This window comes from Rhipicephalus microplus, chromosome 5 (genome assembly GCF_043290135.1).
Source record: "Rhipicephalus microplus isolate Deutch F79 chromosome 5, USDA_Rmic, whole genome shotgun sequence".
Classification (NCBI taxonomy): Eukaryota; Metazoa; Arthropoda; class Arachnida; order Ixodida; family Ixodidae; genus Rhipicephalus; species Rhipicephalus microplus.
The window spans coordinates 145,284,188-145,356,276 of NC_134704.1; the positions used below are offsets into that span (position 1 = coordinate 145,284,188).

Sequence of the window (72,089 nt, forward strand, 5' to 3'; positions counted from 1 at the left end):
TTTTGCCTGTGAGAAACGGCATGTTTACTTGTGGGGCCGGAACTTCACATTACGTACAGATCACCAAGCACTAGTTGCTCTTCTTTCTGCAGGATCCGAAGGCCGCCGCCCCATTCGCATTTCCCGTTGGTGTGCCAAACTCATGTATTATAATTTCAGTGTTCAATATTGCGAAGGTTAATTGATTGATTGATTTGTGGGGTTTAACGTCCCAAAACCACCATATGATTATGAGAGACGCCGTAGTGGAGGGTTCCGGAAATTTCGACCACCTGGGGTTCTTTAACGTGCACCCAAATCTATATTGCGAAGGTTATAATAACGTGGTTGTTGATGCACTGTCGCGCCTTCCTCTTCAGATACCGGTTACTGAAGAGCGGTATGAGGAAGTTGTTTCCTTAGTTACTTCCTGCATTACTAAAACTGAGCTTCAGGCAGCTACAGCTGGAGATTCCACTTTGTCTCAAGTTCTCAAATATTTACGTGAAGGATGGCCTTCCAAATGTGCTCTTGCTTCTGAATTCTTGCCTTACTTCGCATTCCGACAGGAACTGTCTTGTGTCGAGGACTTGCTTTTCCGCGATGAACGCGTGATTCCCCCTGCTTCTTTCCGTAACAAGCTACTACAGCTTGCCCATGAGGCCCATCCAGGCATTGTCCGCACCAAACAGAATCTCCGAGACAGGTACTGGCGGCCAGCCTTATACAAGCAGGTCGAGCATGCAGTTTAAAACTGCCATATATGTCAGGCAGCTGACAAGTCTGCCAAACCTGCAGCCGTTCTCCGTTGCAGCCAGTCCATTGGTCTGATCGGCCTTGGCAGAAACTCGCCATGGACATCATCGGTCCTTTGCATAATGTTCCGCAAAATGCCCGGTTCATTGTTTCTCTCATTGACTACCATTCCAAATGGCCAGAGCTTTGTTTCACACATACTGTTACTTCTGAGGTCATCATTGAGTTTCCGTCTTCAGCCGGGAAAGTTTTCCTGATGCCATAGTTACGGACAATGGTCCACAGTTTCAGTGCCAACATTTCGAGGTTTTTCTTTCACAACGAGGAATTCAGCACTTGAGGTCATCAGTTTTCTATCCCCAATCAAATGGGCAAATCGAGCGCTTTAATCGCGTTCTGAAGGAACATATCCAGATCGCCCAATTGGAGCACCGTCCCCTCAAGCAAGTCTTGACTGAATGTTTAGCTTCGTACAGGTTCACACCACAAGGCACCACTAGAGTGTCTCCTGCTCAACTTCTCCACGGTAGGCAACTGCGAGTTGCTCTCGACATAGTCTCTTTGCCTCGTAACGTAGCAGTGTCTTCTCCTGATCAAATCCGTACCAGAGTTTTTTCTCATCAACAAGCAATGAAAAAGTATGTCGACACCCGTCGAGGTGCAAAGCAGTCCAAAGTTCGCACTGGCAATCTAGTCAAGGTTCGTGTGCCAGGCAAGCGCCCCAAGTATCGGGGTCCTTACAAAGTCTTGTTCCAGGTTAGCCCCACTTCGTTTCGCTTAAGTGATGGTAACATCTGGAATGCTTCGCGCCTTGTTATTTTTCATACAGATTCGCCTTCAACACCTAAAAGTCTTCCCCATCACGTTCCGTCCGCGCCTTTCAACTATGCATCAGACTGTTACATGTGGCCTCCATGTACAGGCATTTCTTCTTCAAGGGGGGAGGAGTTACCAGTCGGTGTCGCGGGTTCAAGTACACCAAGTCTTACGGTTCACTTCGAACCTTCAAATACGGCTGAGACCGTTGAACCGGACTCCGGTCCGCAAAATTCTTCCGAAGCTCATGCTGCAAGCTCTGATGAGGCCGCGAATTTTAACGCTCGTTCACAGCCTTCACAATCTTCCACTGCTCTTGATGTGTCACATCAGAGCACAAGTGACCAAGGTGCAGGCACACCTGATTTTACACCCAAAAGGGCCCGCCTTAAGCGGAAGCGGCAGAAGCCGCGTCGGTTCGAAGACTACGTGACGTAGAACTCTTGTTCATTACTGTTTGTGAACATTATTGTTCTGTGCAAAGGTGCAATGCATCCAAATCTATATTGTACTGAGTTGTATATAATTTTTAGTGCATTTTCTGGACTTCCAATGTACATTTCTTCAGTGCATTTTCAGGACTCATAGTGTGTGAGTTCGGTGTGCCGTGCTCTGAATTTTCATGTGTTCTAAAGTACATACCTTGTAAAATATGTTGGTATCGATCATGTATAAATATAAACAGTGTATAGGTGAGTGTTTTTCGAGGAGGGGATGGTTGTTGTGTTCTGAGTTTCGTATTCGGAATGACATGTGAGGATGCCAGGGGGCGCCGCTCTTGCATCCAGAATTTCAAGGCGACTGTACAATAAAACGAGTGGGCGTTGGGTAACCGTGGAGTGCGGTTGTTCTTCTCTTCGGCGCTTTGCACCAACCCGCGTGTTCGGGCTGGTCGGCGTCCCCGCCGGCCGCGTACGTCTCCGTCGGCCGCCTTCTTCTGCTTCGTCGGGACCAGCCAGCCCCCAACACAGCAAATTCCCCTCTAAAAAAGGGAGGACGGATGTATAGTGGTTTTGGTCTCGGTTTCAATACATATGTTAGGGGGCGCTGTGCTGCTGTATATATTTTGGCGCCTTGTGAATAACAGGGGTTTTGTGAGTGTCAACTGGGTCTCGGCTCCTACTCTCTGCTTCTTCGCGGCCGGCGCTCCGGGCGCCAGCCCCCTTTGATGCCCCGTGCGTAGCGTCCGACGCACGACATAACAGGTTTCACTGGAGTCACTCGACTTGGGAACCTCGTCTGCATATTTTTAACTGCGAACTTGGTATTTTGAATGAATTAATGAATGAATGTACTCAGATTGGTTTTAGCTTCACAGTTCATAAGTTTAAGCGTCCTGTCACCCGTCTCTTGGCTTATCCCCCTTCGTGGGTCATCATCATATGAGGTCATCACCATCATAATAATCTTCTTCTTCAGAAGCGGGCAAGTTCATTTCCGCCACGTCGCGTTGGGGCCACTTCCTGCTCGCGCTTGAAGCGTTGACAAAGGCTTAGAGGTTTGGAGGTTGGTGCCGTGTGCCACGCAGACCAGGGTGAGTTCGTTGCTGCCTCTATGATGTGAGACTGCCTCCAGCTTTCGGTTCATTTTACTAGTGAACCAATCTGCGCTGCAGTGAGAAAACTTCGTTAGCTCGTCTTTTGTGTCTCGGCATAGCTTGCCTCGCCTCATGCGCATCGGCCGTGGGGCAGTATTGAGGGAGGCGGGGAAACAGTGGTTGCCACAATGTATTGTTCGAATAGTTTTAATGAATTATTTCAATTACATAAAACACGGAAATCGCTTACGATTGTTCGATTAATTAGGCACAATTCATCGAATAATTGTTCAATTTTACCATCCCTACACAGGGTCTAAATGTATTCGAAACAAGAGGTGATGTGCCTCGCGTCGTGTGTCTTGATGACAGAGTTTGCCGGGCGGCTGTATCGTTTCATCGATGGCGTGTGCCCTCTCAGGGCATCACAGCTGTCTTGTGGCTGGTGCCGCGCCAGCGTGGCGGAGCACGAGCGGAGAGAGACGATACGCACGACAGCTGCTCAGCTAACGAAAAAAGGGCCTCCCACTTTATTCGGGGCAGAATATATACAATCTCAGGGGCGCCACCTGCTAGTGGCAGCCGAACTAAATGACTGAAGGGTGGCGACCTCTACATCTCCCCCCTTGAAGACCAGACGAAAGACGGAGGACGCCAGACACTGCACATCACAAGTTCAGGCGGTTCGGAGGCACAACACGGCGGCCACTACGTGTTCGTGTCACACCATCACTGCGGTCACTGTCAGCAGGGGGCAGTCCAAGGGAATCGGGTGGTTGCACTATAGTAGTTCGCTGGGGTTCCAGAGGGGGCAGTGTTCGCTGTGGCTCCTGCTCCTCGGACGGCGGTGGTTCCACCCTTGGCGCAGGAGGTGCAAAAGGCACTAGGTGACGCCGGTTGCGCTGTAGGACGCCACCCTGCTCCGTTTCCACGACATAACTTCGTGGTTGGCGTGCTGGGCTAAGCACTGTAGCTTTGACCTGATCAGGTCGTACCCAGACACACTGGCCTGTTCGGAGCGATGACAGATCTTGAGCTCTGTGATGCCTGTTAAAGTCAGCGGCCTGTTTCTGCTTGTAGGCTGCATCTTTTCTCCTCACGTCTTTCCTCGACGGCCAGTGAGGACATAACTGGGAGTCCTGTTTCGGCACTTTGGTTCGGAGTTGTCGTCCCATCAAGAGCTGGGCCGGGCTGAAGCTTTCGACTCCGGGGGTGTCCCGGTAGCTGAGCAAGGCCAGATGAGGGTCTGTTGCTTTGCGAAACAACTCCTTGATGGTCTGACCATTCTCTCCGCCTCTCCGTTCGATTGCGCATAGTGCGGGCTGCTGGTGACGTGGTCAAAGCCGTAAGATGCCGCCAATGCTGCAAACTCGCGTGAAGAGAACGGTGGACCGTTGTCTGATCTGACTTCTCGCGGAATCCCATGCCGGGCAAAGATGCTTTTGAGAACGTCAATGACTGCCTGAGCCGTTGTGCTCCGCAAGGTTACAACTTCAGGGTACCTGGAGTGGTAGTCCACCACCAAGACGAATGTCTGGCTGCGGAGGTGGAACAGGTCCACGCCGACAAGTTCCCAGGGACGTCCAGGTAGGACCGTGGAGACCAGGGGCTCTGCATGGTTCACCCGAGTGGAAGCACATTGCTCGCAGTTAGTTACCAGAGAGGTAATGTCTGCCAAAATGCCAGGCCACCAAATGGACTCTCGAGCGAGAGCTTTCGTCCTGTTGATGCCTTGGTGTCCTTCGTGCAACAACGTCAAAACAGCCGGCCGAAGAGAATGCGGGATGACCATCCTGGCGCCTTTCAGTAGAAAACCGTCGCAGACAGAGAGCTCATCAGCTGCTGAGGCATACTGGGAGAGGTGCAGTGGCAGTTTGGACTTCTGTGGCCAACCATTCTGGCATAAGGAGGTGAGGGCTCTGCATTCGCCATCGGACTCTTGTGCTTGTCGCACGTCCTCTGGGCGTAGTGGCGAGGCTTCTGACATGCCGCTGACCACTTGAGCTGCAAACAATTCCACGGTGTCCAGGGGGAGGGACGCCTTCTGGGTGATGCGTGACAAGGTATCTGCCGTAGCTAACAGCTTTCCTGGCACGTGGAGCATTCGGAACTGGTATCGCATGGTCTTTAACCTGAGCCTCTGTATGCGAGGCGGCAGCATGTCCAGCTCCATCTTGCCGAAGAGAGAAACGAGTGGTAGGTGATCTGTGTCAACATCGAAGGTGATGCCGCGGACGAATTCGTCAAACCGTTGGATAGCCCATGTTGTTGCCAACGCTTTCTTTTCTGTCTGGCTGTAACGCTGCTCTGTCTCGGTCATTGATCTCGAAGCAAACGCAACTGGGCGGCGCTATCCAGAGGGCTGTGTCTGCAGCAAGACTGCGCCCAGTTCGAATGAGCTTGCGTCAGCCGAAACTGTGGTGGCGTATGAGGGATGGTACTTGGCCATGCAACGGTCTGATGTCAGGAGTTCCTTGATTTTCTCGAATGCAGCATTTTGTTCATACTGCCACACCCAAGTCGCAGACTTGTTTAGAAGTGCCCTGATGGGAGCTGTGACCTCTGAGATGCAAGGCGAAAACCGGGCAAGATGGATCACCATTCCGAGCAGTCGCCGGACACCTGCGATGTCGGTTGGAGCCTTCATGGCTTTGATTGCTTCGACCTTGTCTGGACTTGGCCTGATGCCTTGTGCTGAAACGATGACTCCTAGGAAGGAGACTTCGGAGACACCAAAACGACACTTGTCTTGGTTCAACGTGAGGCCTGCTTTTGCAAGGCGAGACAGCACCTGGCTCAGTCTGGCATCGTGCTCCTCGCGGGTGCGCCCAAAGACCAGAATGTCGTCCATCATATTGGCGACTCCTTCCTGGCCCTCCAGGATCCTGGCCATCTGTTTTGGGAAGTACTCCGGCGCGGAGGTGATGCCAAAGGGAGCCGGCAGAAGCAGTATCGGCCAAATGGGGTGATGAACGTTGTGAGCTCTTGGGAGTCTGCAGATAGTTTAACCTGATGAAAACTGGCTGTTGCATCCAGCTTGGAGAAAACTGTTGCGTCGCCAAGGAGGCCAAGGACTTGCTCTACCGTTGGTAGGATGTGGCGTTTCCGAAGGACAACCTTGTTCAGCTGAGTCAAGTCAACGCACAGCCGGTAGGAACCATCGGCTTTCCGTACTACAACGAGACCAGAACACCACGGGGTTGGGTTGTCGACCCTGCGGATCACGCCTCCTTCCTCCAGTTTGTCAAGCTCGTGACGGACGACCTCGCGTACGGGATGGGAATCCTGCGAGGCACACTTAGGGAGAAGGGTACGGCGCCAGGTCTCAGAAGGATAGTGTACTCGTCCTTGAGGGTGCCCAATCCCTGGAAGAGCTCAGCACGCAATGTTGCTTTCGGAGTCTGAAGTTCATCGAGAAACTTTACAACTTGCAGAGCTTGAAGCGCCGGCAGTCCAAGAAGAGGTACGGTGAGAGACTGGATCACGTACAAGCGCTGAGAGTTCATTTTCCCGTGCCACCGAAGTCTCACTATGTACGAACCCAGCACGCGCAGCGGCTGACCGCCAGGTCCGGTGAGCAGGCTGTTGACGGGGTCGAGCTTGGCCGGCAATGCAGGGAAGTCGCTCGGAACGGCGGACACCTCGGCTCCGGAATCGACCTTGAACTGCGCTGAGTAGTTGTCAACGGTGATGTCGACGAACTTTGCCGCGGCGAGCGTCCCGACAGCGTGTAGCTGAATGGAGCCGAGCTTCTGTTTTGCCTGCCGCGCGCGGCACACTTCCGCAAAGTGTCCTTTCTTTTTGCAGGAGTTGCAGACGGAGTTTCGAGCAGGGCAGTTAGAACGTGGATGTGGCGCGCGGCCGCAGAATTCACATGTTGACGGCTGGCAGGAGCGCTCTGCTTTCCCCGGGGGCGAAGGCCGCTTATCGTAGTTGCGGTGGCGAGAGGCGAACTTCTTATCTCGTACGGCGTCGAGGTGTAGCTCGCGGGAGTGCTCTGCGCAGTTTTGAGGCAACGTTTTTTCTTTGTCGGCGTCTTCTGATTGACGGGCCTGCATCCATGCTTCTTTGAGCGTCAACTTCGCGTTCCGGCAAAGCTGGTCCGAAAGGCGCGAGTCGCGGAGGCCGACGACGAATCTATCGCGTACAAGCCTTTGCTCCACCTCAGCTGACGGATAGTTGCACCGCTTCACCATTCTACACAGTTCGGCGTAGTAGGCGTCGACGCTCTCGTCGGGTAACTGAACACGCCAGTGAAAACGCGACGACTCGTACAGTTCATTCGCCAGATGCACGAAGTGGTCGGTGAAGCTGGCGGCAACCGCTTGAAATGAGGCGAGTGATGCGGTGTCGAGCGAGAACGTCTCAAGAAGTGGGCGGGCCTCCGGCCCCATGCAGTACAACAACGAGCGTACCTGCATGTCGCCGGATGCTTGAGTCAGGCCGGAAACGACGGCGTAGTCCTCGTAGCGGCTGAGCCATGCTGGCCAGGTTCCCGGGTTCACAAATTCGAACGGTGCGGGCGGCTGGAGGTTGAGGCTGAGCTTTTTCGGCGCCATCGTCGTGCGGTACGGGCGAGTTCGCGATGAGGGGGCGTTACGCAGCCACTTCTGACACCATGTCTTGTGGCTGGTGCCGCGCCAGCGTGGCGGAGCACGAGCGGAGAGAGACGATATGCACGACAGCTGCTCAGCTAACGAAAAAAGGGCCTCCCACTTTATTCGGGGCAGAATATATACAATCTCAGGGGCGCCACCTGCTAGTGGCAGCCGAACTAAATGACTGAAGGGTGGCGACCTCTACAACAGCCATTCTCCACGTGACCAAAAACATGTTCGCTCTTGCTTTCTCCCTTTTTTGTAAGTGTGATTGTGTATCTGTGTGCGCAAATGAAATCAATAAAGAAATAAGTAATCGGGCAAATTAGGATTTAGGGTTGCGAGAGGCAAATGACTACGAGCGCGCTTCACTACGTTGTTTTCAATGGATAAGCACATGCTTCAAAACTACGTTATCATATATTCTTTTACTGCGTGCTGTGAAATGCACCGGAAATGAACGCATCTTTCGCGCGCTCTGGGCCCCGACGCTCAACTGCCTCAACGAAAGCTGTTATTATAGACACAAGTCAATGAAACACTTTTTTTAGTCACCGTGCATTTGCTGGCTGTCGAATAGTAAATACCATTTGTCTTTCGCTCTGTTCAACAGCGTGTTATCTGAGAATGGCCTCGCCAACGCCTGTAACTACCGCAATGCTGTGCCTGCTGATCTGTGTGAGCACCTTGGATATAGACAAGAGTGACGGAGGTTACAGAGACTTGCTGATTTCGATCAATAAGGATGTGCCGTACAACGAGACCATCGTTGTGAACATCAAGGTATGTAACACATTCCCAAAATTTATACATATATTTTGGCAAAGGCAAGAACTTAAATCAGGTTGTGCTGTCTTAGAGGCAGAAGAAAACTTACGAAATCCCCGGCCTCAGCCAAAAGCCCTCTTTATTTTCTTCTTATTGATTGTACTGAAGCTTCCAGCACCCCTTCCAGAAGCTTCCAGCAAATAGCGTGGTTTCGCAACACCTCTGGGATCGCAGGCATGATGAACGTTGTGCACCTCAACACGTTTAGCACTGCCTTCGAGATCAACACACCCTTGACCACATTCCTTGAGCAAGCAGTGACTTGGTGTGATGACGTCCAAGAGAACATAATGTCTTCACACCCTCTACGACATAGAACGTAACAATTACATCATATGGTGACCTTCTATGGAGCCGTTATCCCCCTTTTTTTATCATTCGTCTTGACGCCACCAACCCGGACGACGACGTGGGACACCGATCAGTTTTAGCATACGTTTAGGGTACGCGTTATCCACACCCACGCTACTTTGGTTCGTTCAATTCCTCACTACGGGCTGTATACGTTTGAGTCATCCCTTCGGCAAATAAAATGGCTTAAGCGATGAAAGTTTATCTAACTGAACTGAAAACTTTTTTGCTCATGCCCATGCAATATGCGAACCTATCAATCTGGCATACTGAACTTTATTTACATTTTCGAGAATGTAAGTGCATGTCAATGTTGGATGAATGCATTCTTTTGTGCCGGCCTACAAATTAAAAACGCGTCTGATGACTGAGGCAAACGACATATCAATAATAATGGAGAGTATGCGTGAGTGTCACGGATTCGGGCAGCTGCAGTTAACATGAATTAAGACATGCTTACCGGCACAACATATTTAAAACGCGCGGCATTCGAAACACGAAATGCAAATGCAGACAACTTTGAAAACAAATACCATAATCTTTATAATTACGAATCAATATATTTATAAATCTGGATTTTTTTTCATTCAGTCAATCATAAATGAGTTATACAGTACACACTGACAAGCTAGAGACAGAAGAGGAAAAAAGGCAAACTAATGTCTGACAAGGTTCCCTCACCCGTCCCAATCAATAAGAAACACAAAGAGCAGTAATGTACATACGGTAAACAATCTTAATAAAGAAGTAGCGACAGCTTCACACTTTTGATACTATAGTTTTAAAAAATTGCTAGAAAAATACTGATGCTTCGAGGCCTGTCCGTAAGACTTATTTATAGTAATCGTGTAGTGTAATATTTTTAGACACAAGAGCAAGGCATGTGTAGAAATACCCAGACTTCCTAAATACCAACCATGCAAGTACAACTCGCTAAATCGCAAGGCGACAGACATTTATACACGCCACTTTTTCACAAAAAACCTGTGTGATTTCATGGGGAAAGGAAACTTATTTTTGAATCATTACTAGGTATGTGTGTATTTTGTTTGAAACGCAATTACTGAACGGCCTTCTTTTGCTATAGTGAGAATTGCGGTATGTGCAATCAAGAGTTCAGGGATCATATGCTGTAGCCTTTGTAAAAAAAAATCACCTAATTTAAGGTCTGACAGTCCCATGCCGCCGATTTCCGACGGGGCGGGCACCCTCTAAAGCGACTAAAACTCCGTTCTGCCGAGCATCAGGCCGGAAGTGCGATTGTACCTATTTAGCCAGATGGTACCAGGCTGCAGCAACTCTCTGCCTACCACAGTAGCGGCGGATGCTCAGCTATTTCACCAAGGTTGTGGAGGGTTAAGTTACGCCAAGGGGCCTTTGCAGACCCTTATGGGCTACCTCTAGAGATGAGTGCCCAGAAACAACCAAGCGCTAGGTAGGTGTACTCCTCTACCCACTGGGAAAAATCGATGGGTTCCATGATTGGCACTGAGAATCGTACCCGGCACCTCCCACGTTGGGAGCGGACGCTCTATGTAGCCGCCGCTTCGGTGGTCACTACTTAATACTCACGCATTGTTGTTGCGCTCAAATAGGAACAATATGCGCAATATTTGCTCTTTTATTGGCAATATTCACTAGTATGAACACAGCAGGGGTATCAAGATAGGCGGGCGGTCAGCAAGGCGTTTAACTTTCGCTCGAGTGTTTTAATCGATTGACAGATAGACAGACCCAAATTTCTGCTTTGAAATATCTCAAGAAAGACTATCGTCTTCAAAATAAACGCAAGAATACTAAATGCCTGCATGTCCGAACTAAACAGTCTATGTCACTTCTAACTGCCGATCTTTATCCCTGGTCCGACAACTCTAGCCTTGTAGCCCCCGAGTTGTTTGGTCGATCTTACTTGGCTGTCATACGGAGCCAAAGTTGATGGTCTGTCACGTTTCGCCCATGCTATAAACTTCAACATTCATGATCTTCGCCATTCCTGCCGCTGCCGACATCGTCCTTCATCGTCTTTGCATGACGCCGTTGCTGACGTGGCGGAGGCCTCCGAAGATATATGCCGAATATACGCTAATTGTTTGCGGTAGAAGCCTAAGGACATGAATCTAAAGCAAATAAAAGCACCAGTTCGTAGCCCACGAGCTAAAAAGCACACGACGGTCACTTGATAAATTCCAGGTGGACGATGACTGCTTTCAGCGATGCGGCCATGTTTCGCGGGCGCGGCCTGTGCATCAGCTTCTCCGCAGTGCATGGTCGCTAGCGACGGTGGTAAGGAGATGCGCAACTCTCTTAGCTAAAGGTAGCATATAGTGCAACTGCTTGGACTAGCCGGGACTAAAGTAGCAACACGCTTCTCAATGTCCACTCCGAAGTGTCCAATCCTCCTTTCCCAAGTGCGCAAACCTTACTTGAGTTGCAGTGTAATGACTTGTTTGACAGCTTTACTCATTTATTAAATAAACCACACGTGGTTTATTCAATGAGCGTGTAAGGACAATTAAGAGAGCAGACGCTGTGAAGACGGCGAGCATACGACACAGCGCAGATGAATACATGTGAAGGGGCTAGTTGCCTTTTCTGTTGGCTGGGGGCCCTGCAGCAATAAAATTAAAAGCATAGATTTTTGGTTCTTGCTAAAAGTCCGACGAGCAGTAGGCAATGTGAAAGCTAGATTAATTGCATTGAAAAATACAGAAAACTTTTCCTACGCTTTCATGCGCGCACCGCATGAAACTGGGTGCGAAACTAGGTGCGCAACACCATTACAATTCACTGCGCATGCACCGTATTTAAAAATCTCGCCGCCAGTATGCGCCACATGGACCACCGGCCACAAGCTTGCGTGTTCTCTCTGACAGTGGACCACACTTTACATTTCCTATTTGCACGTGCACCACACTACGCTGTTTCAGAGAAGTGCAGAATGAGCACGTACCATGTGTGGTATTTATTTAGCGCAAAGAAAAACGAAGCAGCGACTGCCGTACAGCTTTGTGGATTCAACACAACAAAACTATCGAGAACGCTGCAGGTCAAGATAATATATTGAACTTACTTCTTCTTGACGAAATTCAGTACATCAGGCAGCACCCAGTTGCCGCTGCTGAAATGCACACGTGAGGCATTCGACTTCACTTATTACCTCTTCATGTCCCCATCGGTAGTGTTTACGGCACCCATTGTGGACGGTGGTAAGAAATCGGTAAGAAAACAGCATTATACAACAGTTAACACAAGTAGGAATTAGAGTAATATAATTAAGTACGCTCAAGGTAAATAATCCTTGTAAGGGCTGGTTCACGCTATAGCGGCAAGAATACCTGACCGTATGGCGTTTCATGTTTTCAAGCAGCCGTGCGCGGCTGTTTGTTTCGCGCACGTCTGCCGTTCTTCGACGTTCGAAAAATGGGTCCGAGACCCATTTTTGTGCCGTTTGCCATTTGCCGGAGAGCGGTTTAGCCCATGAGTGACGAGCGACATGGCTTAAACGCGTCGTCTGCTTTCGCCTCTCCGCATTGTCTGCGTCTACCGCGGAATACTTCGAGCTGCTTGCTTCTTGCTCCGCGGTTTTCACGATATGTCGTACGTATAGCTTCCAGACTACGTTCCAGCAGCGAATAGAGCATTTTCGCCTGTCCGGTACTCAAAAAATCGCACAGCAATTAAAAATGACGTCCCTAAACCAGGCGTTTGGACAAGTGACGCCAGCTATTCAGCGTTAGCAACAACAAACAAACTCTTATTGTATGCCCTCTGAAATTCAGGAAGGCTTGCTCAGGCCTAGAAGATCAATTAATTGTGTATGGTTCTCAAAAACGGTGCCGAATCGATTCGAGTACTGTATTGTCGAAGCTCAAAGATATGAGTCTAAAGCAAATGGAGGCATCAGTTCGGAGCTTATGATCTACAGGGAGCACGGATCCGCTTGATAGACTCAAGGTGGTCGACAACTGCATTCGGAAGGGCAGCCATGTTTGTCGGGGGAGCGTGCCGTGCAATTTGAGCGGCTTTTCTGCGAGCGGCACCGGTCTTCCGGCAGGCTTGCCGCTAGCGTGAACCGGCCCTAACGCGCCGGTTTTTTACGGCGTAGCTTGGAACGACGGCATGCCGGAGGATGAGGTGAAGGATTTACCGATGGAACCTTATCGATCTCAGAAGATTTTGAGCCTTGGGGCTCACCTACATGCTCATCCTCGGAGAGCTGTAGCGATTCTGGAGCGTCCGTACATGACACATCTGTACCTGAGACATCTTTTCCCCTTCAAAAGAATCTGCACTGGGGCTGGGCACATTAGCCGTTTTTTGTGAAGTTGCCTGTAAGGTGGTTTCTGGAAGTGTCACTAACCGGGTCGTTGCAGAAGAATGGAGGTGGGGAGTAATTCTGTTGCATGAATGAAGAATTAGGCAGACGAAGTGAATTCTGCTGTGAAGTTTAGTTTTGCTCTGCATGAAGCAGTACTTTGACCATGTGGCCCACCTGTAGCTTAGGTGGCTTTGCTTAAAGCTTAGAATCAATGCGTTGCTTAGTTGCCTGTTGCTTATTGAATACTCTTGTTCTCACATTATCCAACGTTGGCAAAGGAGCAGAAGACTTAGGGTGTAACCCTGCAATGTCGATTCCAGAATGAGCTTGGTGAATATGCGAAAATTGTGCTAGTGAAAACCATGTAGTAGCTTGAGGCGTTAAGTGATATGTGCCTAAGTACTCTGTAACAGAAAGTTTCAGTGGGCGGCATTCAAGTTGACTGCGCTGAATTTGCTCTTTCAGAACTATTTTGAAACGTTCAAATTGGCTGTTGCCTTTTGAGTAGTAGTTCGGTGAGACAGGGGGCTGAACGCCTCTTTCTGAGAATAAAGTTTCAAATAGTTGAGACTTTAAGTGAGGACCGTTGTCCGTAACAATTGCCTCAGGGTAGCCTTCCCTACTAAAAAGTGCTGTCAAGAATGTCATGACCACTTGATAAGTGACTGCATGAGTGAAACAAACTTCCGGCAACTTAGGGTGGTAGTCAACTGATGTAATTGCAAATCTGCAGTCACATGGAGCACGTTCATGTGGACCGACAATGTCCATGCCTAGCTTTTCTCGCGGTTTGCTTGGCCAGCGAACAGACTGGAGGGGTGCAAAAATAGTTTTAGCAGATTTATCAGCTGTTTGACATACGATGCAGTTGCGAACTGCTCGTTCAATTTGACTATCCAAGCCAGGCCACCAGTATATCTCTCTAAGCCGTTGTTCCGTCCTGACAATGGCTGGGTGGCTTTCATGAGCCGATTTCACGAGTCTACCGCACATTGATGCAAGAATTGTGACTCTATCTGTGCGGAAAACTAAGTTTTCTACACAGGACAGCTCTAATCGGACTGCAAACTGGGGCAGTAATCCTAGTGGCAGAGATTTGTTACCTGGCCAGCAATTGGCAATGAATGCAAGCACATTTGTAATGCAGCATCTTCAGCAGTTCCTACCTGAAGGTCTGCTTTACTTGTGGAAGGAGTAACGAGAGATACTACTTCTTCTAGTTCTGGGCAGACTGGAAGCTGTACAGGTAAACGATTAAGTGCACCCGTCACAACGTTAAGTGCACCCTTGCAGTACTATGCAGTGAAGTTGGAGTATAACAGCCTGGCACACCAGCGTGAAATGCGTAATGGGCGTCAACCCTCTGATACAGCAGAAAGTAACGTAACAAGAGCTTCATGATCAGTGCGTTATGTAAAATGTATATCCCATAAGTACAAGTGTCAAACACGACACCCAATCCTATGTTCGGCGCATCAGTAGTAATTAATGACTATTGGAAGCTTCTCGTCAAAGAGTTGAATGACAGGATTTGCAGCTAGTACTTCTTTGATATAGTTGAAAGCCGAATTAGCTTCCGGACCAATTGAATGTTTGGCCTTTACGCAACATAGAACGCAGTGGTTCAACGACATCAGCATAATGTGAAATGGATTTTGAGTAATAGCCAGCGAGACCAAGAAATGAATGCAAGATTTTACAATCTGCAGATGCATTAACAATAGCATGCACTTTGGATTCAAGAGGAGACTATCCTCTGCCACTAACATTGTGTCCTCAAATTGGAATTTGCTTGACGGCAGACATATTTGTCGTTCAGTTTCATTACTGTGTTGCTTATGCATCTTAGTACAACTTTTAAATTAGCATCATGCTCAGCACGCGTTTGACCCTAGACGAAAATGTCACCTGCGTAGCACAGTAATCTAGAGCAATCTTTCAAGATGTCTGAAATTTTATGAAAAACAGCGCGGGCAGATGCAAGCCCAAAGAACTCTACGAAATCTGAATAAACCATGTGTTACAAGGGAAGTTAGGTCTCTACTTGATTCTGACAAGTTAACCAGATGGTACGCTGATGCAAGATCTTGCTTTGAAAAGTAAACAGCCCCTGTAAGTTGCTGGAGAAGTTCTTCGATGTGGGGTAGGAGAAATCCATCAACCACGATAGCTTCGTTTGGTTCACGCAATTCCAAACAAAGTCTTACGAAACCGTTCTTTTTCTTCACCACGACCGGTGGAGATACCCAATTTGTTGCTGAAACTCGTTCGATGACGCCTGCTTTTTCAAGACGAGAAAGTTCATTTGAGATTGTTGCCGAAGCAGGAATGGAAATCTGCGAAGTTTGGCAGCAACTGGCGGCACACCTGGACGGTGTTTCACTTCGTGCATGTAGCCTTTCACCAGTCCGGGTTTCTGGGTGAAGAGGTGGCGAAATTTGGAGCATTGGCAAAAATTCTTGGCGTTTTTTTAACATAAAACTTATGAGCAAGACAATGTTGCACCGTGAATGGTTATAAGCAGGCTTCGAATGGCGTCCGACCCAGGAAGTGAGAAACCCCCTTTCGTCACGTAAAATGTGACAGCAGCAGTGAGTGGTTTCATTGTACCGAACGTTTGTAGAGAAGTTTTCGAGGTTGGGAATGCCTTTTTTCAAATAGTCCTGAAGAACAACGTACGAGTAAAGTAGTCTGGTCCCCCAAATAATACGGTCGCACCGGTGTCAACGAGGAAAGGAATGTTGACTTGACCAACTTGAACTGTAATCTTCAGCGGCGAAGGACGGCTGGAGCATTCAACAATGTTTAGGATTGTAACCGAGTTTGTTATCGTAGCATCTCATTATTCAATTACGTTCTATTGAGACGTGCTGACCTTTGATGAGCGGCATACAGCTTGGTAGTGATCTCGTTTTCTGCAGGCAGAACAAGTGCGGTTGCGGGCTAGACAATTTAAAAAAATTGCATAGTGTTAATGAGATCCGCATCTGTAGCAGACACCGGATTCAGATCGGTGTGGTCCATTCTGGTGGCGTGCAAATTTCGATGTAGTAGGACGGAAGTTGTGATGTCCGCGGCCTTGTTGGCTTCCTGCCGAGCTCTGTCTGGGAGGCCATCGGCCATGCTTTTGTTTTTCGCGGACATTTTGAGGACCCGGATGTAATCCGATCTTCTCAACTAGCGTGGTTCGCGAATTTCTGCATTTCCAGTTCGGTACGCTCCTGTTACTTCGCAGTTTTGAGCTGCTTGCTGTAAGGTGAGGGTAGAACCTTGTTGCAACAGTCGTATTCGCACATTTTGGGCAGTTATTCCTCTGAACAGCTGATCACGGGCCATAGAATTGCAGAGGCTCGGAAGTGGCATTTGCTCGCCATTGATTGATTGATATGTGGGGTTTAACGTCCCAAAACCACCATATGATTATGAGAGACGCCGTAGTGGAGGGCTCCGGAAATTTCGACCACCTGGGGTTCATTAACGTGCACCCAAATCTACAATAGAGAAACTATTATTGCTACTACAACTAGCAGTAACTGTCCGACTTCACAATAACCATAGTAGAAATTGCCAGCGACAAAATATGAAGCACCAGCGAGCCGGCAAAGGGAGGCCGGCTCAACGATTGCATGGGCTGGCTTCGTGGACGTTCGCCAAACGACAGTTACGACAAATGCCGCATGGTGACGCCACCATCTGTGAAAGTTGAGAATAATGTGCTGCTATCTGAGAGGCATTGTGAGACTCTCTATAGCCTCCAAGATGACGAGCGCGCGGCGTGTATCTTCGACACTTTGCGATTCTTGCTTTAGATCGAAAACCTGTATGTAGCATTCGCGCTGCGCGCTGTTACGATCTACTCTGTCTGTCTGTCTGTCTCTCTCTCTCTCTCTCTCTCTCCGTGTGTGTGTGTGTGTGCGCGCGCGCGTGTGTGCGTGTGTGCGTGTGCGTGCGCGCGCGCGCGCGCGCGTGTGTGTGTGTGTGTGTGTGTGTGTGTGTGTGTGTGACACAACTTATTATTAAGTATGCCCTTAGCGGTTGAAGGGCGCACTAGGAGCTGGATTTCCCTATCGCGTTCAATTCTAAAAGGCGAAGCTGAAGATTTTTGTTATTGACTTTAAGTACTCTCATTTACAGGTGTCACACTTTGCTTCATTCTATTTCTTACTAGGTGGTGTGTACGTTAAGCGTTGTCTCTTCTGCAACTAAAATGAATGAAGTGATGAAAGCTTACTTGCTGATGCCTATGCAATATGCGAACCTCTCAATCTGGCATTCAAACTTTTCTTTACATTTCGTTATTGCGAGTGCACGCCAATGTTAGACCAATGCACTATTTTGTACCTGCATAGGAATGAAGAAACATGTCTGATGGTTGAAGCATGATATATCGATAGTAGTAGTAGCACATGCGTAAGCCAACCGTTCATTACCTTCCACAAATATGAAATCAAATGCCTTAATAGTCGTGTTGTGCTTAACGTAGATCACCACACATGCCAGGTTGACGTGTTCGCCAGTTGTATCGGCATGCGCAGATAAGTTTCTAACCCTTCTTTCTTTTTCGTCATTGAGCGCATCTTCAATTGTTAGTAAGCGTCTGAGGTGTCCCGACTTCCTACTTGGGTCCATGCTTGCGTGTCCTGTCTTCTCAGAAGGTAGTATCTTATTTTTTGCCATAAGCGTGGCATGCTGTGCAAGAGCTCACATGACCACAACAAGAAATCAGGGTATACCGTGGTGCTGTGGCTGCGCTTGTTGTTGGTGCTACGCCTACTGCGGATTAATTATAGTTTATCCTTTCGTGAGAGAGCTTTGAACCAGCGAATCGTTAAGAAATCCACACTGTCTAAGGCTTGCTGATATCCTGTGCTTTTGCAACGCAATATTAAATAGAACAGCGTCACCCTTCACAGTACTTGACCTCACATAGATGGTCATTTTTCTGAAATAGTTTCGTGGACCTGTGTCAAAATACTTGATTGCCACGCCTTATTTGGTTACGATTTTGGCTCGACCCTCCAGATTTTTTTTTTCGTTTTTGCATCGATCATAATTTTTTTTCAACGAAGAAGCTTTCACAAGGCTTTCCAAGTATCGACAACTGAGGCTTTTGTTGTATTAAACTGTTGCGCAAACTTGTGGGGTTGACAGTCATATCGTGTTCAACGCCCGATTCATAGTGGTGGTGATTAAGGTTAGAGCAAGGAAAAGACGCCAAATTTATGCAGCCCTTAAGGGAGCACGGCGCAGCGTCTTGTAGTGGGATGGGGAAGGGGAAGAAAGAGTAACAAAATAGACGATAGGGATAGGAGCAGTCAGTCAGCAGAAGGGGGCAACAGCCGCTTGCAGCAACAGCAACCAGTAGTGGGCGACTGTTACTCATTGCGGTCTTGTGTGTTGCTGTGCTATCTCTCAGTCTCTTGCATCTCTTTTTCAATCTTATTCATCTTGTGATCATGTGTAGGGTAGCAAACTGGTTATCCTGGACTGAGTAAACTTTTTTCTTTTCTTCTCTACCATTTATTCTCGCTAGGTATTTCACAGTTTGCTCTTCTCACCTGTCACTAAAAACCGACGCTTAAGAAAAATTAGGGACCAAATCTACTCACATGTTTGCAGAGCCTGCTTTGGTCTTCGTCTCAGTTCCTCCACCGTGCCACCAATGGACTTGTCTACTTTAAGCACGTCACCATCAACTTCCCGAACACGTGGCCAAAGAGAAGCAGTGCACGCCGCTTGTCTTCTAGTTTATTCGAGAAAGGCGACGTACGCATCGACCTCCCTGCAGAGTCACATGAGCAGGAAAGGCCCTTCACGAAGCAGTGGAAACTCTGTGGAAAGCCCGGAGAGTATATCAAAGTCACACCAACGTTTCTAGCTGAACTTAACGATTCAACAACCAAGACGTTTGGAAATCCTGGTATGTATCACCTGCTTGAATACCTCCTGGTTTAAGGTAAATAAACCGATAGCCGTGAGATTTCGAAGTTTCAGAAGTGCTACGGCGAATATTACATAAACAAAGAGAACATAAATACAAATATAATGCAGCGCATTCATTTTCTGGTCTTGGGAGGGAAGTCGCATCACCTCTATGATGTTGCTGTCGGGCTACATGATCGCTTGCGGTGTCCCCGGCTACGTTAAACTAATCAAGTAAACAAGGGTATAAATATATTTCAGACCATACATTCTAATATTTCCGCAAATCATGTCTATATACAGTTGGGAGAAACGTAGAATCTTAATTAAAATGAAAAGAAGCCGCAGGGTCCAAAGACGGGTCCTACGCTTCGGAGAGATGTTGCATTTGGAATGACGCGCGTTCACCTTATTCATGTAAAAAGCCACTTCATATCTTTGTATTAATATATTGTCGTGTTGCTTCATCGGTAGCCTTGTTGTTAAGAATGTATCAGTGTTCCTGATACATGTAATGGGAGGGTGCATCGAATAGGCGGATCGGAGTTATAATTTTGGTCATGCAGTGTTTTATGCGTATTTTGAACAATACTGATCATGGCAAGCAGCATGTTTCATTTCCTGAGAGCGGATTGGTACCTTTTTTGCAATCTGTATTGGTACTGCTTTGTTATCTTGTGCGGTGTAGGGAATCTGTACTGGCATCCACCATAATCTTGTTCTATGGCGCTTTGTTCGCTTTTGTGAACTCGCTAGGCATCTCATAACTACTTCAAACAAAACAATATTCTATTTTTTGTTAGAGTTAGTGTTAGAATTACACTAACCAAAATGTTTTCATTTTTTGTTAGTATAATCTGGGAGAAAGAATAACCACTTTGTGGGTATGCGCCCCAGGAAGTGAGCAAACGCCCCTAAAGAGTATACGAGTACAAGCATTTGTGATAATAATATGAATCCGTCAGTGTTGCCGAATGGGTGCCTTCATATTATTCCAAATACATTTTTATTTATTTATTTATTTATTTCATCATACTGCGGGCTGAGTGCCGGCCCAAAGCAGGAGGGGCATACATATCACCGACATCAACGTGAACAAGCGTATCCAGAATTTACACACTCAAAAAAAGGTTGAATAGACAGACGAACAATTGCATGTGCAAGCGGCACTACAATAACGCGTTCATAGGTAAGGTTACAAAGTGGACGCAAATGAAAAGGCGCATAAAAAAAAACTGGAATCATATATTCACTAACAAATATTCCTCTAGACATTGATGAAAATCGTGTGCATGAACGACGAACTCTGGTAGACTATTCCATTCCGATATAGTTCTCGGAAAAAAACTATTATAAAAAGCAACAGTACGAGCAAATATAGGCTTCAATGCATGGGTCGACGTGTGACGCGTTCTTCTTGATGTCAACTGCCCTAGAATTGACGGTGGCGTTATATTCATCCTTTTGCACAGAATGCTCTGCAGGAAAAATAAACGGGCTATCTTCCTACGTGTTTCCAGGGGCGTAATCTGATTATTCTGCATTAGCTCTGAGATAGCCTCGTGTCTCCTATACTTTCCAAAAATAAAGCGAACTGCTTTCCTTTGAATACTCTCGAGGTGATGAATGTCTTTTTTTGTATACGGGTCCCAAAGCGCACATGCGTATTCCAGTTTTGGCCTTACTAACGCTAAATACGCCAAAAGCTTGATATTAGAAGGCGTGCCCTTAATTTTGCGTCTAAGAACGCATAGTTTACGAAACGCCGAGGAGCTAATATCTGTTATATGAGTCGTCCACGTTAAATCGTTGGTCAGTGTGACGCCTAAATACCGGTATTGCGTAACCTGCGGAATCACTGACTGATTTAGGCGGTATTCGAATACGCTTGGTTGCTGTTTTCTTGAGATGCGGAGTAGCACTGACTTTGAAGCATTTAATTGCATTTTAGAGTCCCCACACCACTGATGTATTTTCAACAGTGATTCCTGGAGAACTTCGTGATCGTTAATTGAATTTATTTCTTTGAATATAATGCAGTCATCTGCAAATAACCTTATGCTAACTGATTCCGGTAATATTTCTGTTATATCGTTTATGAAAATAATAAATAGCAACGGACCGAGCACACTGACCTGTGGTACTCCAGACAGAACTGCCAAAGTAGGTGATAAACAGCCATTTATGTCTACAAATTGTGATCTTTTTCGCAGATATGCAGTAATCCAATTAACAAGGTATTGAGGAAGCCCAAGAACACTTAGTTTGTGAAGCAACTTCGCATGTGAAACTTTATCGAATGCCTTACAGAAATCTAGTAGGAGCACATCTACCTGTCCAGATCTGTCTAGTATTGCTGCGAATTCGTGGATTGTAGTTACGAGCTGAGTAACAGTCGACATTCCTCGCCTAAAACCGTGCTGATGCTGAGACAGAATGTTATTCATTGTTAAAAAATCAAGAATTTCACCGGCTACAATGTGCTCAAGAAACTTTCATGATGTACATGGGACAGACACTGGTCGATAGTTTCCTACAATGCATTTGTCACCTTTTTTGTGGATAGGCACTACTCTGGCATTGTGCCAATCCTCTGGTACATCCCCAGACTGTAATGACACTTGGAATATTCTCGTCAAGTATTCTGCTATTTGATTAGCATAACGGTTTAGAAATACATTAGAAAGACCATCTGGTCCAGCACTTTTTCTAATTTTTAGATTACGTAGCATTTTCAGAACACCCTCCACCGACACCACGGGAACATCTCCGATAGAAGAATTGGACACAGATGTCGCTGTAGTGTCGCTATCGTTAATAAATACGCTCTGAAAATATTCGTTAAAGCACTTGGCTATTACCGCCTCATCCGTCACTAGTTCTCCATCAAGTTTAACTTCTTTTATGCAATCTTTACGGTTGGAAAGAAAACGCCAGAACTTCTGTGGATCGTTCTTAATGTACTCTGGGAGTGTGGTCTTGAAATACTTTCCCTTTGCTAGGGCAATCTTAGCGGTTAAGGAATGTTTAAGCTCTCGAAATGTTTGTGTTTCGGTCTTATGCTGCTTACAGAGTCTTTTTAATTTTCGTTTGATCTGAATGATCTCGCGGCTGATCCAAGGGTTGCGACGCCCTTTTCTGACTCTTTTCATGGGTACAAAGTGTTCCGTACAATGATCTACAACTTCCTTAAACCTCTTCCACAAAAAATGAACATCTTCAAAGACATGGTATACTAATTTTCTTTCCATATAATCAATAATACTTTCATCATCAGCACGTACATAGTCACGTATGTACGCTAATGAGGCAATTCTAGCACTAGCAGCATGTGGAGCACTCCAGGAAAATAACAGTAACCTATGGTCTGAAATGCCGGGCTCTATGGTAAGTGTTCCGTTTGAAAACTTTTGACTAATAAAGAAAAGATCTAGTACTGCGTTTTCTCGAGTTGGTTCCTGTACAACTTGGTCGAGGTTCATTGCTAAAAGTATATCTAATACAACATTGCAGGTTGCATATTTTTCCGATCTAAATTGCTTCCAATCTATGTCGGGCAGATTAAAATCACCAGTAATAATAACATTACGATTTCGATGCGGCAATAGGAAATCATACAATTCCTCAAGATACGAATCCGCTGCATCAGGTGGCCGATAAACTGCGCAAAGCAGGAATGTGAAACCCAATATTTTTACATTTAAAAATAAACTTTCATGGTTTGGAATCTGGTCCATGAAAGTAACAGCTATAATTTCTTTCGCTACAACCGCAACACCACCACCTCTTGAAACTCGATCTCGTCTGTACAACTTGTAACCTGGTGGTACAATTTCGTCACTACTTATTTTGTCTGAAAGCCACGTTTCAGAGATTACAACAAGTTGTGCATTGTAACTAAGCAGCAGCAATTCTAGTTCACCTATTTTATTTACAATACTTCTTGCATTCAGAGAGAGGATGCGCAGTTGCTGTGGCACCTGGCATAGCTATCTGTCATCCTGTACATCAGCCATTTGCTTTAACAAAACACGTCCGTTTGAGGCATCGCTCCAGACATAGAATGAATTATCAATACGCAGCCTGTCGTTCACTAAGGAAACCTTCTTTGCGTTCTCTTTATCTGTTTTAGCACTTTGCCGCGAGTTCTTTCGTTTCCTTCGCGTTTCAACAGAGAAGTCGTTTTGAAGGAATATACGACTTCCTTTCAACTTCCCTGATTTACGTAAGACTTCTTGTTTTTCCAAGTAATTTTGAAAGTACAAGATGACTGGACGGTTTGATGACGCCTTTCCTAGTCTATGTATTCGCGCGACAGACGAACAGCAAACCCCAAGCTTGTCTTCAATTATTTCCTTAATAACTTTCTGCCTGAGCGTCTCGGGTGTTTCGTCTTTGGTTTCTTTAATTCCCCTTTTAATTCCCTTTTGGTGCGCTCTCATAGTTTCTTGAATTTCCCCTAGGTTTACATTGGAGCTAGCCATAGCATTAGTCTTCTTTGTTACTTCCTTAATTTCTTTTTCCACTTGCGACATTCTGTCCGTCAGGGACTCTATGTTTTTATCAGTTTCATCTAATCTTTTTATGACGTCAGCCAAGTCGTTTCGTATAGCCTTCTGTCCGTCTATAAGCGTTTGAAGCATCTTAGCGACATCAGGACCAGGGTTTTCTTCAACGTCCCCGCAGAGCAAAAGTTTACAGACATGAAAACACTGCGATAAAATTCTCAGAAATCTATGTGGGCACGGCACAATCAAAATGCATCGATCGTCACTCTTGTATGAACAGTAATAACTAACCTGAAAGCACAATAAAGAACGCATGTTCAGAGCTCTGCCGACTGCGGTTTCGCCGGGCCCACTGAAGTTTTCGGTCATCAGCGTCGGGTATATAAGCAGCTTCACTGGTGACGTCACTCCCCAGGCTCCCGTGGTGGCGCTGACTGGATCCAGTGTTATGCGGCGGTAGCTGTAATCTGCACTGTCAGTCGCTGTCGTGATAGCCTCTGTAGCTGGTCGTTGCGTGTCCGAAGTTGGTGCCGCCGATACGACGGATAGCAGTAGTACCTGAAAGCACAATAAAGAACGCATGTTCAGAGCTCTGCCGACTGCGGTTTCGCCGGGCCCACTGAAGTTTTCGGTCATCAGCGTCGGGTATATAAGCAGCTTCACTGGTGACGTCACTCCCCAGGCTCCCGTGGTGGCGCTGACTGGATCCAGTGTTATGCGGCGGTAGCTGTAATCTGCACTGTCAGTCGCTGTCGTGATAGCCTCTGTAGCTGGTCGTTGCGTGTCCGAAGTTGGTGCCGCCGATACGACGGATAGCAGTAGTACCTGAAAGCACAATAAAGAACGCATGTTCAGAGCTCTGCCGACTGCGGTTTCGCCGGGCCCACTGAAGTTTTCGGTCATCAGCGTCGGGTATATAAGCAGCTTCACTGGTGACGTCACTCCCCAGGCTCCCGTGGTGGCGCTGACTGGATCCAGTGTTATGCGGCGGTAGCTGTAATCTGCACTGTCAGTCGCTGTCGTGATAGCCTCTGTAGCTGGTCGTTGCGTGTCCGAAGTTGGTGCCGCCGATACGACGGATAGCAGTAGTGCCTGAAAGCACAATAAAGAACGCATGTTCAGAGCTCTGCCGACTGCGGTTTCGCCGGGCCCACTCAAACGTGAACATTGCAGGGAATTACAACTTGTCGCAATCTATTTTTTTTTCAATTCTTCGGTATGAAAAAAAAGTGACAGCTTTGCCGCAAAGGCGAAGAAATGAATGTGATAGCAACAAATTGTAAGATCATGAACCGAATGGAATAGAATGCACCGTTTGCGCTTTTCGCAAACGAAGACTGCAATGATTGCAATGACCTTTGTGTGCCCGGTAACTACAACAGTATAGTATCACAGGACTGCATGGCGAACATAAATGACAACCCGCAAATTGAGAATCGTGACACGCATGTCTCGATTTTCATGTTATGACTAGTCATGACTACACACCGCGCTCATGATGCGCTGGCGATCATTTCGCTAGCTTCGCATATACCAAATTTGGTGTTACGTGACCTCAATAGATGACGAAGGTATATGACTGGTGCAAACATGATAATCGTCCCATGCATGTCATGTAAAACATGACCACGTGCTACGCTCATAGCGCGCCGGCAGCCGTTTCGCTCGCTCCACAAATACCAAATTTGGTATCATGTGATACGTTGTAATGAACGATAAACGTAAATGACAAGTCCGAACATGATAATTTTGATATGCGTGTCTTGTAAAACTTGACTACTTGCTACGCTCATAGCGTGCTCGAGGCCGTTTCGCCAGCTCCACATATGCCAAGTTTGGTATCACATGACGTGAGTAGATGACGAAGGTAAATGACACGTCCAAACATGATAGTCATGATATGCGTGTGATGCAAAACATGGCTACATGTTACGCTCGTAGCATGGTCGCGGCTGTTTCGCAAGCTACGCATATCACGTCACGTGATACTAAATTTGGTATCACGTGACGTGAATAGACGACGAAGGTAAATGACACATCCAAACATAATAATCATGGCATGGGAGTCATGAACGCCATAATTTACGTCCGCCTCGTAACGTTTTGGTCATTTTGACCACAACGTTATGTTAAGTGACATATCAACCTTAATCATTCGTGCTTCGAAAATCATCGATGCCCACAATACGTGGGATGTGCTCATTTTCTTGTTATGACTGCGAAGTTATACTCGATATGTCCTGCTGGAGTACTGTCTGTTTCGGCGACAGTTGGTTAGCTGCATATCAGCGATCACCACAATCACTGTTTACGGTTCTTTTTTAGCATCATCATTTCGATGTCCGGAAGTTTCAACAAATATCGACACTAATGCTCTTCAGTGCAATGAATGCAGGTGCCCAGACGCCCGCTTTTGGGCGTACATCTCAGAGGTCGTGCATAAATTCTGATCGAAGGCACGGTTAATTTCGACTCTAATGGAGTTGTGAAGGTCGATACCCTCTCCCTGCATCGTTCCTAAACATTTGGGACACGTTTATATGCAAGTGAAAACTTGACAAGTTCACGTTTCTATAAATTTTGCACACCTCCTTTTACCCTTGGAATGTGCTGGTGGGTTCGGTGCTTGGACGTGGTCGAAAGCAAACATTACAGCTTACCACTTTTCTATTTCTAGTGGAAATGAATGTCCTCTGCTCAAATAGATTGTGGACGACTTCTTTAGATGAACACATCGAGAATAGCTCCCAACGTACTTTTCTCCAGAAGTCAGAAGGGTATTGCTTGTCTCAACACTGCGGCGTCCTCCAGCCTTGAACGGCTTATTGCCCTTTTATCCTTTTCAGTTTTTTTACCCGATAAAGTACGTAAACAAGGGAGAAGTAAAGGCAATGAAGAACTTGGAGCGATATACAAGCGTGAAACACAGACACGTATGAAGAGATCGTATGAAAATAGTAAGCTGCTCGCCTTAGATCGTTATAACATTAAGACTTGTTCTTATCGCATTCACTGCTTCACCCTTTCAGGGAAACAGTTTTTTTTTTCAAATTCACGGGACACATAAATGTTGAACCCACCCCACTCTCCCTCTCGCCGTTGATGCGCTGTCACTGGAGAAAAAACACCGGCGGACCGCCACTGGGGATTTCGGGAACGAATCACAGGTCTAGTCGAGAGATCATCATCATCATCATCAGCCTGACGCCGTCCACTGCAGGACAAAGGCCTCTCCCATGTTCCGCCAGTTAACCCGGTCCTGTGCTTGCTGCTGCCAATTTATACCCGCAAACTTCTTAATCTCATCTGCCCACCTAACCTTCTGTCTCCCCCTAACCCGCTTCCCTTCTCTGGGAATCCAGTTAGTTACCCTTAATGACCAGCGGTTATCCTGTCTACGCGCTACATGCCCGGCCCATGTCCATTTCCTCTTCTTTATTTCAACTATGATATTCTTAACTCCCGTTTGTCCCCTAATCAACTCTGCACTCTTCTTGTCTCTTAAGGTTATACCTACCATTTTTCTTTCCATTGCTCGCTGCGTCGTCCTCAATTTAAGCTGAACCCTCTTTGTAAGTATCCAGGTTTCTGCTCCGTAGCTAAGTACCGGCAAGCTACAGCTGTTATATACCTTCCTCTTGAGGGATAGTGGCAATCTACCTGTCTTAATTTGAGAGTGCTTGCCGAATGTGCTCCACCCCATTCTTATTCTTCTAGTTACTTCGATCTCGTGGTTAGGCTCTGCGGTTATTACCTGCCCTAAGTAGACATAGTCTTTTACAACTTCAAGTGCACTATTACCTATCTCGAAGCAATGCTCTTTTTCGAGGTTGTTGTACATTACTTTCGTTTTCTGCAGATTAATTTTAAGACCCACCTTTCTGCTCTCCTTGTCTAACTCCGTAAACATGAATTGGAATTCGTCCCCTGAGTTACTCAGCAATTCAATGTCATCGGCGAAGCGTAGGTTACTAAGGTATTCTCCATTAACTCTTATCCCAAACTGTTCCCATTCTAGGCTTCTGAAAACCTCCTGTAAGCACGCGGTAAATAGCATTCGGGAGATTGTGTCCCCCTGCCTTACACCCTTCCTGATTGGTATTCTGTTGCTTTCTTTATGAAGCACTAGGGTAGCAGTTGATCCCCTGTAGATTTCTTCCAGAATGTTTATATATACTTCATCTACGCCCTGATTCCGCAATGTCTGCATGACGGCTCATATTTCTACTGAATCAAACGCCTTCTCGTAATCTATGAAGGCTATGTATAGTGGTTGGTTATACTCTGAGCATTTCTCTATTACCTGATTGATAGTAGGAAAGTGGTCAATTGTGGAGTAGCCTGTTCGAAATCCTGTTTGTTCCTTTGGTTGATTCAATTCTAATGTTTCCTTTACTCTGTTAGCAATTACCTTTGTAAATAGCTTGTATACTACAGAGAGCAAGCTGATCGGCCTGTAATTCTTCAAGTCCTTGTCATCTCCTTTCTTATGTATTAAGATGATGTTAGCGTTCTTCCAAGACTCTGGTACCTTTCCCGTTAGGAGACACCTCGTAAACAGGGTGGCTAGTTTTTCTAACACAATCTGTCCTCCATCTTTCAGCAGGTCTGATGTTACCTGATCCTCACCAGCGGCTTTGCCTCTTTGCATGCTCTCCAAAGCTTTTCTAACGTCTTCTATCATTACTGGTGGGGTGTCATCTGGGTTACTGCTAGTTCTTATAGTATTAAGGTCGTGGTTGTCTCGGCTACTGTACAGATCTCTGTAAAACTCCTCCGCTATTTTAGCTATCCTATCCATATTGGTAGTTATTTTGCCTTCTTTGTCTCTTAGTGCATACATCCGACTTTTGCCTATCCCAAGTTTCCTCTTCACTGCTTTGACGCTTCCTCCGTTTTTCAGAGCGTGTTCAATTCTCTCCATGTTATACCTTCTTACATCGCATACTTTACGTCTATTAATAAACTTCGAAAGCTCTGCCAGTTCTATTTTGTCTGATGTACTTGACACTTTCATGATTTGACGCTTATTAATTAGGTTCTTGGTTTCCTGGGAAAGCTTGCAAGTGTCCTGTTTAACTACCCTGCCTCCAACTTACACTGCACACTCCGTATTGATACTCGTCAGATTATCATTCATTGTATCTACGCTAAGGTTGGTTTCCTCACTAAGAGCCGAGTACCTGTTCTGCAGCGACACTCTGAATTCCTGTACTTTCCCTCTCAGTGCTAGCTCATTGATTGGCTTCTTGCGTATCAGTTTTTGTCGTTCCTTCTTCAAGTCTAGGCGAATTCGAGACCGTAACATTTTATGGTCACTGCATCGTACCTTGCCAACAACTTCCACATCCTGCACGATTCCTGGGTGTGCAGTCATTATAAAGTCTATTTTGTTCTTATTTTCGCCATTAGGGCTCCTCCATGTCCACTTGCGGTTTTCTCGTTTTCGGTAGAAGGTATTCAAAATCAGCAAATTATTGCGTTCTGCGAATTCTACTAGTAGCTCTCCTCTGGCGTTTCTAGTGCCGATGCCATAATCTCCTACTGCCTGGTCTCCAGCCTGCTTCTTCCCTACCTTTGCATTAAAGTCGCCCATCACTATAGTATACTGTGTTTTTACCTTACTCATTGCCGATTCCACGTCTTCATAGAAGCTTTCAACTGAAGCGTCATCATGGCTGGATGTAGGCGCGTAAGCTTGTACTACTTTCATCTTGTATCTTTTATTCAGTTTAATTACAATACCTACCACCCCTTCATTGATGCTATAGTATTACTCTATGTTGCCAGCTATGTTTCTGTGAATTAGGAACCCCCCTCCCAGTTCTCTTCTGTCTACCAAGCCCCGATAGCAAAGGACGTGCCCATTCTGTAGCACAGTATGGGCCTCACCTATCCTCCTAACCTCACTGAGCCCAATTATATCCCATTTAACACCCTCTAGCTCCTCGAATAGTACAGCTAGACTTCCCTCACTAGATAAGGTTCTAGCGTTAAATGTTGCCAAGTTCAGGTTCCAATGGCGGCCTGTCCGGATCCAGAGATTCTTATCACCCTCTGCTGCGTTGCAGATCTGACCACCGCCGTGGTCAGTTGCTTCGCAGCTGCTGGGGACTGAGGGCCGTGAGTTATTTGATGTATGCATGTGGGAGGTAGTGGCCAGATACTGCACCAGGGTGGCCAATCCTTCTCTGGTGAGGGAGTGTGTTCCCGGAGGTGGTTACCGGTGAGGCCGCACCCCATGCCTCTTAATGCAGTTCCATCAACACGCGGATTTTTTTTAATCCAGTTGGGAACTGCGTGGCACCGGGATTTGAACCACGGACCTCTTGCATGCGAGGCAGATGCTCTAACCACTACGCCATCGCCGCACCCGCGATGAGTCGAGAGATATTTTAATGACATATCTTGTGCAGTACAACCACCCTACTAATTTTCACAGGGGCCGTTCTTTCGCTACCTACAATATTTGCATGGTCAGCATGTATGAACGAAGTTTGATGTTTTAATATTTTTTAAGATTAAACGTGGTAATGTTAAAATGACAACATAAAATATTTTTCTGCTGAGAAATTTACTGTGCAAGAATACAAAGCTTTGACACACGTCTAGAGCGGCCGTAAATGTAAGAATTTTACAGACAGCGAAAGCGCACAAAATGTTCTCAGACACAACTTGACTGAGCTGCGACAGCAGCTTCACAGCAGGGCTCATGAAATAACAGTGTTAACAATTTGTAATCTCAAGTAAACAATCATCCACTACAAAATTGAATATACAATGTAGTACATATATTATTGAGAGTATACTCTCAATCTGCTTGCCATTCTTCGTGTGACTTTCCAATGTGTTGCTATAGCATTCAATGCTTCGACTTTGCGGCAAAGCTGTGACTTTTTTATTAACAGAGTATTTCAGCCGATCAAAAAATTAGCTTCTTTAGGCACCCTTCAGAAAATTTAGAAGCTGCAGTGATGCTAATGCGTTTCCGAATTTATTTCCGTTGTTTTGTTAAGTAAGTTGCTCGATTACCGGGCGCATGATTCGACTACAACATTTTTTTTCAAATCTGCGCGAATGCTACGCACGCCCTCTCCTTGTTGTTATACCGACTGCGTCGCCCTGTATTTGCTACAATCGAAACCATCAAAAACTTTTGTTATGAGGAGCTAACATTCAAAAATGCTGCTGGAGCATGCATGTCATTTTTCTGTGCCCCCATAGTGAACCGGCTGATGCTTTTGGTATTGAAAAACGTCAAGATAATTGAGGTGTTAAGCATGCTGCTGTTTTTTATAGCCACCCTGGCCATATATATGTAAAGTAGCGAATTTTTCACGAAATTTGACGACAAATGGCGACTTTTGGTGACTTATCGCTCATAGTTTGGCGAATTTTACTCGAACGTCCGTAACAACTCCAGTTCGTACCCTACCTCACGCCTCGGGTTCTCTTTTACAAATTTACAGGTCGGCCACACTTCTATGCTACGCCCACCTTTGAAGGACCTAGAGAAGGCATTCTTACCTTGGACTTGAAACAAAATCTAATCAGGCCTACAGCACTAAATTGAACACCATGCCATAGTTGTAGCAATTGAAGGGGTCATTTTCATGTTACTTTTGAGAACAGAGATGTCGACTTGACCATATCATTCTGAAAACTGCAAAACTGTAACTGACGAGTTCAAGCAAAAACGATGAACAAACCTTCTGGCATATATCTCTAGGTGAAACGGGGTTTATTGACGTGAATATATAGCGCCTGCACAGCAGGTCTATTCAGCGCGAGCGGTTGACCCTAGCGCTGTGATTTCTATGTCAGTTGCTGCCGCCCGCTTTCAGTATCAATACCATTCTGTGCAAGTGCTACTTACGCCAATAACCCTCGTTTTATATTGGTGGAGATGCGGGGTGAAGGGTACAAATTTTAACGCGTAATATCGTTGAGTCGTCTGTAATCCAGACATAATCTAATCGAACCATTTTTTTTTCTGAAGAGCACTACAGGCAAAGACCAGGGACTTGAAGGGGGCGTGATAGCATTGTGGCGAAGCATGTTATTGACTTGCTGCGCAATGATATTGCGTTCTGTTGCTGGTGCACGGTAGGGGCGTTGTCGCAAAGAAGTGTGCGTTACCGTGTCGATACTGTGAGTGACAGTGTTGGTTTGACTCAGTGGCTTCTGTGGAGATACAAGTTAATGTATAAACTCACGAAGAAGCGTTATTTGTCGTGCTCATTGATCCCGAGAGAGCTCGCATTCGATGTAGCAGTTGATTACATCGAGAGAGACGTCATCCGGATGGAAACAAGGACGTACAGCATCGAACTGAAGCTTTGGGCCAGTGTCATGGGATTCAATAGGCACGATAGAGCGTTCGTCTACTGGGTGAACGCGACCAAGTGTCTCGTGATGGTGTAAGGTGAGAGGACATAATCTGGGATTGCGAACAAGTATTCCCGTTGCATCATCATTGGGAGGCAGAATGGCATATGACAGAGACGTGCCATGGCGATGACTGAAAATGGCAGACGGAGTGAACGTAACAGTAGTGCCAGAAAGGTCAGTGCGGTCAACAGGGACAATGACTAAGAGAACGATGGTCAGTGTCAGTGGCCACATGAAGCTTGCCAACGCTAAGTCGGTCGGTGTTGGCAGACGGGACATCGGCGAACACAAGTTCCACCTGAGCGCGAGCGCATTCAATTACTGCGTGGTGGCATGGCAAGAAGTCTCATTCGAGTATTACGTGATGCGAACAGGTGGCCAACATTAGAAACTCGATGTGGTACAAAATATTCTGAATGGTGACTCCAGCCGTACACGCTCTCAGGGGTCAAAGTTGTTGCGCTCTCGCTGTACTATCCGAAAATCCAGATGGAGGCGTCGTGACGTTTAGTATGGAGCGGCCAAGTTTTCGGCTCATGGCAGAAATGACAGCTCCGGTATCAAGAAGGGCGAGAGTTCATAAAACTCCGATAAACACTTCCAAAACGTTGGCGGGGGACAGGCGAGTACTTGATCATTGTGACGACGACGAAGCTCGTGCCTCCAGAGCTGTGACAGTCAGTTTTTCGGTTCTCGTCGGTGACGCAGAGGTGGCAAAGAATTTTGCCACCTCTAATATTTTGCCACCTCTGGCAGAGGTGGCAAAGAATTTCGCCACCTCTGCCACCTCTTCGCGCACATATCGTTCGATTTCCGGTATTAGTGTTTTGTGGTCTCTGCCGAGGGTCAACGCCACGAGAGTTTCATCCGCGGCCGCTGGCCTCCGTGTCATGACCCGTTGTTTACGCAACTCCTCAAAGCTTGCGTACCTCGATCCAACCGAACACATGGGCAATGCGTAGCTTAAAAGCACCCGGTGAATTCCGAGTGGTGCTTGGTAAACCAGAGACTCGCTACCTCTTTCAGGTAGAAGGGTACATATTGCAGTTTCGAAGGGTCGTCCCACTTGTTGCTTGCGCCTACCCTTTCAAATGTCGACAGCCAATCTTCAACGTTTCGTTCATCGGTATCGTCGAAAAAAGGTGGATGGCGCACGCGTAGCGCAGTGGGCACGGTGATCATCGGAGGCTGTCGCATGCCGTGCTTAATATATATATATATATATATATATATATATATATATATATATATATATATATAAGTCGTTTTTACAGAAGAAAAGGAGAGAAAAGTGCCACCCATAACTGTCTCTCCTCACGAGGACACCTCAACAGGTCGGCACTGGATTGAGGTATGCGGAATAAAAGATAAAAGAAGGATAACATTGGAAAAGAGTGAAATAAAAGGTGAAGGTCATTCGATATGCTTCGTCAGCCATTTCAGGGGGGCCAGGTAGTTTCCTGTTGCAGTGTTCAAGGTTGAGTTAACCCGCACCTCCACCATTCAGAAACGCGGTTTATTGGCGTAAGTAGCGCTTTTACAGCAGGTATATTCATACTGAAAGGAGGCGGCGACAACCGACACAGGAATCGCAGCGCTAGGGCCAATCGCTCACGCTTAACGTCTGGCTAAAGAGATGGCCCACTCCGGCGTATTCTCCTTCCTCCTTACACTAGCTAATGATTCCTGTGTTATATTCTCGGCGTTGTACTATCAACTACTTATGCTAGTCGTAGAATTCGACGAACAACTTAATTCTATGACATGGTGCGTTCTTACTGACGTCGCTACTTTGCTGTTGCAGCGTACGTCTTTGTGCACGAATGGGCCCATTACCGGTACGGAGTCTTTGACGAACACGGCTGGCGGGATGACGAAAAGTACCCACTCACCTACTGCGAGGAGGATCCTGTAATACGATTTTTATCTGAGGTGTCACTGTCAATTAGGTACACTGTCGTCCCTTATGAAAGGGAACACGTAAGCGCGTGGCCTGCGCTCTGTGGTGGCTGCCTGCAAGACCATCATCAACCAACAGCAAAAAAAAAAGACGTTGGCTTTTGGCGTCATCTATTGGCGAACAAAACAACCAGTTAGGTCGCAGGACAGGCCCAACAAGATACAGTACGCAGCCGTTGTAGAGAGCAGGTCACGCTATCGCGTGTTCCCTTTCATAAAGAGCGACAGTTTCATAAAGAACGACAGAACGATATTTGCTTGTAAGATCTCCGAAGCAAATAATCATAACTGCAGTGTTTTCTTTCGCAAGTTGAAGAGTTTGAAATGCTGTTTGTTACATACTATCCGCTTTCTTTGATCTTTCGCAAATTATGTAGGTCCCATTGGCACTGTGCCTTGATCAACATTTCTTTTTTACTACGTATAAACTTTCATATAATCATGGTTAATATTTTTATTTTTGATTGCAGTACAGCCATCGCAATGCTGGGAGCTAGAAATGCACCATAGTGCTTATAGAGTTCTGAATGCACCACATTTTTTTTCTTTTTGTTACGCTGCTCGATTGTAAATTACTTAGTAACAGCTATAACGTCGAAACACCTAGCATTGACTGCTAACTCGAGCAAAATCGTCATTTCAAGCCCGAATATATAAAACTGACAACAAAACTCACAATACCAGCGAAGCTGTGATGACCACTGGAGCACATCCAAAGAGTTCTATTGAAGTTGTTTACAGAGAAGCTCCTTCCCATAGTTGTCCTCCAGCTAACGCTAAGGTGCAGCACCACATTACGTGTCATCAGCGATCTTTTCAAGACATTATCTGTGATGACGGAAATTATCCCTGACGAAACTTCCATAGAGTCATTGCTAAAAGCTAGGAAAAAGTGCACACCTGAGCAAACCAGTCGTAGAAGTTTGTTTTACTTCCTTTACAGAAACAAGGAGCCAGAGCAAATGGCCACAAGGGCCTCACATAATGCTCACGCTCCTGTTTGCAATCAGCATCAGCGTCACAAACAACAAGTAATACATGACCCACTATTACACCCTTACACAGTTACAGTCGGAACAGCAAACAGTGACCGGTGACCCAAAACAGTGACCGTAAGTGCATACTCGGACAGAAATGGACTTATCAGGGGTACCTTAAAAGAAGTTAGCTGTGATCGTGTTGGATAAACTGCAGTTATTTTTTTGGTGCGACGTATTCGGTCTGACCATGGCAGCTGCCAGAAGCAGTTATGGACGCCAAAACTAGCAGAAGTTCGCAACTGAAGCACTGTATTAAGCATTTACTCTCTCTCAATTTCAATTTTCTTGAATAACGTTTACACGCACTAGCACATCAAGACAGTTTTGCAGTTCGCTGATGCACCTTGCAGTTCGCTGATGTTCATGTTTTGCTAATTGCGCTTACTTTCTGCTCACTCAGGTCACAGGACACCGAGAACTCAAACTGAACACGTGCTCCTCAAAGTTTACCTTCGACTTGACACTGGACTCTGGAGATTCGTGCCCACTGAACAAAACTACATGTACATTTCAGGAAAAGTGCGTTATGCATATCAAAACAGACATGACAGATACTGTGAAATCATCAATCATGTTCATGCCGTATGTCGCCAACGTGAGTACCTTCCATTATTTGAGGCATGCTTATTGGTTCATCTATACTTTGACACTTCCAACAAAAATGATTGCCCCTGGGCCACAAAGGCAGGAATTGCAATGAATCTCGGCGAAAATCTATTTCAATTGCTTACACGAAAGCGCAGTTTTATTTTTCTGGAGAATTTTGACGAAAACGTCATTTTTTTGTCGTATGAAGAACAGTATTTCTGGGCTGATAGAAAAAAATTCAGTAATAGAAAAAAATTGTGCCATTTCTCAGTGAAAAGCAATGCTGCCTTTGTAGATCTTTAATTGCATGAACTGCATGTGACAAAAAACAGTGCTAACTAAATGAATGAATGAATGAATGAACTCTGGAGATTCGTGTCCAACTAACAAAACTACAATAAATAATTAATGAAAGAAAATGAATAAATAAATGTTTGAATCAATCAATGAACTGACAGCTAAAAACTCAGTTCTGGAAGTTTCTTTCGTGGAAATTAGCTACTACTCCTAACCATACTACACTACGCTGTCTCTTTCCTTATTTCTCTACTCCCCTCTTCATTTTTTCTTTTGTTTTCAACACTTCCTAAGCAATGACGTGATAGCTGAGAGTAAGCACCCAAAGGGGTACAGCGGGGCAGCTGTTGCTATGCGCCACATTGCCGTCACGTGATTGCTGAGAGGGGGTGGGAGATACCGCAGCTAGCACCGTTGCAGGTCATGGAAGGATGAACTCGACTGCGAAATATTAGACAGTTATAGTGCACCATTAGTTTGATAGCGGCAGTTAAGAGAATAGCGTTACCGTGCAGCAAATATTCGTTGCGGACAGCGCACTATAGTTTAGCGGAATAGCGCTTACGTGGTTTACGTGCACCACATATCAAAGGGTTAATAAGTTAAAGAACAGTGACAAAAAAAAACAAGGATGTTTGCCTATGTCACCGCGCGAAACCATCGTACAAATTCATTTTAGTAATATTAATTGTAAATAAATTTTAACCACGCACTGATCGCGAAAAAGATTATGTTGCAAATTTTTTACATCTATTTTCTAGTTAGGCCTAAAGACGTTTGAAATGGGAAGCTATCTCAAAAGCTAAGCTAACTTATTCGTAATTCTCAATCATCGAAGCCAACTGGATGCAAGCGAAGCCATTTTACCTGTGGTTTACTGCGAACAAAGTGAATATATCAACAACTACGCGAAAATCACTTCGGAGCGGGCGTCCAAAAACGCCGACGTGTTTTACGTGCATACACCACGCTAACACAGTAACGGTAAATATGAAAAATAGCATGCGTACGGTTAGCGGAACGGGTCACGTACGTTACTGCGCATGCGCTCTTCGACCCCGCTATCCCGCTAAGCCCGGTAAACTATGACTGTCTATTAAAGTTTTTCGTCTTAAAATGAGACAAATAAAGCGTAACGTATTACTCTCAGCCGTGCATTCCCGGGTGTAGTGTAATGGTTTCCCTGCACCGAAAAAAGATTGGTACGATTGTTCGACGAACGACGTATTTTGGCTCTATAATGCCAACAAATATTGCAGGTAAGCCACTTTTGTGATTCCACTAACGGAGCACGCCAGCACAACCCATACGCACCCAGTGAGCAGAATGCGATCTGCCAAGGAAGATCCACGTGGGAAGTCATTAGCGAGAACGAAGACTTCACTAAGTATCTATGGCTCTCTCTCTCATCTACTCGTCTAACTTATTCATTTGTACACACATCATCATACCGCTGTAACATTCTTCTGACAAGCAACTGGTTCTGATAAGGTAGAACGGCGCCACTGTTCACTTTTTTAGAAACCGTACATCCGTAAAGGCACTGCTATTCGGTTTGACAGAGGCGCAGTCCCGGTGATTTGACGGGAATTCGGGTGATATGTAAAAGTTTTGATTTTTAATTTTCTTTAACTGTATTCCGGCGCATTATAGATAAAAAAGTAAGCATGTTTGGGTATTCTCTAGCATACCTAAACAAAGCACATTGCTTGGCGAAAATTATTTACGAACGGAGGAAATCGAAGTAAGAAAGTCATCCCGAAGAATTTTCGAATAGATCAGTTAAAACAATTTGCCTAAATGAGATTTAACCAAGCGAATTTATCATTGGAATTAACTACTTTAATTGTTTTGAGGTAAACTCAAAAGAAATTAAGAGAATCGAAAGTGCAGAAAAGAGTTATGCGATTCCCAAATTTTCATTTAGAACATGCAATGAAGAGATACCTTTTCGAATTCCCGTCACCTAACAACAGGAGTAAATTAAAACATCTAACACCTTGGCTTAGGCTCTGTCAGTAGAGCCACACACCATCAGGTAGTAAAGAGATGTAGAGTGAAAGCCCCGTGCAAAATTTGTAGTTATCAGTCCCTAGAAACTCACCCAGCGGAGATGAATAGCTATCACGTAATCTAGAAACAGAAAATAAAGCTTGCGTTTACCAAAGCATGATAATAATGTTTGAGCTGTTACATAAAAAAAAAACTCAATATGATTACGAGAGACACCGTAGTTGAGGGCACCGGAATCTGGTGTCCTTTAACGTGCACTGATATAGCATAGTACAAAGGTTTTTGTCATTTCACCTCCACCAAAATGAGGATGACGCAGCCAGCTATGGAAAGGCAAATGATAGGTGTAACTTTGAGAGACATGAAGAGAGTAGAGAGAGTCGGGTATCAAACAGTGGTTAACAAAATGATATCATAGTTGAAATCGAGAAGAAAGAATGAACATGAGCCGCGCACGTTGTGTGTAGGTAAGCTAACCACTGGTCATTAAGGGTAACTGACTGGATTCTCACAGAAGCACGGGGGGGGGAGACAATGTTAGGTGGCCCAATGATAATGCATAGTTCGCAAATATTACAGAGCAGCGAAAAGCAGAGGTCCAGGTTGATTGGCGGCTCAAGGGAGAGGCATTTGTCCTGCAGTGGGCGTAGCCAAGCTGATGATGATTATGAAGATGATGATGGTGGCCATGATAATGACGGTGAAATGTAATTGACACGGCTGTGACAGAACCCGTAATATTGGGGTCAGCAGTTGAGAACTCCATTGTACAACCACGGCGAACTTTTTCGATCGTAAGCGCATGCGTTTTTCACCGAGTAAATGGAGGTAGTGTTACAGTGCACTTGGTGTGCACCAAGGTTGCCAACCATAGCGGAGTGACCCTACTTGGGCATTTCCGGAACTTTTCGCCAGCCACCGTAGGGTAGCACCGCGATGGCGTAAGGCAATTTCAACATTTCGCTCACCATCGCTCATGGATAAATGTGAAAGATCCTCAAGACCTCTCCGAAGGTGACATTCTTGGGAAGATCGGCATTGAGCCTGTCTTATTTGAAATCTCACCAGCATAAAATACAGCAGACATTGCGTCAAACATCACTCAAACAGCTTTCTTTTTTTCTTGGTGTGTTCTTTTTTCTGTTTATCATATCCCATCTGTTCTTTGCGTTGAGGGTCTTTTAACTAAAAGTGATGATCGGCGGCAACGTGTCTGTTGCAAGAAGACATCAAGATATAGTGTCATAAGTCTCGACCTCATTAGAAATTCCCTGTGACGCCACTGTGACATAACAATGGGGCGTCAATGATCGTCACCCGGTCATAAGTGAGCTCATCCAGGAGGCACCTCATATGTCCGAACGTTTTAGAGTGAACGTTATCTCTACGCTATCATTTTTACACGGTGCTATTTAGGTGTAAAAAAACTTAAAGCAAACGGAAATGGTATGTAGGGTAGAGTAGAGTAATTTTTGCCTCGGCGTAGGATATTTTTCAAAAACAGGTTGCCAACACTCGTGGACATCAGAATATCTCGTGGTGTGCACCAAGGAAAGGAGGGTAAGAGTGTCTAAGCAGACACAAACCAACACGCCCAAGCCTTATGCCTGTCATTTGGGCACTCTCCCATTGTTGTTGCAGCCTTGCCCGTGCCAACTTGTCCAAGCGCATCGAGACAACGTTCGAAGAGATGCAGCACACGGAAGATCTACCCCAACGGGTTGTAATGGCTCTTGACGTCTCGGACAGCATGAAAGTAAGCGATGTGATGTCTCAAAGAATATACGCTTGAATCCCATGACAGTATACACGACAACTGTACACAGATGTACTTCTCTTTCCTCTTCAATGCTCTCCCATCTCACCCCGCAACGCTGACACAGCGAGCGTCTGCGAGTGAGTTTATGATTGAAAGCAACTTATTGCTGGCATTGAACATAGTTCACTGGCCACCCTTCTATATATAGAAACTGTAACTTGACCCTAAAAGATGGTGCCGGTAAGAGATTTTCCCTGGTCGTTGTTTTGCAAAAGAAATTCCCAGCATGCACGCTAACCTAAAGTGCACGCACTGAAGGTCTCTACATCTAATCGTAGCTTTTTGTCTCTTATTACCCATTAGCAGCGACTAGCGTGTCCCAGTACGAAACACCGGTTCATCACAGCGCGATTTGCTTCTCTTCAGGTTTCTTTTCTCCGCAACTCCGCGATCAGCGCCTGCGCGTCAATGCCGCCAGTGTAAGCGTTAGCGCACGCTTCTTCGCATCTTCCCATGGTTCCTTTCAGCGGGTGATGTCATTTTTACTAAGAATGTTTACCAACAAATTCAGGTTCATAGGCTTTTCAAGAGATGTTTTTGTGTCATGTATTTTCTTACGCATGGGCACTTGCAACATAGGCACTTGTAACATGGGCACTTGAACCTTGTCACAGAAGTTTCGTGCTACGTAATGACACACATCAGCAAATAGAAGCGCCTATGATGTGTCGAAAACAACAATTCTTTACTTAGTTCAATGGCTGCTGACCCATACACGATGGCGATACCAAAGTAGGGGTATATATAGCCTTCAAGTTGCTGCTACCGTACAAATTTGCTATGACGAAGTCTCCAAAAGTTGCGTGTGCGTATGCGTGTGGGTTCTCACTTGTGATCCATTTATACAAGTGCGCACCGGATACTCACCCGATGTAGCAGACAGCTGGGCATACGCTATACCCAAAGAATCATTCGGGCCCCGGGACACGAGGGTTTCACTGGGAACCTCTATGCACATGAGGCGGCTCGATGTTTCACGAATTACCGAGCTGCCGATGGCAAAACCGTGGAGGACCCGACACCCATAAATCCCAGTTACAAAGCGGGACTCGCTGGCTGGATTTCATGCCAACCGGTTGTGCCCCCGCGATCTCCGACGACAGCGCAGCTCTGACCAACTGGCTCGCCCTATACACCATCTCCGAACGCCGACAAGAGCTCTAGCCGAGTGGTGCCCCATCTTCGGACTCCTGCGACCGTGCACATCTTACCTATCTTCTCCTTACTTCTCTATGTGACTGTTTCTGCGCCTCGCTCTCTCCTTTCGCTCTCTCTATCTCTATACCTTTTATTCATATCCTTTTAATCCCTCTTTATCCACACCCCTCATGAACTACCGTTGAGGTGTCCTCCCCTTGAAAGACAGTTACGGGGCTCACGTTTCTTTTCTTTTCATTTGAGAATCGCTTCCCCAATTACAAAGTGATCCTGCAATGTCAGAGGGAGTTGCGGAGGCATTACCCACTGCAGCACTACACAAGAACCTTTCGGCCATAGATTCTGCGACGTTACGCCGACTCCAAACTAACACATACATAAACATTCACAGCTTGCATGCGTACTACCCCACAACATAGAGACATATTCCCCTGGTGTGGAAGCACACCAACGCTCTACCACAACACGTGGGAATGTACGGCACACACTGAAGAACAGGCACGAGATAACAGCAAAGAGAGGTGGGAGGCAATGCTGTCCAGCCCGGCCCTTGAGGACACGCGGATGCTATTCAGGAGCGCTAAAAGTATGGCGTGGACCAGCGGCGCCTTGGAATAGGGACGGGAACACGCAGCGTTGCCCTGGTTTAGCGGCAATGAAGTGTTTTTCGCAAATAAAGTTTTCTTCTTCTTCTCATACTCACACGAGCATATGTTATGATCATATGAGCATCACCATATGTAGGGCCATTTGCGAGTATGATGTGATCCCATGAATTTGTGATCAGTTCTCTATAAGTACGTTGCTGTGATGCGCACTTACCACGGTATAGTCGCATCAAGTCGTGAACAGCCATTAATTAATGTACGAGAACGATTCCACCTTGTGTTTGTACCCTATACTTTATTAAATGCATTATCATGATATAACAGTGCACGCGCATACATAACAAAATAGGCGTAAACCTCTATTTGTGCAGTTACTAACAGTTTTGTAATGGAGTAACAACTCCAGTCAGCCCTAATGATTTAATAACTAGGTAGTAAAATTAGCTAATCGCACTACCTTTATTTGTTAAGAGTCTAGTGGTTTATGCGACAAGTTAACAGTTAATTAAGTTTGTGAATATGCCGACCATTTTTTTTTCTTAAAACGAACGTCTTATCCCTGACGGAAATGGCTCGGTAAAGCCTTGGTGGACCCCGGAATAAAAAGTCTCTTGTGGTAGTTTCTGTCTCCAAAAAGTCTCTATCTACAAGGCCACTGCTGATCTCACCCTCACGACCTAATAAACGGCTCCTCCAGCCTCTGACGGTTCGTTTAAACACAACCCTATAATTCTGGGTGGTTCTATCTAATACTTGGCGTTGAAGTTATAATGATGCTAGCGTTAATTACACTATATGTTAAGTATTTACGAATAAATATCGCAATGATCAGTTGTGAAGCTGCTAATTAACGCACATAACTCATGAACAAATTTGGCTCTCAGTTGTGGTAATGTTTCACTTGAACTTCGTACTACAGTGCAAGGCATCAGGGTCTTTTGGAGTGCAGATGTAGAGCACTTAAAAAGTGGTCAATCATTTCACTCATGTATTCTCTGAATATTCCAGGGTGATAATCGAATGACCTTCCTGAAAGACGCATTGACACGATACGTCCGAGACATTGCGGATGGATCGAAGAGCCTTGCCATCGTTACGTTCAGTAGCAGCGCTGCGGTACTCCACCCATTAATGCCAGTAAATGTTTCTACCAGGCAGAGCTTCTTGAACGCGGTGAAGGATTTGAAAGCGGCCGGGCAGACGTGCATTGGATGCGGCCTCCAACGAACCCTCCAGGTGAGTGCCTTCAAGTGAGCGTGCTCAAAGAGAAAAGAAACTTTATCGTATTTATTTATTTAAGTATTTATTTATTCATTTATACAAGTACCTGCAGCGCCGCGAGGGCAACATTGCAGCGGGGTAACACGAAAAAACAGAATCGCACAAAGAAGTATACGTTTACACAAATACAAAGTAAAAAAAAATTAGCTAATAACAAAGCGGTGTATGCAGCAAGGAAAAGTGGCAACACAATAATTGCGGAAGAATCTCACCAAGAGAAGAAAACAAAAATAAAAGACAGCAAATGCAAGGAAACGGCTAGTTTATAGCTCACAGGAAATTTGAATTTGAAAACGGTAGAAACTGGTATACTGTAATTTTAGCCATTACTGAGCACATGAAGCGTAATTTTACCTTCTGCGCTTACTCTTATTCATGCTTCTTGGTGTTTGCTTCTTTTGGGTTTGAGGAAATCACCAGTATTCGTAATTGGATAGCGTAACCTCTAGTGCAGAGGTCAGAAGTACGCAGCTTACACACCTGTCGCTGGACACCAGGATATATATATATATATATATATATATATATATATATATGTATGTATGTATGTATGTGTGTATGTGTGTGTGTGTGTGTGTGTGTGTGTGCGTGTGTGTGTGTGTGTGTGTGTGTGGAGAGAGAGAGAGAGAGAGAGAGAGAGAGAGAGAGAGCATCGTATGCGTTATTCGAAGGTCGCAGTTTCCGATTCCTGCCCACGGCAATTCTCTTTTCATACGCCATTCTTTCTTCATTTTACGTTACAATTCGGTCCAATATCGTCCCCTATACTTTCCTTGGCATTATTGTCTGTTAGATCTCAATAATATTGTGTCAAACACGGAAAAACGATCCCTTAAGTATACACTTACTTCTTTATATATATATATTTATATATATACTACGTTTCGGCCGTACTCCGGCCGAAACGCAGAGTGAAATTTTTGCGAGTACTCGCTTTTACTCCGTTTTGGAGTCTGGCTTACACTCGCCGTCCATTTCATAGTAAATAAAGCTCGCTTCTATATACTATTCTTCTTAGTAAGTGCATCCACGAGTCACATGAACGTCATCATCATCATGATCAGCCTGACTACGTCCACTGCAGGACAAAGGCCTCTCCCATGTTCCGCCAGTTAACCCGGTCCTGTGCTTGCTGCTGCCAATTTATACCCGCAAACTTTTTAATCTCATCCGCCCACCTAACCTTCTGTCTCCCCCTAACCCGCTTCCCTTCTCTGGGAATCCAGTTAGTTACCCTTAATGACCATAGGTTATCCTGTCTACGCGCTACATGCCCGGCCCATGTCCATTTCCTCTTCTTTATTTCAACTATGATATCCTTAACCCCCGTTTGTCCCCTAATCCACTCTGCTCTCTTCTTGTCTCTTAAGGTTACACCTACCATTTTTCTTTCCATTGCTCGCTGCGTCGTCCACAATTTAAGCTGAACCCTCTTTGTAAGTCTCCAGGTTTCTGCTCCGTAGCTAAGTACCGGCAAGATACAGCTGTTATATACCTTCCTCTTGAGGTATAGGGGCAATCTACCTGTCATAATTTAAGAGTGCTTGCCGTATGTGCTCCACCCCATTCTTATTCTTCTAGTTACTTCAATCTCGTGGTTCGGCTCTGCGGTTATTACCTGCCCTAAGTAGACATATTCCTTTACAACTTCAAGTGCACTATTACCTATCTCGAAGCGCTGCTCCTTTCCGAGGTTGTTGTACATTACTTTCGTTTTCTGCAGATTAATTTTAAGACCCACCTTTCTGCTCTCCTTGGCTAACTCCGTAATCATGAGTTGCAATTCGTCCCCTGAGTTACTCAGCAATGCAATGTCATCGGCGAAGTGCAGGTTACTAAGGTATTCTCCATTAACTCTTATCTCTAACTGTTCCCATTCTAGGCTTCTGAAAACTTCCTGTAAGCACGCGGTAAATAGCATTGGGGAGACTGTGTCCCCCTGCCTTACACCCTTCTTGATTGGTATTCTGTTGCTTTCTTTATGAAGCACTATGGTAGCAGTTGATCCCCTGTAGATTTCTTCCAAAATGTTTATATATACTTCATCTACGCCCTGATTCCGTAGTGTCTGCATGACGGCTGATATTTCTACTGAATCAAACGCGTTCTCGTAATCTATGAAGGCTATGTATAGTGGTTGATTATACTGTGAGCATTTCTATATTGCCTGATTGATAGTATGGATGTGGTCAATTCTTGAGTAGCCTGTTCGAAATCCTACTTGTTCCTTTGGTTGATTGAAGTCTAATGTTTTCTTTACTCTGTTAGCAATTACCTTTGTAAATAGCTTGTATACTACAGAAAGCAAGCTGATAGGTCTGTAATTCTTCAAGTCCTTGTCATCTCCTTTCTTATGTATTAAGATGATGTTCGCGTTCTTCCAAGACTCTGGTACTCTTCCCGTCAGGAGACACCTCGTAAACAGGTTGGCTAGTTTTTCTAACACAAACTGTCCTCCAATTTTCAGCAGATCTGATGTTACCTGATCCTCACCAGCACCTCTGCCTCTTTGCATGCTCTCCAAAGCTTTTCTGACTTCTTCTATCATTACTGGTGGGGTGTTATCTGGGTTACTGCTTCTTATGATATTAAGGTCGTGGTTGTCACGGCTACTGTACAGATCTCTGTAAAACTCCTCCGCTATTTTAACTATCCTATCCATATTGGTAGTTATTTTGCCTTCTTTGTCCCTTAGTGCATACATCCGACTTTTGCCTATCCCAAGTTTTTTCTTCACTGCTTTGACGCTTCCTCCGTTTATCAGAGCGTGTTCAATTCTATCCATGTTATACCTTCTTGCATCGCATTACGTCTATTAATCCACTTCGATAGCTCTGCCAGTTCTATTTTGTCCGTTGTACTTGACACTTTCATGATTTGACGCTTCTTAATTAGGTTCTTCGTTTCCTGGGAAAGCTTGCCAGTGTCCTCTCTAACTACCCTGCCTCCAACTTCCACTGCACACTTCGTAATGATACTCGTCAGATTATCATTCATTGTATCTACGCTAAGGTTGGTTTCCTCACTAAGAGCCGAGTAACTGTTCTGCAGCGACACTCTGAATTCCTGTACTTTCCCTCTCAGTGCTAGCTCATTGATTGGCTTCTTGCGTATCAGTTTCTGTCGTTCGTTCTTCAAGTCTAGGCGAATTGGAGACCGTACCATTCTAAGGTCACTGCATCGTACCTTGCCAACCTCTTCCACATCCTGCACGATTCCTGGGTGTGCACTCAATATAAAGTCTATTTCGTTCTTATTTTCGCCATTAGGGCTCCTCCATCTCCACTTGCGGTATTCTCGCTTTCGGTAGAAGGTATTTAAAATCCGTAAATTATTGAGTTCTGCGAATTCTACTAGTAGCTCTCCTCTGGCGTTTCTAGTGCCGATGCCATAATCTCCTACTGCCTGGTCTCCAGCCTGCTTCTTCCATACCTTTGCATTAAAGTCGCCCATCACTATAGTATACTGTGTTTTTACCTTACTCATTGCCGATTCCACGTCTTCATAGAAGCTTTCAACTGAAGCGTCATCATGGCTGCATGTAGGCGCGTAGGCCTGTACTACCTTCATCTTGTATATCTTATTCTGTTTAATTACGATACCTACCACCCTTTCATTAATGCTATAGTATTCCTCTATGTTGCCAGCTATGTTTATGTGAATTAGGAACCCCACTCCCAGTTCTTTTCTGTCTGCCAAGCCCCGATAGCAAAGGACGTGCCCATTCTGTAGCACCGTATAGCCATCATCTGTCCTCCTAACCTCACTGAGCTCTATTATATCCCATTTAACACCCTCTAGCTCCTCGAATAGTACAGATAGACTTCCCTCACTAGATAATGTTCTAGCGTTAAACGTTGCCAAGTTCAGGTTCCAATGGCGGCTTTCCGGATCCAGAGATTCTTAGCACCCTCTGCTGCGTTGCAGATCTGACCACCGCCGTGGTCAGTTGCTTCGCAGCTACTGGGGACTGAGGGCCGTGAGTTATTCGACGTATGCATGTGGGAGGTAGTGGCCAGATATTCCACCAGGGTGGCCAATCCTTCTCTGGTGAGGGAGTTCGTTCCCGGCGGTGGTTATCGGTGAGGCCGCACCCCAGGCCTCTTAATGCAGTTCCATCAACACGCGGATTTTTTTTTAATCCGATTGGGAACTGCGCGGCATCGGGATTTGAACCACGGACCTCTTGCATGCGAGGCGGATGCTCTAACCACTACGCCATCGCCGCAATATCGACACATGAACGTGTCGTTCTTTTAATGACGAAACCAATGTGGTCACCATGTGTTGGAATACTAATAAAGAACAAAAACTTCACATTTCAGGCGTCCAGATTTCACTAATTCTGCAGATCGGTGTCGATGCTTTTCGAATACTATTTCCAAGTCCCTTTAACAAAGGACACCAGTAAAGACTTATGAAAAGGGTTCTATCAAGGGGCAAGGATAGGGCTCAAATCTTGTTGAAGCTCCTCCCTGCTCCATTTTTTTTCAACCTATTTGACTGCCCCGCACTCGCACAAATGCATTTAGTGGTGGCGGCCCTCTATCTGACGCAAGTTGCCGTGCTTTACAAAAGAAAAAGTAATTAGGCACATCATGGTGAATTTCAAGTGCTTCATTATATGGCTTGAACCTCGAGGTCTTACATCCTAAAAGTCACATTATAATAATGAGTGACGCTGTAGATTCAGGGCTCCGGTAATCTTAACAACCTGGAGTTCTTTAGTATGCGCCTAACTCTTGAGTGAACGGCGTCCACCATCTCGCAGCCATGGAATATGTGGCAGCCACAGGCTCTAAATTCAAGTGCCTCATAAACCTATGCCGTAGCGACGCAGTGCACTTCGTATATGTATGTGTTTTGTTGTTTTCGTAAGTTATATTCATTAGTTGCTACTTGCCTGACTGGCTGCACAACAGCTTTCTTATTCTTTATGCTCTCTCTTTCTCTGTGTGTGCATATTCGCATCACTTAAAAAATAAGCCCTCCGTGAAGTGACTTGACGAGAAAGACTGGGCACTGTACAGCTGCCTTTTAAATAACATTAAAAAACTTGCTATATACCAGCCACATGCACTACTCTATATTTGGGTCACGTGTTCATGGTCTCCTAGACTTCCTGTCCATAGCCTTTTCTGACCGTGTTTAAAAACAGTGTAGCAAGGCCACTTTAAGAACTCTCGGCCGGAGTGCAGTGATACGCGCAAAACTAATTGTATTGCAGGTGCTCAACACTACAGATGAGAAACCGGAAGGTGGCATCGTTGTGCTGATGAGCGATAGTGAAGAAAACATGACGCCCAAACTGAATGACGTCCTGCCAGAACTCATGGCGGCCAAGGTGGGAGTCAGTACGATAGCGATGGGAACATCAGCCGATCATGAGATCGAGACGCTGGCAACCATGACCGATGGAAAAGCGTTCTTCTTCCCTGGCCTCCAGGCAAACACGGCGATTCTCTTGCAGATAGCCTTCGAGGAAAGCACCATTCGAGGAGACCATAGAGTTGATATCAGGGTGCGTATCGAGTGCGAATCACTTGGAACCTAGTTTATCGCGTGCAGTCATCTGCTCTCATCTTATGTCATCAGTTGGCGTCACCTCGGTAACGACATCTATAGCATATATCTACGTAAATTATAGTATTTCAAGCAACGTCAAGTGAAGTGACGGAGATTGGGGGAGGAGAGTAACGATAGCATATAACCATACACTGTAAAAAAATATACTTCGAGGTAGGAGGAAAATGCTTTTCCTCTTGCGTCCCCCATATTCGGAGGAATTTTCGCCCCGGACCTTCGGAGCGAAGTGTTTCCTCCGGCTGGCCGATGCAATTGCGTGGCACATCCGGAGCACTTCTCACTGATATTTTCCTTCGGCGCCGGAACGATTGCTTAGCGCCACCGGAACATTTTGTTACCCGCCTTTCGCTCCGGCAAGCCAGAGTGATTACGTGGCACCTCCGGAGTGTTTTGCATGGGTTTTTTGTTCCCGCTATCCGGAGCTTCTGCGTGGCGCCTCCGGAGTATTTTACGAATGTCCTTACTTCATCCGGACCGAGTTTAAGCGAGCTGCAACGGCATTTTAAAGTGTTTGCTCTCTAATTATTTATTCTATGTGAACGGGTGAGGCGTCGGTTATATGAACGGATTCTCAAATCTAATGCATGCACTGCAGAGTTGCTGTGTATTTTTCTCCACAGAGCTCTAGCACATGAAATTCAAGAAAGCACTCAAGTTCATACTGTTCGATTTATTCAGAATAAGCTGCTGTTTCTGATTTATGACTCAACATTCGTGAAAAGAATACAAAACAAACATACAAAAAGTTACCAAAAAGAAAAAAAAACACAAGACCACTCACATGAAGTCCACAGCATTCAAGTTTTAAGCGCAGCACTTCGAAATGAAGGCCAGAATTCCGCTAAACGATGCACGACAAACGAAGCAAGTATGGCCACCGGGAAGAGCTGTTCACCATACCGGAAGGATCATTTATCAACTTCATTGACGATGCAAGGGTTTTGCTGATTGCTTCTTGTATAATTTAGAACAAAAAATACACGAGAACAGCAAATGATGCGAGAGGCACAAAAACTGAGCACACTAAAGCCAGGGTACACATTATATCCTATAAAGTCTGCGAGTACACGAAAACAACTAGCTTCTTAAACCGGCCAAACACAAACACACACGCACACACAAATACAAACACACACAAAAAATACAGGACAGGCGTTCTATATCCATAGGTAGATCCCGATCTCATGTATTCCGGTGCTAGACAGCGGCTACGTGATACAGCGGCTACGTTCACATTCCCGTGACGTGAGCAACAATTCAATTCGGGCGGAAGTTTTCCTTATACTTCTAAATCTGTAGCACTACTTTTGCCGAAACGTTTGAATGCTTTTTTTTTTACTAAAAGCAGCGAAATTCGGTACTCTCGAAGACAGCATCAGGACTGCCTATCCCAATCGTTTATAATTTTATCAATGCTATTGCTGATAATTTCACTCACATTTTAATATTTGCTCATCGTCCCACTTCTCGCAAATTAGACCTTCCTTTACAGTTTCTATGGTTGCGACCTGCCTTTAGCAAAAGCGAACCTTCATTCTCCTTTGCGAATAGTCTTCGAGAGATGTTGGCGCTGTTTTCGTTTCTTTTTTAATTTGCATGCCCACTGTTTTGATACTTGTAGTGAACATTTTTAAAAGTAGGTATTGCATAAATCGCGTCAACCTCAAGCCCAAAATAAAAAAAGTTTACTACAACGTAACAAAATAAATTACGATAAAAGGTACACACATCACGCCACCTAAGCCAGCTGCATTTTCATCATACTGACAGAAATAAGAGGAGGTTGGCCAGTTTACTGAATTTACAGGTGCGTGAAAAATGTCGGAGGTCATGGAAGGTGTTCATGTAGAGGCGTCATGACGCGTCCACCAGGATTCGAGGGGTTCGCTTTTACCCTGTCCTGTTCACAGGCCAGCGTTGTTGCTTCTGGTATCCGAGCCTTGTTCGTTAGAGAGAGATTGAACGAAGCATTTTCTTTTCACAGAGGAGGTGGTTAGGACGGCGAACATTATGAGTTTTACCCGTTTGGTCGGGAAAACTTGACTCTCGCTCTCAACCCTCCCCCCAAATAAAAAGAAAAAAAGCTGCATTACCGGCCATGCCAGCGGGAATGAAAAGAGAGAAAAAAAAACACGCTGCTGCGTACTTCCTCAACTCAAGAACACAGAAACTGTATCTAGTTTCTCGAGACGGTGCCCTCTCTTTTCTCTCTTACTCTCATAACCATGCCCCTCCGTTCTATGCAGAGCTGTGCGGTCAGATGAGTTGCAGAAATGAGTGTTTAAACCCCAACCCTCTTCTACAAAAACGTCGGATGTCCCACAACCCTTGTTGACGGTTTTTTACGCAAAAATATGGTTATGAAAGAGCACAGACAGTGCCTATCTGTGCGCTCTTCTTTTTTTGTTTTTTTTCTTTTTTGTGCAAAAAGCCGTTCGCATTGAAATTCAAACTCACCCAACGCTCGGTTCATCTAAGCTCTACAAACTGTTTTGGCAAGCGAGCCGACCCTCCTTTTTTTACGCATCATTCGTCACTGCTCTCGTCAGCTCCTTTCTTGCCTCTTTTTTTTGTCTCTAAAGCAGGACAACGCCCGAAGCGCCTAATATTTTAGATACACTTATACAAGAGAAATCATTTCACCAAATTGAGTGTATGTATCCGTTCTAAATGTCTGCACTAAACAAACTGCCCTAGCTCAATTCACTACTCACTACATTTATAAAGAATAAACGCTAATTTCAGTTATTCAAGTTTTATCGGTGCAGGTAACACGATATATCGAAATAATTTATACGCAGTGGTAGATCTCGTCCAGGCGTTTGTTATTATGGAAAGCGCACAATTATTACCGCTTTTGTATGGTGACATTACCAAAATATTTTTAACCTGTTAAGCTTACTTATAACAATTATTACGTTTTTTATAGAAGCAATCCACAACCACGACATTTTCCATTACTGCTCATCTGATTAGCGCTCCAAATATTAGAGTGTGATTGAAATTACCAATGCTATGCTAATAAAAAGACTCGTAGGCCAAACAACACGTTATCAGAATTTCCGCTGACGTTTACTGACGTCCTGTAAAATTACCCTACTATTGATAACCTGTTTTCTCATCAACCCACCATTGCCTTTATTAGCCTCACGGGACAAGAATAACGCAGATAATTCAAGAAGAGCTCACTAACCAGTTTTGCACCACACTAGCGACTACCGAGTCGCTCATCATACGCGAGATCACAATGTGTCGTTCGCTGCTGGGAAGCATCACACAATTAAGATTCCCACAACTCCCTTCTGTCGATGACAACATTCGTTGTCATTTGTAGTCACTAGTGAAATCCAGAAGGCCCACAGAACAATTTCCTTTTCGCGAACGCGGTCGAAGGCTTCGCACAATCCCGACTGCGTTGGCTTTGTCTGCGCCATGTTAGTTTGTGTGAGGAACGATGGCCGCCTGGCATCGAGTCTGCTACGTCACTCCTCGAACAGCCAACAAATGCCGCTGAGAGATGAGCCGGAGCATTTGTGGAGCATCCACCGAGGCAAAAATGATGAGCCGGAGCGTTTCCGGAGCAACCACGTGAGCATAATCAAGGGATTGGCCCAGTTTTTCTCCGGTTTCCTTCGTCCGGCGCCCACCGGAGGAAAATGGTGGAAAACGAATGTATTCGCTCCGGTACACTGCGGTTTCAGTGAGGCCACCGAAGCAGAGCGGGCGCATCATTCCCGGGTTCCTCGCAGCTGGGTATAGTTTTGTTTACAGTGTACATAGGCAAATCCAGGTGTAATAAAATAGTTAAGCATATTACAGTATAGAAGGAGGTGGGAAAAAGTAATCAGGGTGAGGAGGCAGAAAGGGGAGAGGTCAAATCAGTATATAACAGTGAATGCTGTCACGTAGGCAAAGTCCTTTAAAGCAGGCGCCTCAACACAAGGCCTGCACATGTCTTTATCCGACATTCTTTTTTATGTTACCATTATGTATGTTCATTAATTACGCAGGCATTATTGATCCAAAGCATTGTTTCCGTGAAGTCTTCGTGTGAGCACGATGTGCTGAAAAACATAACCATCAAACGAAAACTGAATTTCAGAATCGGCATACAGTCAACATGGACATTGGTATCGACGTGGTATTTGAATCGTGGCACTGAATCTCCTTGAGAAATGCTCCATATATGAGTCCTGGTAAATGCTTTCTTTGAAGTGACAACGTGTCCGACAATTTGTACCATATGCTGTTAGCCAGCACTTCGTCCTCTAGTCGTTCTTTCTTTATATACCAACTCAGTTTTTCTTCTTTTTTTACGATGAGTTTTGTGCTCTGTCACACAATTCTCTATCCTTAAGACCGTAGCAGTGAAGCCTCTGGTAGCCTTCGCATGCGGGACAGTCATGCAAGAACGTCACGTATGACGTCACTGCTAAGGCGGCACGTCGCTCTCTGCTCTGGCAGAAGGAATGCTATTAGAGTAGTGAGAACAGTGAAGCGGCAATTCGTACTTTACTGCGACTAGCCTTACAAAGTATGACATTCCAGTCTGTTGTTACAGCAGGCTTAGCTTCGCCATTCGGCGAAACTGAACTTGTTAAAAGTTTCTAAAATCCAATTTACACCTGAATATCAAAAGTCTTGCATTAACATGACGTCACATTTTTGTGTCATCTACAGATTGCAAATTTCGCAAAGGCCTTCACGACCAGGTTGGAGGAAAAGTTCATTCTTGACTCAAGTTTGGGTAAAAGGACCGTCGTAATTTTTGACCAACTTAATCCCACACCCACTGACGTCTCACTTGTCCTAATCGATCCGAGCGGGAGAGAATGTAAGAAGTGCGTAGAACATGGAAACAAGAAAACGAAGACAGTATTTGTACCAAGCCCGGCGCAGGTAACCTACGGCTTCTTTTTCAGTACAGCCAATGCTACTGCTCCTGATCAACTGACACTGGTCAAAAAGGTTTAACGCAGCGCAACTAAGTAATATGTCACCTGGAGAAAATATATCACGTTGTGTTTTATGTTTTGCAACGCAGAACGTTATACTGGAACGAAATATGGTCAAAAATTTTGTGAGGTGCAACGGAATACCGTATCAATCAATCAATCAATCAATCAATCAATCAATCAATCAATCAAAGGAGTTTATTTTCACCAAAAAAGCAAACATTTGCGGTGAAAAAAGGTGGCCGGGAAAAAAGCTGTCCAATGACAGCTTAACAAACCCCATCCACCCATCGGCAATGAGACGAGAGGGTACAGCATTTGATCTCAGAGAAATAAAAAAAAAGATGCTAAACATTTCAAGTGTGCGTTACGAAGTACAATGCACAAACGAATACAAATATGCATGCACGTATGATAGACAAATATAATGCACAGTATATGAATACTGAAAGAAAAACTAGCAAAACACGTGTATGTTCCATTGTTACAAAAAGCAAGTTTGAATGGTTAAGTGAACAGCCCTCTATTTGTTTTGTGTGTGTGCAATAATATGTCTGTTCCTTGCATTTCGAAATAATTTATTGTTGTTAGGACGGTGTGTCGAATGCGTTGCATTCCATATTGCGTACGTGAGAATGGAACGTATCAAGGTGGTTGATGTCGGACGTGATAAGAAACTTCGTTTTGTTTGAGGTTCGCGAGTTGAAGGAATGTGTCGGACTTTCCGAGTGCGTCCTTTTTACAGCAGCAGATCAACTCGAAAGTGTAAAGGTCTGATATTTTAGCGATTCGATACTGTTTGAAAAGAGGGACGGTGTGTTCTAGATAGGGAGCATTTGAAATAATTCGAACCATTTTCTTTTGTAGCACGCTCAGTTTTGACATGTTAAAGGCTCTTGCTTTACTCCACACCAGGAAGCAGTAATTTCGACGGGAATGAAAAAGTTCATCGTAAAGTAACCTTTTCATTGTAGATGGTAGTATGTGCCGATGACGCTTGATTAGTTCTACGCACTTAGCCAATTTCAATTTAACCGCACTTACTTGGTCATTCCATGACATGTGCTCATGAAAGATGACGCCAAGTATTTTTTACATTTTTTTAATGCGAACAGTGAACGGACCTAGGACAAGCTCCTTACGTACTACAGCCAGCGTTCCGCGAGCACGATATGCAACACAGTTAGTTTTGGCTTCATTTAATACAAGGCTGTTTGCCTTGCACCAGTCATTCAGCATCGCGCAGATCGTGCTTACTTCAGCTTGAATACTGTGGAGTCCTAGTCCTTTAAAAGATATGGTGCAATCATCAGCGTAAATGATGAACTGACTAGTAGTGTTTGTATTCAGATATCATTTATGTATAAGAGGAAAAGTATTGGCCCTCAAATGTTCACTTGTAGCACTCCACAAGAGATACGCCTCAAGAGTAATTTGTGAGTGCCTAATTCGGTAAATTGAAGTCTATCGTGTGAGTAAGAGCGAAGAAGTTGTGATGCGACTTCCCAAAATTCATAACATTCCATTTTCTGTAAGAGAATATCATTATTGGCACGGTCAAAGGCTTTGCTAAAATCGAGATGCAGCCCAATAATCAATGTTTTCTTTTCTATTTTTTTTCTAATATAAGCTCCTTTTGAAGTAAATGTGCATCCTTTCAGAAGCGATAATTTCTAAATCCGAACTAATAGGTAGTTAAGAGATCCAATCCTCTACTAAAGCTCTTGATGTGGGTGTTAATAACTTTCTCGAGGACTTTCGAAAACACTGGCAATATTGAGACTGGACGGTAGTTCGAGAAGCTATCTTTGTCTCCGCCTTTATGAATTACTGTGACTCTAGCGATTCGCATGCTACTTGGAAAAACGCCGCTTGAAATAGCCTTGTTAAATGTGTGCAATGGACGGATCGAATAAATCTAATACATACTTAACAGGTTTAATTACTAATCCGTCTGCATCTGGGCTACGGCTGTTCCGAAGGCCGGAAAAAAAGGGTAATCACATCATAAACAGAAGTAGACTGAAAAAAAAGAAAGACTGTGGTCTCCTTGGAACATCTCCGGAGGTAACCGGCAAAGTACCAGTGCTTCCTATCTCTACCAAAAAAGTCATGGAAGCTGTTAGCAAGTGTTTCCCCGCATAGTGTCACATTGTCAACCACCATACAATCAACTGTGCCTCCTACTGGCTTTCTAGTCAAGAGATTATTATTTTAATGACGATAGTCTTTCTTGCAGACCTTCGACGGAAACATTTTGTTCTGTCTCTCTGTACATTTGTCTGCTTGTCCGCCCTAACGATACTTCAAACGGCACCAAACGGCCAACCCCATCGACAGCACCCAACAATACTACTAGAGGTTTAGCGTTCATAGTTGTGCAACTGTCAATTAAAAAAATGGCAGCTTATCCACGGAGGGAATGAAGGAGAGTGGGGCGAAGCGTTCGTCCGTCCATTCGTTCTTGCTTCCGTCTGTCCATGCGTCCGTCTGTGTGAACGTCCATGCGTCCATCCGCCCGTCCGTGCATGCGTCTGTTCATGCGTCCGCCCCTGCGTTCATCCATGCATCCGCCCCTGCGTCCGTTCATGCGTCCATCCATGCATCTGTCTGTGTGTCCGTTCGTCCATCTATTCAACACTCCAAGTAGCACCATCTCGCATCTTTTCATCATATATTCCCCATATAGAAGCACCGCCATCCAGCGGACATTCCAAGGACTAAACGAGAGGTGGCACACGCACACTTTCTTACGGCTTGCGCTTCGGGTCTACTTCCCACCTTTAACGACCTCGAGTGTCTGGTATATACTAGTTCACTGTATTCATGGCACTGCGGCCCAACGCTCGCTAAACCTTTCTAAAACCAAGGAGCTTACGCCCAGCGAGTATAACGTAGCAACCTTTCCCTGCAAAATAGTGCTCAATGTACATGCCAATGGCTGCTAATGGGGAATGAGAGACAGGAGCATTCGGCTTCTAGCTAACGCACACGCCGCGCAAACTTTTTATTGTTCAACAAAGTTCAGGAGAAATCTCCCACCGGCACCACCTTTCAGGTCAAAATGTAACACTGGTTATACACTACGACTATGACTACGAGAGACAAACGGGTGCCGCTTTAAGGAGCTTCGCCCCTAATAGCGATTATTGTGCATATCTGAGGTGCCACAGCAACGCTCCGATGTTTTCCATGTCTACCTTGATACTAGAAGAGGCACGCACAAGTAACTCTAAGGAATGTAGCGTTTAATCGCACAGCGCTGACAGTGCAACACGATGCTCAAAAAGGTGTTTCCAACGCTTTGCTACGACGTCACGGTGGTGGCGCCTGCCCCTCGCTTTGCGTTCTACATCTTATCACCTCCGAGACTGGCGCGCATCTTTCTCCGCTGGCTGCACGCCTTAGTTTTCGCAGATAACTGCCAGATGGCACTTGTGTCTAACGTGCCTAGATGCGCTCGTTCGCCTCCGCCACACGTTCGAGGCACTCTTAATGCAGCGCCTGCCGAATACCACTCACCGACTTTTAGATGCGGAAGCATCTTATACTCGCGCCTTGTAGTGCGCCGTCCACGCCGTCCGCACCGCCTTTCGAACATTCGACAGCTGACGCGCGCGCATGCGCCGTCGCGCCGTCGCCCACCATCTGTGCCGCGCGCGCTTCTCCTTCGAGAACATTCGACAGCTGACAGCGCATGCGCCGTCGCGCTGTATATATACTCAAGGTCGGCGCTCGCTCGCTCAGTTGCCGCTCGTCGGTTGGTTTGTACGGCGCGTCGACGTCCAAGGTCGCGGTGAAATGAATTCCAACGAATCCACAAACACAATGATCGACGTACCTTCGACCAGCGCCGCCCTTTCGCATACGTGTGTACGTGTTCACTCATTTAACACCCCCTCCTACAACCACGTTAACCAATTTAGCCATCGACCCAAGTAAGTCGCAATTTAACACCCCATTTCACAACCACGTTAACCAATTTAGCCATCGACCCAAGTAAGTCGCACTTTAACACCCCGTTAACCAATTATATGCTCCGCATCCTCCTCAGTGTTCCCCCGAGGGAAGCTGCGGGCAATTTTCTTGCGCAGAACATCAAATAAACGTTTTGTTCGCTCTCTCCAGATGCAATACTATCGTCTGTCGATGATATTTACAGTGTAACATGTAGATTCGGGCCAAAATATTTTCGAGACCGCATCACTCCTTCGTAGGCAGTCCTCGTCGAAAATTGACGGGAGGGGGGCGGGGGGGAGAGAGGTGGTCATATACCTATAACCCCCATCCCTGCCCCCGCCTCCGCCCATTTCTTGACATTACGTAATCTCCGGAACTCGTAGTTCATAACCACACACACTAAAGAAGCTGTGTATTGATATGCTTCCCGCGTCGATACTCTATATGCTCCACCTTTTCGGCAGTTCACTGTGCGTACGGAAATATTTCCGACATTGCCCTTCCGGTGATACACATACTTCTCAGCGCTGCTACAGCGTGCCCAAAATGTACTGCTCGCATCTTGCGAAATGCGGCGTCTATGCATACACCGAATCACTTAAGGTCGACGCGTGCGCTGCACTAAGGTTGGCTGTTCTACGCTCCAAGCAAAGAAAACGCGATCGAAGCACGTAGAACAAGTAGTGCGGTCACACTGAATGCGCGCACGCATAATCAATTCATCCCACTCCTGGCTTCTCTTACAGACTTGTGGCTACATGCAAAGCGATGGTGACAGACGCTCTGTCATTTCAATTCAAACTCGAACCCTTACAATTAGTTCTAGATTATCACCATGCTTTGACATATTTAATTAAATTTGTCTTCCACCGGCAGACTGAACTTTCTGACTTGCGTCTACAGCCCTCCTACAGATATAAACGTTCATGTAGCTCGGTTTACAACCAATGTTGGTTAAAGCATAAATGTATGGTTGAAAAACAGCAGGCTATCACAGTAGTTACTTAAACTATTGTTTAAGCACGGCTGACATCTTGAGTACAGTTTTCTACAAAATCCACTCTTTCAGTAAAGCTGTTGTGCTCTAATGGGGATACACAAGTACTGAAGGAGTAATATCCAAATTTGTGGGTATGTGATAGAAAGACGTGCAAACACTTATGAACTCTTATATTTCCTGCATGCAAGTGCTAGATTATCGAAAAAGTCATTTTTTACTGCTGTACTTCAAGTGGTTGTCACTGTTCAACATTCTATACATTCAAATCGTATTTCTGTACAAAATATATTTATCAACTGTGGTTTTTTTGCACATATATATGTATATATTGTCTTTACCTTCACGTGTTTTGCGGAGCTTTGTTCGATGTCTATCAATGTATGCTTAATTATTTTTTTCTGTTGTAATAACAAATTTGTCATACCTTGTACATTTTCATAGTTCTTTTTTATCACCATCTTACCCCCCTCCCCCCACACGCACACAATGTTCCAAACTTAGGAACCCGTGAGGTATTTGTACTTCACGGGTACATAAGTAAATAAATAAATAAATAAATAAATAAGTAAACTGTTCGGGGCACCATCTGCCGACAGCTTAATGTCTTCAAACACGTGCAGCCCATATGCCTTTGAATGTCTAAATTTTTTTAATGATGGGTCTACGAATCCACTTATAGGATGGTCAGTGGACGATTCGTTTGGACAGCACCAGCTTGCAACAAGTGGAGGTCAACATCCAAGTAAAGTCCCAAGCAAAGGATCCTAACGACGAGCCGATTCGAGCGACCGGCAAAATGATTAGCCTAAAAGTTGCAAAACCCAACGAAGCCCTAATCCTCACCGACGTCTACAAGGGCAGGAAGATTGTCCTCGACGCCATGGTGGTCGCCGATGTATATGGCCCCAACCCGCCATACAAGACTACCGTACGACTCCGTGACGACGGTAGAGGTGAGATTTAAATCCCGATTGCCTCATATTAGTTTTAATGGTGCTCATAAGCTGAAAACATGCACGAGAGCGCAAGGAGAACACCGGCTCATATTTTACCATGTAGCTACTCCGCTGTGTCTGAATGAGATTTGAAGTTATATAGCACCTAGGGGCCTTCAGTTTACTTAGAGGCTTGTCAATAACTTTAAACAACTCCCCCATTATTACCTTCCTCACCCAGCTCCTGTAAAATAGGGGATATTTTAAGCGTCGCTTTTAGGAGTTCAACGCGATAGCGATATCCTGTGCCTAGTGCGTACTCCAACAAATCGGCGCATAATAAATTTTAACTGTAGTATGCAACTCGAGAAGATTAAATTATGGATTGCTACAATGTAATAAATAAGGTAAAAAGTGACTTGTGTCAGCAAAGCTTTCGTATATGGCTGCAATATCTGTAATGGTAGTGTTGAAAATGAACCGGAACGTAGCAACTAGGACATGCGACAACTGGAGAAAGGAGAGAAAGCCGAAGGGACAGAGGTCGCTAGGGACGGCAAGACAGATCATTTGCAATGATTTCGAAATAAAGTCGCGTTTTTTCTTACGCTTTTGGAGCCAGTCAATTCATAACATTTGGTGCCACGATACCCGGGACTGCCCCTCGAGAGACGCCTTCACATCACGGCAATTGCGAACTCGGACCAGCTGCGGAAGACACGTGGTGCACTCAAAGCTGGCGTCACGCGAGCCCTAACCCTGCTTACAGATCTTCTGCAGCAAACGGATCCTGCCCTCTCGGAACTTCACGAGCACCTTGACTACCTCAAGGACAAGGAGCTTGCATTGTCGAGACTGGACGACGCAATTCTTCCGCTAACAGGTGAAGATGATGTTGATCGCGAAGTCAAAACGGCGCAGGATTATAGCGACAAGATCAGCTATACGCCATCGCGCGCGCGAAGTACTGGTTGCAAGGTTGTCAGCAAGCTACCGCGAGGCATGCTGAAGGTTTCGGATCAAGATCAAGCAAGGCAGACCTCCCGAGTTCCGTCGATGCTCCCGACCATGTTAGAAAGCCACGCTCAGATAGGTTGTACTGCCCAGGCTACCGATACCTACCTTCGACGGCAACCTGCGTGGCTGGCAGGCTTTTGGGGATAATTACGACGCCACGATCCACCAGAACCCCGAACCACCACGCATCGAAAAATTCAAGTATGTCCTGAAGTACTTAATTGGCAGCGCCAAACGGCCAATAGAAGGAATCTGGTTAGCTGAGCGGAATTACGACTTTGCAATTAAAACGCTCGTGGATCGGTTCGGACGGCAAAATCTCCTCTTCAATGAGCACGTATATTCTCTTTTAGCGTTGACTCCTTTGAACAGCTCATCAGAAGTTGCCAAACTTTGCACACTCCACGACATTGTGCTGTTCTGAGTGAGCGCTTTAGAAGGCCTCGGCGTGTACCCGGATAAATACATCATGGTAGTGAATTGGATCATGATGCGCCGCTTGCCAGATGATCTGGCTATCATGTACCGCCAAAGGATGAAAGAGGATGACCGCGCCAGTAGTGGGAAGGAGACTTCCGCAGACAGACTGCGCCGAGCGAAGGAGCTGTTGACATTTCTTCACATCCAAGTATAGAAGTGTGGGTGAAAGGTCGATTGCAATCGCGCCGCCACTCCTGCGAATGTGAAGACAGCATGGCAACAGAACACCAAGATGACACGGAATTCATTCCATCAGCTGCAGCTCTTACGGGTTTCACTGCATTCATCAATCAAGTTTGCCTGCTTTGCAACAGCCGATGATAGCACAGAATTATGTCCTAATTTGTGAGCGGACGAACAACGACTGAGCTTACGTAATGACTGCTGTTTCTGCTGCAGTACTCGTTACGACATCCCAAGGACATGCAAAAAAGCCATCAGTATCACGTGTGGGTCCTGCAGTCGTCACCACCTAACCATTCTGTGTGACCTGCCCAGACCCATCGTCCAGGACCCGGTGCCTGCTGCACAATACGTTGCATTGCGAAGACCCCCTTCGCCAAAGCTTCGAACCATTACAACCGCCCAAATCACGCACATTGGATGCATGGTTGTACCACTGCAGACGGGCGCATATGGGCTAGGTCCAGAAATCGACGCCCCCTTTTTCGGGTTCTGTTGGACAGTGGTAGCCAGCGTAGGTATGTTTACGCAGACGCGGCCAGAATCGTTCAGTGTTCTGTCAACGGAAGGGTAGAACTTTCAATAATGACATTTGGAAGCTCCAAAGCTCAGAAGTGACTTAGCGCCGGACGTATCTCCATACGGCTTCACGACCAATTTAACAATGCTGAAGTGGAGTTAAAAGCCCTGATAATTCAAGAGATCTGCTCCATAATGAGTCTGCCGCTAGAGCACCATATCTTGCAGGCGCTCCTCGAAAAGGAGTATCATGTGGCTGACGCTTGTCAATAGAATACGTGGCGAAAATGCGACATCACCATGCTGATAGTATCTGATGCCTTTTGGAAGGTGACCACCGGCAATAGTGACCTCATCATCGAGACGGTAACAGCGATCGAAACAACATTTGGATCGATGGTGCAAGGAACCTTATCGTAGGACATCCAGTACCCGTGTAGCGCACTGTTAATATCGAGCAGCGATTCTTCTCCACTAGACATAGACGTATCTTCGATGTGGCGTATTGATGTCATCGGAATTGATGGAAGCTATTCACAACCGTTGGAGATCGACGCGCACCTCTCCGTATTGGAGCGCTATGTTAGACGTTATCAAATGCCGCTCATGGTAGAACAGCCAAGACTACCAGTCGGAAACAATATCGCCCACTGGCAGAACGGTGGCTACAACGTCAAATCAACGGTTTCAAATAGCAACCAACGTTACTAGAGAAATACGATCTGGCTATTACCGCATATTACAATGATGTACATGCTGAGAAGGTGCAATAAGAGCAGCCAGACGGTGGTAATGTATACTATAAGCGTTATCACGCAGTAGTTCGTCGGGACGGCGTCACAGCGAAGCTTCGAGAGGTGTTTGGTGCGTCATCACAAGAAGCTGGTCGTCCCTGCCTCAACGATCGACGAGGATCAAACTCGGTGTGGATATTGTCCAGCTACTACTAAACTTTTGCTGCCACTCTGTCGTTCTGCCAGCCTACAGAAACAAGGCATACCTCCAGCTGTTCATTCCGCCCGAAGATCGTGACCTTCTAATGTTTTTTGTAGCTGGAACAACAGCCAACTAAGGAAGAGTCCATGCCACCGAATACAACTTGGAGAATGACCAGAGTACCGTTTGGAGCTGCATCAAGCTCGTGTTTTTTTTGGCTGCTACAATTCATCATCACCTGTTATCTTGTCAGCAGAATTATCCAGAAACCGCCCCACCGCGGTGGTATATGGCTAAAGTACTCGGCTGCTGAACCACAGGTCGCGGGATCTAATTCCGGCTGCGGCGGCTTCATTTCCAATGGAGGCGGAAATGTTGTAGGCCTGTGTAGTGAGATTTGGGTGGACGTTAAATAACCCCAGGTGGTCGAAATTTCAGGAGCCCTCCAATACGGCATCTCTCATATTTACATGGTGGTTTTTTGACGTTAAACCCCACATATCAATCAAATCGACTATCCAGAAACCGTAGTTTTATTGGAGCACGCGTTCTACGTAGATGATCTTATCATTGGGCTAGCACGCAGGCAGCAATGGAGGTAAATGAAAAGACGAAACAAATATTCTATGATGCAAGCATAGAAAGTTGCAAGTTGCGACGAGTTGAAAGAAATATACTTACGTAACAGCTGCGATATCGAAAATGAAGCTGCAGACAGTCACATGATAAAGGTTTTAGGTGTTCCCTGGGACCGTTCAGGAATCACTTTATCTTGAGCACTGAGCACGCCGCTTGAATTACCGCCGGGAAGCCGGCTACTAAACGTATAGCACTGGAAACATTGGCTAGAGTATACGACGCACTAGGTTACCTCAGTGCATTCAGCATAAAGGTTCAAATGATATTTCAGAATCCATGGAAGAAAAATATTGAATGGGTCCCGTATGCCTGAAGATGAGCAGACTGAATGAAATGGTGTTCTGAGCTGTCCGAGTCAGCCGTCACTATTCCACGGTATAAATTCTTACGAGACAACAATGATCCCTTTTTATTTGAGCTGTACATCTTCGCAGATGCCAGCTCAAGATGCCTTGCATTTACGAACGAGTGAACTCGCCACCCGAAACGTGCTTCACACGACTCTTGATCAGCAAGGGCCAACTTGCTCCTTTGAAAATGGTATCGCTTCCACGTCTGGTGCTTCGGGCATGCACCATCGCGGTGCGGCTTATACGCTACGTACTAAGAGTCTCTTTTCCTCAACAGGCCACTGTTACATTTTGGACAGATTCGCTTGTGGTGCTGAACTAGATAAAGAGTTCAGCCACCGAGTTGGAGCCATTTGTAGGACACCATGTCACCAAAATCGAGCAGCACATTAGACCCTCTCAATGGTTTTACTGTAGCACCAAGAAAAATACCACCGATATGATTAATACTCCAGGACTATCACTCTCGCATCTTACCAAATCATCCAAGTGATGGCATGATCCAACCTGGCTGTCTGCCAAAACCATGTCTTTAAAAGGTATAGACGTCAACGAATCTAACCTAAAAAAATACGGTTCACCGTAACGAAGCCACCGAAAAATGATCGAGGATTTTCCACAGAACTTTACATTCGTTTGTTCATCCGCCATTGATGTTCGCCACGGTGCCGTGCCCCTGGAAAACTACAGCTCTTCGGCAAGACTACTAAGAGTAACTGCAAGGATACAGTGTTTCAGCCACAACGCAAGACGCTTCCCACCAGCGTCTGGTGCTCTGACAGCAGAGGAATTATTTCAAGCTGAGCATTATTGGTTGCATACAATGCAGAAAGACTCGTTCCCAATCAAGATGCAAGCGCTTCAGGAAAGCCTACAGTTACCTTCAACATCCCCTGTACTTCTTTTGTTCCCGTTTATGGACGAGGACGGCCTACTTCACGTCGGTGGGCGACTACAAGAGCTACATTCCGAACAGTACACCCGTCACGCCATGTTACTATCAAGCGACCATTAGCTCACCAGCTTGCTTGTTTCGGTAGCACATTTGCGTACGGTCCACGGTAGCACTGAAGCATCCATCACTGAGCTTGGAGAGCATTTTTGTGTATTGAGAGGGCGTCGAACCATGAAGAGTATCATTTTTCAATGTAGAATGTGCAAACGATAGAAAACTACAGTGGAGACAGCACCCATGGGCTAACTTCCTCACGAAAGAATTACGGAAACCTGCCCATTCACGGTCGTATAGGGCTTGATTACTGCGGGCCGCTGTAAGCGAAATGAGCAAGCGGTTCAAGGACTTGCATACTTTTTTTTAGTGTGCCGTCATACGTGCCATTCACCTTGAGCTATCATGAGACATGACGACCACCACAACTTTGCTCGCCTTTCGTCGTTTTATCGCCCGCCGCGGTGTACCCTCACTAGTGCACTGTGACAACGCCCAGACGTTTCATAGATGTTCTAGGTGGCTTGCATCTGCGCTAACAGCTCTTCGCGAGTACGCCGCGGATATCAGGATACATTTAAAGTTTATCGCAGAACGCGCTTCATCGTGGGGTGGATGGTGGGGGCGCCTCATTAGTACGACAAAAACCGTGCTGAAGAAGTCACTCGGACGCTGTAGTTTTTACGTGGAAATCTTCACAATGGTGCAGTGTGAGGTTGAAGCTGCGATCAACAGCAGACCGCTCACCCATCTTGGAAATGAGCCTAAGGAGCTACAGCCATTACAGCATCGTATTTCCGGCTGGATAAATGCAGCACGTCATTGCCACAACAGGTCAGCCCATCAGAGCCTCACGTAATCGTTGATCTGCAATGAAAGGCTTGTTATCGCCAGCTTCTTACAGCGGAACTTTGGAAGAGATGGGAACGAACATACCTGTTATTGCTGCGGTCGGCACAAAATCGCTCGATTAGCCCAACAACAAAGCTCCAAGTCGGTGATGTAGTGCCCTTGGAAGAAGACACAGTAGCATTGACGTCATGGAAACTGAGCAGAGTGCTTGAGTTATTGCCAGGGAGAGATGGTGCGCGCTTGCTCCATCCGTCTCGCCAACGGTTTAGTTGTGAATCACCCTGTGTCAAAAATTTGCTTGCTCGAAGCCTCCGATTTACCTTGGCCCACCCCGGATGATGTTGAAAAATGAACCGGAACGGGCATTTTGAACGTGCGACACCCGGAGGGAAGAAGCGAAAGCTGAATGGACAGAGCTCGCTAGGGACGGAAAGACAGATAGTTCGCCATGACTGCAGAATAAAATCACGATTTTTCCTTACGGTTTGGGAGCCAGTCGTTTAGTAACAGGTCGCCTGCTTTAAACCAAGACCATTTTTTCACGAGAAATATTTGCGCACTAGTGATGCACCCACTACGTTCCCTTAAAGAAATAGGCGTTCTTGTAGTCAGTGGCCAGCTTTAAGCCATGCAGTAAATATGACAATGACATGCTATGACGCCCGAGGGAAATTTACGCTTGTACCACGCATTATTACCGCGATACTGAATGCTATGTGAGGCGTGTATGACGGCCGCTTGATAAATGCTTTTTAACCTGCGGCCATGCATATGTACAGGTGGCGTTTGTTTTTAAAGGATCAAATTACTTGACCTGCATTTCTAAGCAGAGGAAGTTACTTTCACTCCATTTCCTAGAAGACGCGTGGAATTGCGGAACTCCGAAATCTAGCCCTAGAAAACAAGTAAATGGTAATATTGTCTAACACTGGGTCAAGCTGTCCTAGACTTTCAAAATTTTACAGCCACAGTTTAACGACTGCTTCAGAGCCATTTCCTAACCCACTAACGCGCGAAGCGAGGTGTGACACAAACGCCATATACACTAGGTGGCATTTACTTAAAGTCGCGTTTTCGGTAATAACTGCCTATTTTTTAAATTCCTTTTGAGAAGAACTGAATGTACGCTGACCGATAGTTTGGTATATAGCAGCGCTATACTTGAGAAAACACGTGTTGAAGATATTTTGCAGATGAGTAAATATTAAAAAAATCACTGGTGTAGTTCTTTAACAGAACGCCCACCAAGCTGAGTGATATACCAGCAAGAGGGCTTGTATTCAGACTCAATGACAATGCCTTATTTTCCCTCCCTGCTCACATGCTTGAGGACGCATAAGTGCTCATGACGGCAACGAGGAAGCTTTCTAAGCGGAAACACTCATTTTACGGTAAAACTATTATTATATATATAAACAAGCACACGAAGAAAATATGGAGCTATATTGACGAATACGCAACACATTTAGCAGGTACTACCCAAACCAATACATGAAAAACAAAGGTACGGAAGTGACACGGATTCAAGCATTTAGTTTATTACTCAACCATAAATGGTCTTGCCGAAAATATTTTTGTTGTTGTAATTGACTGAAAGAACCATGAAACTACTGAGCAAGTGAATAATACCTGGAGTTTCACTTCCCCACGCCATGATTTGATTACGAGAGACGCCGCAGTGAAGGGCATGAAAAATTTTCACCATCTGGTGTTCTTTAACATGCACTAACATTGCACAGTGCACTGGCCTCCGCAATTTTGTCTCCACAATTATGTCACTGCCACTGCCGCTTCAAACACGCAACCTTGAGGTCAGGAGCCGAGTACTGTAGCCACTGATCTGGCGTGGCGAACAGTGAGCAAGCTAACAAAATATTAAGGGTAAAGAGATTACATTGTATAAACGAGAATGACGATCCATGTCATGAGGATATGTCATTTAAAGACAAATGCACACGTAGCCATTAGGGTAAAGATAAAGAGATTACCACATATAAGCCAGAGTGACTATCCATCTCATGAGGACATGCCATTTAAAGACGAATGCACACGTAGCAATTAGGTTAATAATAAAGAGATTACATTACATAAGCTAGAGTGACTACCCTTGTCACGAGGATATGTCATTTAAAGACGAATGCACACGTAGCAATTAGGGTAAAGAGATTACAACAAATAAACCAGAGTGACTATCCATCTCATGAGGACATGCCATTTAAAGACGAATGCACACGTAGCAATTAGGTTAATAATAAAGAGATTACATTACATAAGCTAGAGTGACTACCCTTGTCACGAGGATATGTGATTGAAAGACGAATGCACACGTAGCAATTAAGTTAAGAAAAAAGAGATCACATTCTATAAGCGAGAGTGACTATCCATGTCATGAGGATATGTAACTTAAAAAGGAATGAACACGTAGCCATTAGGGTAAAGATAAAGAGATTACAACATATAAGCCGGAGTGACTATCCATCTCATGAGGACATGCCATTTAAAGACGAATGCCCACGTAGCAGTTATGTTAAGAATAAAGAGATTACAATATATAAGCCAGAATGACTATTGATGTCACAAGGATATGTCGTTTAAAGACGAATGCACACTTACCAATTAGGTGAAGGATTAAGAGAGTAGAATATATAAGCCAGAGTGACTATCCATCTCATGAGGATACGTCATTTAAAGACGAATGCACACATAGCAATTAGGTGAGTGTGCCAGATGTGCGACGCCAGGTTTCTTATCTATTATTCAATACACATAGTGTTAATGATGTTTAGAAGAACTTGTTGGTGGCTAAGTTGTGCATAAAAACACAAAGGAGATAACTGCGCTGCACACGCACAAACGAGACACACAGGAGCAAACTTGCAACTGATCCTTATTTCAAACAGTCCACCTATAAGTACGTTTTGCGGAAACCGTTACCGCTCACGCGATTATCAGTAAGGTACCACCACAAAAATCTTCGCCATCATAAGGTGTCACTTTAACCACACTCATCGATAAATCTCGTACCTAAGGTATGCAAGATTACACTGATGACTCACTAACACATTCACTTCCCTTCTTATGTAGTACGTTCGGCAAATTTCCCTTGTTCTGTGGTCGCGGTAGTGGCTCAATATATTAAGACGTCTGGGTTTAGACAGCGTTTACTCAGCCCAAAGGCTCAGCAGCGAATGGGCAGTCAGACACCAAGCGAGCACCCACCTGATGAGAATTGTGGTCACATCCAGTGAAGATGAGAAAAGACACCTAGTCGGATGATGATGATAATGCATATATGAGAAGAAGCGCATGACGAATGCCCACACTAATTCCCCCATATTAAAGCGGCCAACCTGGCCGTAGCACGTCCATGTGACAGAGAACGTCACCTAAAAGGCTTCATACGAGACACGTGCACGATCTCTGTGGTGCGGTGACGGTGGTCTGTTGGGACGACAAGTGGCGTCACATGATACTCAACGGGTGAAGTCTGCTCGATAACTGTGTAAGGCCCAATGAAGTGTGGCTGAAACTTGTCACACAGACCAGGTGTACGAATAGATGTGAACAGGATCACATCGTCACCAGGTCGGAAGAATACAAGGTGATGGGATGTGTCATGAATGACTTTTCAACCTTGCGGGCGCGTTTCCGTGTTGATGCGAGCACGACCGTGACACTGGGCTAGTCTTGAAAAGTAAACGTCCATAAACGAGATAGAACGGCGAATATCTGGTGGCGCGCTTAACAGCCGTGTTGCAAAGGTGAGGAAAGGCAGCAGAGTATCCAAGTTTTTTGCAGTCTGGACTGATGTAGCCGGCTATCATAGCAGCAACAGTACGGTGAAACCTCTCGGTGAGACCGTTGGTATGACGGTGGTGGCTTTAAGCTGCCTTGTGTGTTATTTCAGCGGCATACAATACTTCATTTAGCACTTATGATAAAAACACCCTTCCACGGTCACTCAGCAATATACGAGGGGCCCCATGACGCAGAATGATGGCGTGCAGAACGAAGTCGGGAACTGCCGAAGCAGAGGCACTTGATTCACAACGTAGCATATCAAGTGGTCTACGGTGGTCACTATACATCGTTTGCCAAGATGTGACGGAAAGAGGGCCATAAAGGTCGATACCTACAACCTCAAATGGTGTTGTGGGGCACGGAATTGGCTGCAGAGGCCCGGCCGGTGCAGTTGTCTGGATTTTACGACGCTGGCACGGGACACAGGAACCGACGTAGCACGCGATGCTAGTAGAAATACCAGGCCAGTAGAAGCAACTTTGAATGCGATCGTTAGTTTTTTTGAACACCGAGATGTCCGGCAGTCAAGTCGTCGTGGAAGCATTTAAGCCCGGGAACCCAGCGTTGACCATTATGGTGGTACATGTTGTAGCGGCGAGAGAAGAGAGACGTGAGACGGCGTCGAAGGCAGCCGACGGGGCCGTGCTGATCACGCCACTTTATTCCACGCCTGAAGAGGAGCCGCGGTGGCTGTCCACGACCGACGCGCCAGGTGCGTGAGCTCGTTCTAATCCTCGCGCAGCTCGAGCTAGCATCAGCTGCGCGAGAGGCGCGGCGCGGTGATTGAGAAATGATGATGGTGATGATGGCACTACAGGGCTCCCCCCCCTAGCGCTTTGCGCGATTTGAAGGCATATGAAAAAAAAGAAAGATAGTGATAAAAGCTATATACATGAACGACAATCCATAAAGTGTTCATTTGGAAAGTCCAGGTTTTCAACGTTGATGGGCCATCGGTAAGCGTGTGTCTCCGGTGGGCGACTCTGGGAGAAGCGCAAGGGACGAAGGAGGAAGTGCCGGGTCACTGTGGTAGCCGACAAGCGGGTCTCACGGTGACCTGGTCGGACAGGCCGAGAGTGGACCGTGTGTCGCGAGGTGATGACAGGATGGTGGGTGACAATGTTGGCGCTGGGTGCAGAGGACACTATAATGCCGCCTGTCGAGATTAGAGGTCCCGACAGGGCCCCATGATGATGGTGGTGGTGGTGGTGATGGTGGTCATGCGCCAGTATCTGCGGCTGGGTGAACGTCGGTATCTGCACCAGGGATTGGTGCTGGTCTGTCTGGAACGCACCCAGTGTGGGCTGGGCCAGCATGGTCTGCGTGGGCAGCATGGCCTGCAGCTGTTGCAGCGTCAGTGGCTGTCCCGGGACTATGGCAAACGAGGGGGCGACATCATGCGTGGCGGTGCCAGAAAGACGTTGGGCCTTGGCCCCAGGTTCTGTGGGATGACAAGCGTCGGGGTGCCAGGCGGTCCTGGATGTCCCCCATGGGGCCTGGGCCCCGTCTGTGGTCCCAGGGTCAGGCCCGTGGCATGGGGTGGCCGCAGGGCCAGCTGGACCCCCTCTATCTGTCCCAGAGAGCTCTTGGTCTGCCCCAGTGCGCCTTGTCACAGAATCGGGCTGTGGCCCAGGCCCGGAATGTACTGGTTCAGCAGGAAAGTGGCCTGCGCAGGTCCAGCCGGAAACATGCCCGGCTGCGCTGCCGCGGGGTTCCCGATGAGCAGCGGACTCCCCGTGTTGAGCCCCATCGCGGCTCCGCGCTGCACCGTGGTCGCAGGCTGCGGCGCCGGTACAGGCGCGGGCCGCGGTGTGGCCTTGTGCTGGGCCGCCCGGGGAGACTGGGACCGGGTGGTCGCCGCTGCCGAAGGCGTCGTCATGTTCGCGCTGCCGCTCGACAGCTTGGGCAGGATCTGTGGCTGTTTCGGCTGGATGAGCCGGGGGGCACCAGAGGTGCGAGGACTGGGGCTGGCCGAAACCACCTGTGCGACGCCGGGTCTCGACGCAGGTGCCTGCTGCGGCGCCACGGGCAGAGCGGCGACGGTGGCAGTTGCTTTGGTGGTTGCCGGTGTCGGCGCCGACGATGAGGGTAGGCTCTGGCTCCGCGAAGGCACGGCGCTGGGGCCCGTCGTAGACCACGAAACAGAGACAGGGACAGGGGCGGGGAGCGGGGACGCCGAGTGTGGTCGGCTGCTGGCCGGGGAGGTGCGAGTGGAATGTGGCGAGGCACCCGGCAGGCCATTGCTGGCACCAGTGGCAAGTGGCGGAGCGGCAGGGGGCACCGTCGAGGAGCTGACCAGCAGCTGCGGCGAGGAGGAGGCCGAGACGTCTGAGCTAGTGGTCGCGGAAATGGCGAGGGCCACGGTGTCGCGTGCCGTCGCTATCGTAGAAAACGTGCTGGTAGCAAGCGTGCCAGAAGGACCTGCGGCCGAGGACTTCGAAAAAACGCACTTCGTGGTGGACAGGTTGTCGGCAGCAGGAACGACTTCAAGAACCTCGTCGGATCTGTGACCGGGTGCGAGACTCACTGCGCTAGTGGCCGGACCAAAGGTGGAGGGAGACGTTGTCGGGGAAGTTAGGTCCCGGTCAGTGAAGACTTTCGGGCCGGAGGGTACCGCACGCTGCGACGCAGACGAAACCTGTGAGTCGCGGGTGAACGGCAGCGGTTGGTAGGTGAGGCCATAGCTGGCAAGCACCGCAGAGCAGAGGTCATCGTAAGGCTGCTGGCTGGATGTTGAAGTGCCAGAGAGATGACGCCACTCTACCGGAAGGGCGTCTTGAAGAATGGCGTGCATCCGCGGCTGGTCCGTGACGCCATTCAACGCAAGAACGGCATCGAGCTGCATGAACCATACCTTGGGGTAGGTCGATTGGAACGGCGGCACTGGCGGGCAGAGTTGCGGGAACATGGCAGCGGGCCGCTCGGCGAAGGGCGTGTTCTCCGGGTCACCAATGTAGCGGCGAGGAGGAGAGAGACGTGAGATGACGTCGAAGGCGGCCGATGGGGCCGTGCCGATCTCGCCACTTTATTCCAGGCCTGAAGCGGAGCCACGTCGACTACCAGCGTCCAAACTGCCAGGCCAGAAGCTCGTTCTAATCCTCGCGCAGCTCGAGCTAGCATCAGCTGCGCGAGAGGCGCGGCGCGGTGATTGAGAAATGAT

At 46.2% G+C, this 72,089-nt stretch overlaps 2 protein-coding genes across 3 annotated transcripts; one reads left to right on the forward strand and one right to left on the reverse strand.

The window, feature by feature from the left end:
- Positions 1-6,309: 6,309 nt before the first annotated feature.
- Positions 6,310-7,781, reverse strand: LOC142817586 (uncharacterized). The gene has a single exon (XM_075894636.1). It carries the CDS (start codon positions 7,645-7,647, stop codon positions 6,310-6,312), a length of 1,338 nt encoding a protein of 445 aa, XP_075750751.1. The 5' UTR covers positions 7,648-7,781.
- A 29,081-nt stretch (positions 7,782-36,862) lies between these two features.
- LOC142817952 (calcium-activated chloride channel regulator 3A-1-like) lies at positions 36,863-53,804 on the forward strand. 2 transcript variants are annotated; one of them, XM_075896019.1, is made up of 5 exons: positions 36,863-37,275; positions 39,543-39,657; positions 42,495-42,722; positions 47,995-48,288; positions 53,034-53,804. In XM_075896019.1, the coding sequence occupies exons 2-5, from the start codon at positions 39,592-39,594 to the stop codon at positions 53,325-53,327; spliced, it is 882 nt and encodes a 293-aa protein (XP_075752134.1). In that variant the 5' UTR covers positions 36,863-37,275; positions 39,543-39,591; the 3' UTR covers positions 53,328-53,804. The 2 variants fall into 2 exon arrangements, with proteins under 2 accessions (XP_075752134.1, XP_075752133.1); XM_075896018.1 differs by lacking the exon at positions 36,863-37,275 and having other exon boundaries at positions 38,549-39,657.
- Positions 53,805-72,089: the final 18,285 nt, after the last annotated feature.

What these genes read in the sequence shown, in the direction of transcription:
- LOC142817586 (XM_075894636.1), bottom strand. Translation starts at nt 7,647, where the DNA reads ATGGCGCCGAAAAAGCTCAGCCTCAACCTCCAGCCGCCCGCACCGTTC.
- LOC142817952 (XM_075896018.1), top strand. Translation starts at nt 39,505, where the DNA reads ATGCCTGTCATTTGGGCACTCTCCCATTGTTGTTGCAGCCTTGCCCGT. An exon ending in ACGTCTCGGACAGCATGAAA is followed by an intron (nt 39,658 to 42,494) that starts GTAAGCGATGTG and finishes TGAATATTCCAG; the next exon opens with GGTGATAATCGAATGACCTT. An exon ending in ACCATAGAGTTGATATCAGG is followed by an intron (nt 48,289 to 53,033) that starts GTGCGTATCGAG and finishes TGTCATCTACAG; the next exon opens with ATTGCAAATTTCGCAAAGGC.